The sequence below is a fragment of the Castor canadensis genome, chromosome X (assembly GCF_047511655.1).
Source record: "Castor canadensis chromosome X, mCasCan1.hap1v2, whole genome shotgun sequence".
In the NCBI taxonomy this organism is placed as follows: domain Eukaryota; kingdom Metazoa; phylum Chordata; class Mammalia; order Rodentia; family Castoridae; genus Castor; species Castor canadensis.
Window position 1 is genome coordinate 38,006,827 of NC_133405.1, and position 72,089 is coordinate 38,078,915.

Below are 72,089 nucleotides of genomic sequence, written 5' to 3' on the forward strand. Positions count from 1 at the left end.
TTTGTCTGTTCTCAAACATTTATTTATGTTTTTATTCAATCACTTATTCATATTAATATTATATCATGATTATTTTATATTTTGGCAATAATTTCATACCACTTTATTTTGTTACTCAATTTTTCCTGCTATGGTCTTTGGGAACTCTTTCAACTGGGTTCTGAAATCTGTTTAATGTTTTTAGTATTTCCTTAATTTTTAGCACTGCAAGATGCTACATGTTCACTTGTATACTACCTATTCTATTACAAACTTCCCTCACGTGGAAATTTCTCTTTTTGTATTTGAATTTCTTGTTTCACACAATCTCCACAGTGCTGTAATTTCTAATTACCTTGAATATGCTATAGTAACAGCCAGAAAGTTGCCTTTCAGTAAATGAAAATAGTACATTGCCATAAAAATTAGGAAGTAATTTCTTGTTATTGTGATATTATATGTTAAGGGTAATAAAGAAGAAATATGTCTCCTCCCCTAAATATTAGTTGCTTTGTGGATGAAATCTTATTATATGACTTGAAAATTTTTCAGAAAATAAAGTAATATTTTACAACTGAAACTACATTGCTACTGATTTTCAAAATCCAAAATTAATGCTCTTGCTTCTGATCAAATATTTTCTCTAAAATATAAAGCAAAATCCATGGTTGCTTTGTGAGAAACACCCCTCATTAGAGTTAAATTCAATATCCATGAGATGAAGTAGTTATATTATAGTCAAGTTAGTCTCATGATATAATTTGATTTGGGAAATTTAACTATAAAATTAAAGATGAACAAAACAATGCTCCAAATTACTCAAAACAGAATAACAAATAAATTGTGTTGAAACAGCAGAAAGCACTCTGCATGACTTTGCTTCTACAGCCTAAGGGCTTAAATGGGACCTAAGTCTCCTATTCATGTTATATGGTCATATAAACACAATTTTCTAACCTTCAAACTTTAACTGCCTGCTGTTTCCCACTGTAAGTAAGTACTAAGTCAACACTAATAGTTACAAGTGCAAGAAACTGTTCTCACAGCATGAACAATCTTGGGCCACAGTTAGATAACTTTCCGGGTTCAGTTACTACATTAAGAATCTTTCTGGTGCAATTCACCTCATCACTTTTTCTTGATTTTACTTCTTAATTGTGCCTTGCTCTTTCATTCTCTAGACCAGGTAGATCCCACCTACTCAGATATTTTAGATGCTTAAGAATTAAAAGGTAATTTCTATCTGATGATCTACTCACAATGGAAATTTTTAGTAGATTGTATGTATTAAGTAACATTCATTATCATATTTCCAGGGTTTCTATTAACCTACATTTCACTTTTGTGTAAAATATGAAAAAACAGCCTCTTCTGTGTTAAATATATGCCCTTTGGCTCAAGGCTCCATATGTGGATTATTCATTTCAACACCCCCCCACCCCCATTACCCTTTTTGTGGATACCTTGGCAGGGAATAACTTATACAACCCTATCTAGCACCATCCAGGAACTTGTCCAAAAGCTTGCATGAGGCAGATACTGTGCAATATCAAGGTAATAGTTAACATTTATTCATTGCTTACTGTATTCCAGTTACTATTCCATGCCCTCCCATGTATTATCTCATTTAATGCTTATAACAACCTTATGAGGTAGGAAGTAATATGGTCCCATTTTACATTTGATGAAATGAATCTAAGAGACCTTAAGTAACTTCCTCCCAACTAAATAAATAGATATTGGTTGAGTTGGGATTTGAGATTATGCATTTCTACTTCAGCATGTACATTCTTTACTACTCAAGTTATTTTTTCCTTTATTGTACTGGGTAGGGGTACATTGTGGCAGTTACAAAAGTTCTTACAATGTATCAAATGTATCATACATGAATTCATCCCCTCCATCAGTCTCCTTTATCATCCCTCCCTGCATTTCTGGAATAGTTTCAGCAGATATCATTTTTACATTTACATACATATGTACACAGTATTTGCACTATATTCATCCTTTTTTCCCCTTTCCCTCCCACCTCTTCTCCCACTGGTACTAACAACTCCTCCATGTCTGCAGGACTTATTCCACCCTCCTGTTCTCCAATCTTGTAAAAGAAAAAGAAAAAATGACATTTTTGTTTATTTGTGAGAAAGGTAGCTGCGCAGGGAGTTTCCCTGTGACAGTTCCATCTATATATGAATTATAACCCCAATTGGGCTTTCTCCTTTGATTTTCTTCATTCTACCATAGTTCCTTTCTTATGGTGGTTTCAGCCAGTTTAAGATTTCTGTATTCATTCTGTATAGAGAGTATGTCAAACATATTCAACTTCTTAGTTTCCTTCTTTTACCATACTCTTCCTATTAGTGACCTCACCTTAGTGTTTCATAACACTGCTACATTTGTATTATGTTTATCTTTCACATATGAGAAGCAACATGCAGCTTTTGGCCTTCTGAATCTAGCTAACTTCACTTAAGATGTTCTCCAGTTCCATCCATTTACTTATGAATGACAAAATTTCATTCTTCTTTGTGGCTGAGTAAAATTCCATTGTGTATAAATACCACATTTTTAATCCATTCATCAGTAGTGGAGCATCTTGGTTATTTCCATAGCTTAGCTATTTTGAATAGTGCTGTAATAAACATGGGTGTGCAGGTAACTTTGCTGTAACCTGACTCACATTCCTTTGGGTATATCCCTAAGAGTGGTATTGTTACCACTCAAATTATACTGTCTCCAGTGTATACCTACTTTACCATAACATGATACCTTTAACATATGTGTATCATCTAATGTTATGTGTTTTCTGATCCAATAGAACATAATACTACATATAAAATATGCAACCCTCAAATTGAACATAGGTTAACAGGAGAGGTGGCACATTATTGTGGTCATGATAAGTGAGCTCTGGATTCTGAGTCCTGAATTTGAATCTTCTTGTTGTGTCACTTTTGGCAAGTTGCTAAGCCTCTGTGCCACCCCATGCCTTAGTTTGTTCATGTGTAAAATAGGAGTAGAGAAATTTCTACTTAATTATCTTTTGTGAGGACTGAGTATGGTAATATATTTGAAGAGAAGCACTTTGAATAGTGCTTGCCATACAATAAAAATTCACTGAAGTTTATTTAGTAGTTTGCATATTTCCACTTATGACCCAATTACTACATTTAAAGGTACACTGCACATTCAAAAATATGCCATACTTTAGGCATTCTTGTTAAAAGATGATTTGAGCAAAACCAATAATTAGGAGTGATTTCATTTTATTAAATTACCCTTTATTTTTAGAAAAAACCACCTCTGTGTATTTTTAATTTTTGTAGCTTTATCGAACCTTAATTAACAAATTAAGTTGTATATTAAGATATACTACATGATGTGTTGATATATACATATATTGTGAAATGATCACTACAATCTAAACATATGCATGGTGAGAATGAGATCTACTCTTTTGGTAAATTTCAAGAATATGAGACAATATTATTAACTGTCAACATTATGTTTATTAGAGGGAGCTCCCTCCTCTCCTACATATAAAATTGGGTGATTTGTAAAACTTTAAAATAAGCATAATTTTTCAGGAAGTAAATCAATGTAGAATTTATTTGTTGTGGCATAGCATGTTACCCTAAAGTTACACCATTTATTTCATAGTTTCTGTGAATCAGAAACCAGGTCCTGGCTTATATGAGTGGCTCTGACTGAGGTTCTCTAAAATAGCTCAAATGGGAGAAAATTTGCTTTTAAGGTCACTCAGGTGAAGTTTGACAAGCTTTAAAAGATCACTTCCAACCTCATTTATGTAGCTGTTGGCAAGAGATACCAGTTGCTTGTCATTTGGACCACTCCACAGATATACTTACAACATGATAGCAGTCTTCCTTCAGTACAGTAACTACAAGAAAGCCAATGAAAGACAATAAGGGCAAGAGGAAGCAAGCAAAATAGAAACCAGACTATTTTGTAACATAATCTTGGGAATTACTTTTTAATCACACTTTTAGAGTCAACAAAGTTGAAAAATCCTCTCTATTTTTGCCCAAATTAGGCACATCAAGTTGTGAATGATTGCAGAAAATCTCATTTGGTCATTAAATTGTTCAGTGTCACAAATTGCATTTTTTTCTCTTTCAGTCATCTATAAACCCATTTTTTCTGGTACTGGGGATTAAACCCAATGTCTCAGGCATGGTAACCAAGTGCTCTATTACTTTTTTACAACTGCCATTTTATCACTTTTTTACTATTCTACTTGTTAGAAGCAAGTCAATAGGCCACTACACCTGAAAAGAAAATTAATTCCACAAGGGTATTAATTCCAAAAGATGAGGATATTTGGGACCATTTTAGAGATTATTTATAATAAGTGAATGGAGAAAAGGAAGAGAGAACCAGTTCATCCATTTTGGTAACACTGCATTATTAGTTAAATATCAGTTTTTAAAATGTTATTAGTTAGAAGTCTCTTTCTAGTAGTTTCTTCCATGCTTTAAAAGAGACATCATCATGATGTCTCTTTTAAAGTCATTCTCCATTTAGTCTTTCCCTGTCCATCTTTATATTAGTTTTCCACATATGTTGCCCACTAAAAATGTTGAGGAGAAAGAAGGCCAATCAGCTAGACAGACCATATTAAATCAAGAGCATAATTATATTTATTTCTCCACATGTGATATATATGGCTAGGGAATTGAGTCATTTCCTTGAACAGGACATAATCAAAAGAGCATGAAATCAGTATTAAGATGGGGTCAATTTTTAACATTACTATGAGACTATAAATCAGAACAAGAGAAATCACATCCAGAAACAACTTTATGGATGTCAGCTGGGTAGCTTACATGATACTTGAAGGTATTCTAGGATGGTATTTTTCTGCCTACATATATGCATTGGAAAAATTGTGAAAATATGTCAGAAAATTTATGCTTACTCTTATTTTTGTGCACTAACAATAGCAAAGTTGGAAGATGGCAGTGTGAGAGCATTAATATCCACTTATGTGATTTTAAGTAATTATTTATGATTTTCCTTCACCTTTCCACATGTCTCTGTGACAAATAATTGCTATTCCAAGATTTAATGAAGATATAATGCCATTATAACATGCTGTATCTTCTACAATTTTATTTCTGTGTTCAAATAGAGCTCTTGTCAGTGGCATCTGGAAATGTCAAGAACATACTGTTAGATATGTATTTAACCTGACATTGTGTCTTAATCTTCTTTATAGACAAAATAATAAATCTAGGGCTTGCTTCATCTTTTCTTTGTGTGTCAATCCCACCAAAATCATTAATCATTGATTCCTCAGCCATTTATGATGGCAGTGGCAAAAATGCAATGCTGAGGCTAGAATTTTTTAGTGGGAATAGAGGTTGAACTCAGGGCTTCATGTTTGCAAAGCATGCACTCTACTGCTGGAGCCATACCTCCAGTGCTAGTATTTTTAAAATAATCCCCTGAAGATTTTTCTTTCTAGAAAATTACCAGAGAACCAACAAAGCAATAAGTAAATATAGTCCCAAATCCCTCTTCACTGTTTTTCCAGAAGTCCCCACTTTGTCCTGTGTATACTTTCAGGAAGGTTCTACATATCTACAAGCACTGATATCCTTATATCCATCTACCTAACCTATGTAATCTCTATGTTTTTTTTTAAATTTATTTCCCCAACTTGGAATAAAACATGCATTTTTGTTATAAATTGTTTTATTTTCTTCACAGCAATGTCTTGTGGCAATATATGTAAGTCAGTTTAATAGCTTTCTAGTATTCCATTGTATAATTAAATCTTGGTTAATTTAACTGTTCTGAAAATGATAGGCATTCATATTGCTCCCAATTTTATTAAATAATATTGCCTACTTGTGAGCTTTTGAATAATAAGTTCCTATTGAGGAAATGAATACATACTTTATAAATTTTGATAGACATTGACAAATTGTCCTCTAAAATGTTGACATTGATTTGTAAATGTGAGTTAGGTGTGGAAATGTCATAACTACATAAATCACTTTAGGAGTTTATTTAAAGGAGGAATGAGTATTTCTGAGAGTTAAACAATAAGATGTTTGAATAATCATAAGAACATATGTCTATTCATGTTTCTTTGTTTAACTTTATTCAACATTTGGATTTTGATCCCAGTTTCAGTAATTTTACATCATCTTTGATCCTGCTGTGATATTCAGCAGGTGAATTCTGTTCTTTAAATAATTTAGGTTTTCAATGAGTTAAGTTCTAATTATATACTTAAATTGTGAGGTTAGTTTTGAGGATCCCTTTCTTCCTAAGGTTTAATGTTCTATTGAATTGAAGAAGCTAAACAAAGCCTCAGGAAAAGTTAACAATATAAGATTAGATTGGAGTGGAGCAGTGGTCTATGGTGGTTAGGCACTTCAATAATTTTAAAGCTAAGGTCAGAAGAACTTACTCAAAGTTGAAATGTTTGCTCCTCTACTATCTTGCTAATAAACTTCTCTGAGGGTCACTTTCTTCTTGCATAAAAGAAATAAGGAAGGAAGCATAGAAGAAATAAGAGAGGAAATCAAAAAGTTCCAGGAATTTAATGACAATGAAAACACAACCTATCAGAAGCTGTGGTAAACAGCAAGGCAGTCCTAAGATGGAAATTTATAGACATGAGTGCATATATTAAAAATGCAGAAATCTCAAATAAACGACGTAATGCTGCGCCTCAAATTCCTAGAGAAGCAAGAACAGTCTAAACCCAAAACAAACAGAAGGAGAGAAATACTAAATATAAGGTCCAAAATCAATGAAATAGTATCCTCACAAAAGCCATACAGGAATCAATGAAACAAAATATGGTTATTTGAAAAAATAAACAAGATTGGTAAATCTGTTTAAAATAAAGAGGAAAAAGACTCAAATTAATGAAATTAGAAACTAAAAGAAGGAGATAACAACAAACACCAAGGAAATGCAGGGAATTATCAAAGACTAATTTGAGATCCTATATTCCAATAAATTGGGAAATCTTGAAGAAATGGACAAATTTATAGATACTTATGGTCATTCAAAACTGAAACAAGAGGATATTAACCGCCTAAACAGATCTATAACACATAATGAAGTTGAAGCAGCAATAGCCTCCCAAAAAAGAAAAGCCCAGGACCTGACCAATTCTTCACTGAATTCTATCAGACCTTTAAAGAAGAACTAATACCGACACTCCTTAAACTTTTCTACAAAACAGAAAGGGAAAGAACACTGCCAAACTATTCTATGAAGCCAGTATTATACTCATCACAAAATCAGACAAAGACATAACAACAACAACAAAAAAAAGAGAATTGCAGGCCATTCTCTTTGATGAACATAGATGCAAAAATTCTCAATAAAATAATGGCAAACTGAATTCAACAGGAAATCAAAAAGATCCTACACCACGAAGTCAGCTTCATCCCAGGGGATGGTTCAACATACATAAATCATTAAATGTAATACAGCATATTAACAGAAGCCAAGACAAAAACCACTTTATCATCTCAATAGATTCAGAAAATTTCTTCAATAAAATTCAACACCATTTCCTGATAAAAGCTCTGATGAAACTAAGAATAGAAGGAATGTACCTCAACATAAAAAAGGCTATATATGACAAACTCATAGCCAACATTATACTTAATGGGGAAAAACTGAAACCATTTCCCCTAAGGTCAGGAATGACACAAGGGTGCCCACTCTCCCCACTCTAATTCAACACCATCTTGCAATTCCTAACCAGAGCAAATAAGACAGGAAGAAGAAATAAAAGAAATATAAACAGGTAAGAAAGAAGTAAAACTATCCCTTTTCACAATTGACATGATCTTAAACTTAAAAAACTCAAAAATCTCTACCAAAAAACTGCTAGATATGATAAACAGCTACAGCAAAGTAACCAGACACAAAATCAACTTACAAATATCAGTAGCCTTTCTATACACCAACAATGAACAAATTGAGTAAGAATATAGCAAAACAATTCCATTTACAATAGCCTCAAAAATCAAATACCTAGAAATAAACTCTAAAAAGAATGTGAAAAACCTCTACATGAAAACTAAAAACCATTGAAGAAAGAAATCAAAGAAGACAACAGAAGGTGGAAAGATCTCCCATGCTCATGGATTGGTACAATCAGCATAGTGAAAATGGCTACATTACTAAAAGCAATCTACATGTTCAATGAAATTCCCATCAAAATTCCAATGACATTCATCACAGAGATTGAAAAATCTACCCTAAATTTCATGTGAAAACACAAAAGACCATGAATAGCCAGGGCAATACTCAGCAAATAGAGCAACACTGGAGGTATCACAATACCCAACTTCAAACTATACCACAGCCATAGCAATAAAAACAGCATGGTACTGGCACAAAAACAGACATGAAAGCCAGTGGAACAGAATAGAGGACCCAGATAGGAACTCACACAGCTACGCCCATTTAATTTTTGATGAAGATGCCAAAAACATATGATAGAGAAAAGACAGGCTCTTCAGCAAATTTTGCCAGGAAAACTCGATATCTCCCTGCAAAAAACTGAAACTAAATCCATGTTTGTCACTCTGTACAAGTATCAACTAAAGTGGAGTAAGAACTTAAATATAATACCTAAAATTTCGAAGCTAGTACAGGCAAGAACAGAGCACACGCTGGAAGCAATAGGCATAGGCATTGACTTCCTCAATAGAACTCAAATAGCTCAGCAACTAAGAGATAAGATTGACAAAATGGTACTACAGAAATTAAAATGTTTTGCACAACAAAAGAAATGCTTTGTAAATTGAAGAGACTACCCACAGAATCAGAGAAAAATTTGCCAGCTATACATCTGACAAGTAATTGATAATCAGAATATACAGGGAACTCAAAAAACTAAACTCCCCCAAAATCAATGACCCAATGAAGAAATGGGCCAATAAACTGAACAGAGCTTTTTCAAAGGAAGAAGTCCAAATGGCTAAAAAAACATGAAAAAATGTTCATCATTTCTGGCATAACAGAAATGCAAATCAAAACCACTTGAAAATTCCACCTCACTCCTGTTAGAATGGCTACCATCAAGAACACAAACAACAACAAGTATTGGTGAAGATGTGAGGGGAATGAAACCCCCATACACTGCTGGTGAGAATGTAAATTAGTACAACCACTATGGAAAACAGTATGGAGGTTCCTCAAAAAACTAAGCATAGATTCCACTCCTAGAGATATACCCAAAGGAATGTGAGTCAGGTTACAACAAAGGCACCTGCACACTCATGTTTATTGCATCATTGGTCACAATGGCTAAGCTATGGAAACAGTCAAGATGCCCCATTACTGTCGAATGGTTTAAGAAAAAGTGGTATTTATATACAATGAAATTCTATTCAGCCACAAAGAAGAATGAAATTTTGTCATTTGCAGGTAAACGGATGGAACTGGAGAACACCATCTTAAGTGATGTTAGCCACATTCGAAAGGCCAAAAGCCGCATGTTTTCTCTCATATATGAATTATAGACCTAATACAAATGCAGCAATATTAGGAAACACTGGTCACACTAAGGAGAGGTCACACATGAGAGGAGTAGGGTAAAAGAAGGAAACTAAAAAGGTGAATATGGTTGATATTCTCTCTATACAAGAATGAATATGAATATAGAATTTTTAAACTGGTTGAAACCACCAAAATAAAGGGACTAAGGTAGAATGAAGAGAAATAGAGGAGATGAATCAATCAATTGGGGTTATAATACATATATACATGGAAATGTCATAAGGAAACTCCCTGTGTAGCTGTCTTTAAACAAGCAAACATGTCATTTCTTTCTTTTTTGTTTTTCTTCTAGAAAATCAGAGAACAGGAGGGTGGAACAGGTCCTGCAAGGGGTGGAGGTGTTGGTATTAGTAGGAGGGGGAAGGTGATGGGGAAAAGGGGTAGGAGGGTGAATACATTGCAAATACTGTGTACACATGTATGTAAGTGCAAAAATGATGGCTGTTGACCACAATCATACTGTTCTCTGTTATGTTGGATACCACAAACACATCCACCATACACATGTCATTTTAAAATTATTAGTATATATTAATTGTGCAAAATAATGGGAATCACTGTGACTTTTTCATACATGTGTATAATTTACTTTGATCATATGCACCCCTGTGTTGCCCTTTCTTATCCCCCACCCCATTATCCCCTTCCACATTCCTAACAGTCCCCTTTTATTTTCATATTCTTTCCTCTGTCTCAATTCTATATATGATAGAAAATGTGATACTTGTATGAGTCTGGCTTATTTTACTTAACATGATGATCTCAAGTTCCATCCATTTTCCTTCAAATTAATTATTTCATTCTTCTTTATGGCTGAATAATATTCCATTGTGTATATACGCTACATTTTCTTTATTCATCTATTGATTGGTATCTAGGCTGATTCAATAACTTGGCTATTGTGAATAGTGCAGCAATAAACATGCATATTCAGGTATCTCTATAGAAAACTGACTTTGATTCTTTTGGGTGGATATCTAGAAGTGGTATAGCTGGATAAAACAATAGTTCTATTTTTAATTTGAGTAACCTCCATACTGATTCCATAGTGGCTGGACTAAGTAACAATTATACCAACAAATATGTCTTAAATCCATAGTCTGCCTCTTTCCTCAGTGCCACATTCTCTTGATGTTTTAAGGTCTATTTTACATTTTCAGAGAAGAGTCATTTAAAAATATTGATGGATTGTTTTTCTTTAGCTGAATTGTTTTATTGTGACCTTATGGAGGTTAACTTTGGTAGTACGTGTTTAATAATTTACTGTTTGAAAATATTCAAGTGTGTATATATGTATAGAATTTATTATAAATTTTACTGATGTAAATGTTTGTAGCTTACAATTTATAAATAACAAAACTTCTAGGCTGCTTATCACAAATTTCATACTGGTTTCTTACTGAATGCTCTCATTGTTTTTGAGAACCTTGTATATTTCTGGCTAGTTTGTAGTTGTTATAATTGACGAATGAAGTTCTTACATGAAATTTGATTGATAGTTTAGTTTTCATCAATGAGTATGTGAAAGTGAAAAAAATGAGAAACTTTGTCATAATGCATTTGTCAATTTTCTGTGTGACCTTTATGCTGAAATGCAGGATAGCTTCTAAATACTAGAAGATTATTTCTTCATTTTTTGTGCTATTTACAGTTTAATGGCCCAGATACATCAGTTTTTACATTTAATCAGCATTACTAAGATTTTTCTGTGAGTTTATCTCTAGACAATCCCCAAAAACAAAACCTAAAAAACCAAAACCAATGTAATATTTCCCCACTTCTGTAGTGTAAATATCCCCACCATTGTCAATTTCAAGCTATAGTATGAACAGTTTAGAAGAGATGTGCAGTAGTAAACCATTGTATAATACCCACACCATATCACGCATATATTATTGACATAAATAAGCGTATAAGCAGTAGCATAATATAGTTAGATAACAAGAGATACATTTTGAGTTTTTATCATTTTGGTTTAGTAAATTTTATTTAATCCTAAATTTATATAACTTACTAATAATTGCTTTAACGATGACTTGCAAAATTCTTGAAAATGTACCAATTGACTCTCATAAGCCAGCTCCAGCATAATACTCTTATGAAATGTTCTAATATTTTTCTAAATTAAAAGAGCCTTATGTAACTCTTATCTTCCTTCAGGTAACTTCCTTCTATTGGTTAAGCCTCCCTAATCAAAAGAATCCAAAATCTGACATGCTGCAGAATCCCACATTTTGGATTTTCAGACTAAGAATGTTCAAACAGTAAAGTCCATGCAAATATTCTAAAATCTAAAAAGCTGTGAAATGTGAAATATATCTAGTCCTAAGCATTTCAGACAAGGGATACTCAATTTTTATATCTTTATTTTCTCTATTTATAGGACAAAATCTTAAAAAATTGCTTTCATTCAGTACCTTCATTTCTCATTCATCCATGCATTTTAGTTTCCTATCCCATTCCTCCCTGTTACTAAACAAAACAAACATTGCAGTTTCCATTTTATTTGCTTTCTTAACTGCAATGTTTATTATTGACAAACTACTCAACACTTTGTGAAGCACTGTTCTCCCTCAGGTTGTACAATCTGATGATTATCCATGATTTGATTTTTCTGTTTGACCATTTCCTCTCTTCCCCTTTGAAAGCTCATATTCTTCTAAATAGCTGTTACATGCTCTACTAAATTAAAGTTTGTCTTGAAATCCACAGACTTCAATTACCACATGTACTCAGATGCCTAAAAATATATACTCTCAAATATTTAAACTATAAAATTTGGTGAGTTTCACATATTTAAACTATCACCAAAATCAAGATAATGAACAAATCCTTTACCATCCAATGTTTCCTGGTGCCCATTAGTCTATTCCTCCTTAGACAATTCAAACATTATTCCCCAAGCAACCACTGATCTAATTCTTATAAATTATAATTATTATAATTATAATTAATTCTTAATTCTCATAAAGTTTTTTTTATAAATGTAGTCCTATAGTATGTATTATATTAAGATTTGTTTGTATTGTTGCATATATCAACAATTTATTTTTAGTACCTAGTTATATTCCATTGTATGGTAGCACAGAAATTTGTTCATCCTTCACTGAGAGATGGGAATTAGGGTTGTTTCCAATTTGAGATTATTACAAATAAACCTGTTCTGATCATTCATGTAAAAACCTTTATGTATACATATGGTTTCATTCCTGTCGGATAAATACCTAGGAATTGAATGACTGATTTATGTGACAGATATACACTTAATATTATAAGAAATTGTTGTTTTCAAATGGCTGTACAATTTTGTATCCCATTAGTAGCAAACTTCTTTCTACACACTCGCCAAAACTTTTTACTTTCAGTCTCTTATTTCTGGCTTTTCTAGTGTGTATGTATTGTGATATTCTTTTGGTTTTAGTTGACAATTATTAATAGCTAATGATATTCAGCATCATATCATTTATGTGGGTGCTTACAATCTCAGTTTCTTCTTTGGTTAACATTAAAGTAGTTCGCTCATTTTTAATTTCATTATTTGTGTTCTAACAAATAAATTGTTAAAACTATGCATACTATATAGTTATTTGTAGGATATTTACTTTGCATATATATATTCTCTCACTATAAAACTCACCTCACATTGGTATCAGTAACTTTTAAAGAAAGAATGCTTTGCATTTTGACCAACTGTGATCTATTGATTGATTTCTTTATTAATTTATTTTTCCTATTGTAAAGAAAGCTTAGTCAAACCCAGGATTGCTTAGATTATCTCTTCTTTTCATCTAAAAATTTATAATTTTATTCTCATATTTGGGTCAATAGCACATTTTCTGTTAATTTATATATATGTATATGTATATATATACATATATATATAAAATGTGAGGCAGAATCAAGGTTTAATTTTTCATTTTCTTTTCTTTTGTATCTGTCTAATCATCCAGCACAACTGTTCACAAGTTATTGTTCCCACATGAATTACCTTGATAATATTATCAAAAATCAGGTGAGTATATATATATTTACATATATATACATATATATATATGTAAATATATACATATATATGTATATATATATACATACATATACATATATATGTATATATATGGGTCTATACCTGAAATCTACTCTAATGCATTGATCTTTATGTCTATACTTTCACAAATACTAAGCTTCCCTAATTACTGTATCTTTAGAGTAAGTCATAAAATCAGGCAACAACTCCTACAACTTTGTTCTTTTTTCCAAAGTTGTATATATATATTAATACGTGAGTAAAGAGATACACTAAGGCAATTATCAAGATAATTCTGGTGATCCTCAGTATTCTACTGTTGGCAATAGTCATTGTTTAGTATCTTCAATAGATTTACTTTTACACTTAATTTTCATAATGTAGACAGGGATTTGAATGCTATGTAGGCCCCCCAAAATGATGCATAGATATCTCCTAATTAGGGCACTCATTTCTAACTGCACCAACTCCTGGTTGAGAAGGTAAGCCAGGGCTGCTATATGTCAAGATATTTTGATATAAATTCATGGTCTGGAGTACTATCTAACAGAAATTCCTGAGATTCTATGTCACTATATGATTATATTTTCTTTATTTCAGTAGTAATTCCATTTAATTTTTTGAAGTTTCTGATTCATGATAAATGTGACTACTAATGAATATCTGCACTGCACTATTCTCTAACTCTTTTCAGTATGGAAGCAACATTATATCCGTATAAGCATAAAAGCAACCAGCTGCCATTTGAATAATTCATTCAATCAAGTAAGTGAATTTTTTATTACATCAAATGACCAGTTTGACTTTCACTAAATTGACTGTTTGGTTGGTACTTTGAGGAGCATTAACTTGTCATCATTATCATTACCATGAAATAGTATTTATTAAGCATCTACAGTCACAAGCAGTAGAAAGTTAGCCAAATAATTGTAGACTCTGCCCTTTAGGAATTTATGATCCGGAAACTCAACACATCCATATGAGCTGGATGCCATTTAGCAGAGAACTGCTGTAGGATTTTTGAGATAGGCTACTAAGTGGCTGTAAAAGATCAATTTTCTTTCCTAAGTACTAAACGATTGGCTAGCAAGTAAAGGAGTGCACATATTGGGCATGTTACATGATCTTCACATTTGATTTGGTGTTATTTGGAGTGAATCTGAGCTAGAGGTACCCTTTCCCCTCAAAAGATTGAAGCAGCACATTAAAGAGAGAAAATGACATATCTGAGCTTATAGAATGCAAATTAGCCCTTCAGGAATCTGGGAGAAGATAATGATATTGGGAGAAGACAGCAGGGAAAATTGAAATTTTGGCATCAGTAAAACTATGCCATACTCCAACTTTGTGCCTTGTGAGTGGTCATTGGGTAATTTATTGAACTTTTTCTGCATCCTAATGTAGTTACTCACCTGTAAAATGAGAGAACAGGAATCATATTTATGCTTACACTATATTTGTAACTTGTACAGAGATCCAGCAATGAAAAGTGAACTAAAGTTAATTTATATACGAATATTATGATGAATGTTTCTTACTAACTAAGTTGAGAGGTCTATGCTTTTGAAGAAAATTAAGTATGTGAATCAAATGGAGTTCTAATTTCTGGAGAGTATTTGTGGCTTGTAATAGTTTTGCCTCTTAAAAGTTACTCCAATTTCCTTACATGGTTGACCTTAAAGCTTGGTTTTCACTTTTATAAATGAATTATATCTACTTATCTATTAGAATTTACAATGTACATTATTAGAGGAATTACAGAGTATAAGATTTGGGAAGATTCTTTGAAATAATGTGACTCTGCTTCTTTGTATGAGAACAGAGATCCTTAAAAGTAAACTAATTGCACAAAGACCAGCAAGGAGATGATAAGACAGCCATTGTTTACCAATTCCTTATTTCAATACTGTAGTGAGGTAAACTTTATGAATTTCAAAGAGGTATGTGGTATATGTTGGATGGGGGCACTACAAGTGCTATGCAAAGTGCTAAAGGTATATATGTCATTTAATAAGTCTTTGCACAATAAACTATTCAATTATTGTTGACTATTGAATAGAGGAGAAAACCATGATGAGAAAACTTACATAACTTACTAAGTCATACTGCTAGATGTGGTAGAGTGAAGGTTCACACTCCAGTTTTCTGATACCAAACTCCCATTATCTTTCCACCAACTTACTTTATCTCAGAGGAAAGTGACATTATTATCTTTCTGGACAAATCAAGTGATTGAGCTGCACTGACCAGATACAACATGAAATTTTGTCTTGTGCACTTCTGTACTTTCTCTTCTCATGATCTTCTTCAAAATTTTATTTACCTTGTCTAATCACAGACATTTGGCTCTATTCAATGATGTAATAAGGATATTTTGGGGGACTGGCATCCTAGATAATACCCATTCTATAATATTACCTTTTCAATGCTTTTCTCACATTTGTCTATGGTATTACTTTCTCTCATAATTTTTCTCCACTTAAATTCTTTATTGCCTGAGTAATTAAGCTTAGTGTTCATTCAGAGTAAAAATAGCATGCTTTACACTATGTAAGATTGACAAAGGCTTGCTGTATTTTTTCCAGACATTGCTTCATTTGCCCAATGATATTTAACAACTGATGTGACATCCTTTTTGTAACTGTTAAGCAAAACCTGGGCACACCTAGTCCAGTTTTGGATTTTCAAACTCAAACTATGACTTGAAATAAACCAGTGCTAAATGAAATCTGGAACAAATAAACTGAAAGAAATCTATTCAGTTGGTGGGAGAGTTATGGGATGATAGTAAACAATAGGCATTATAAGTTCTTGATAATGTTTACATTAAATAAGATAATGAATATAAAGTACCTAGTATATATATATAAATGCTTAAAATTGTTAGTTATAATATTTTGCATTGGATCTTATAAAGAGATGCGAAAAGAATAGGATTTAGTTTAAAGTGATAGAGGTACATTTAGATTTTAGAGTTCTTTTCTTTTTTTTTTGGATTTACTCTGTATGCTTTTTTTTTTTTTCATTGATTCATATGTGCATACAATGTTTGGGTCATTTCCACCCCCTACTCCCCACCCTCTCCCTGCTTCCAGGCAGAAACTGTTCTGATCTTATCTCTAATTTTGTTGAAGAGAGAGTATAAACAATAATAAAAAGGACAAAGCATTTTTGCTAGTTGAGATAAGGATAGCTATACAGGAAGATTGCATCATTAACTATTTAGTTTGACTCTGAGGGGAGTGGAGCTAGATAATTATGAAGATGCAGTATATATTCAAGATTATCTTGTAATATAAACTGGTATGATCTCAACTTTCCTTGATATTTGGGATAAGTTAATAAAATTATCCTTATCTAATGATTTAATGGCTAAATCACATAGCCCTTAATTGTCAGAGATCAAACGTTTTCCCCCAGGCAGAAATGTGTGAGATAAAAATCATTCCTCATCTTCCAGTGAAACATATTAAAATGTAAGGATGAAGTCTGCACATTTGCATGCCCTGATTACTCATAATAGAAGAGAATGCGGTAGATTTTAATGTATAATTAAATTCAGGAAATAACATAGCAAATAAAGAGTGCTCATTCTCATTCTGGTAAAAAATAGTTTCTAAAAATATTGAAGATTGAATCTACCTTGAGACATGTAATGAAGACCTTTATTTAGCTTTAAAATCTTGGATTTGCTTTGCTAAGTATTTAATATAGGCTATATAAATGGTTAGAGTAATATATATATATGGTCTGAACAGATTCCTTTGCTGTCATTGCCTATTTATGGAAGAATATAGTTCAGGCTAGGCATGTCTACAGGTAAAATTATTATTTTATCTCCATTGTAGGGGTGCATATTAATCTGGGAGTAGGAAGTTATCATTTACCTTCATTTACTTTTTAGAACAAATACACAGAATGATTTTTTTAACTTTTATAAATCCATTACTTATTTCTTTTTTGAAAGCTACTACTGTGTTACCTCATATAACCTGAATGAATATGTAAATTCACCTAACTCTTTAGGGTGTTTCACTACCTATAAAGCTAGGAATTCATTGAAATTAGACATCAGGTAAAGAGTAATATAAAAATGCTAGATTAGATTTCTTTTTGTAAATATTTGATAAATGAATTAAGAGAAGTCTAGAAAAATAGGAGGTCTCTGAGAAAATTTAACATTTTACATAGTCACAGTGGCTCTGATAAATAGCCATGTTTCATTCCTCCTAAAGAAATGCTAACTGATATCACTAAACATAGTGATCAGATAAAATAGTGATTTGGGAAAACATTTGATTTAATTTTCAGAGTTACGTTACTCAGTGATTCAAGTTAGTAGTGTACTTTGAAAATGTTTTGGGGAGAATAAAATTGCCCATAACTTAGCTATCTTCAGCTAATCAAATCTTTTAGCATGATTTTATGGAATATTTGATAATTTGTTAATCTATATGAAAGTAATGAACTGAAAATCTGAAGTAAGCTTTGACCTGAGGAATGGAATAACCCACATAATATAAAATATGTGCTTTATCAAAACCTGACCTCACTTAGTCTACAAATAAGCATTTACTAAAGTGTTCTGGTTTTGGAAAGAGCATCATGTGCTACAAGGCACTGTAGTGCCTATATGGATGTGTCTGTAAATATAAGTATGTTGGGAATTGATAGAGGAATTAACATTATTTTTAGTGTAAAAATCTCAAGACTAGCATTTCTCTAAGCAATATCTTCTATTCAGCTTCTCCCTTTTCCTTTACTTCCAGTGTCATGCTGCTTTTGACACAACAGGGAAGTAAGAGACAGACTGGCTAGTCATGGTCAAAATGGCATCAATAGCCATTGAAGCTAATAAGTTAATAAGCACACAAAAGACCTTCCTGGTCCTTCCTTCTCATGCAAGGCACACAAAAAAGACATTATAAAAGAGACAATGAAAAATAGCCCATGATTTCAATCACTTTATTTTCTTCTGACTGATCTTTTTGTCTCAAAGAACTGTGTCAAATCTGGCCTGGTTTTTCCCACAATGTACATACTGTGTGGAGTTACCATTGTATAGTCAAAAAACATGCACTTTAGAAATAGACAAATCTGAGCTGTACCAATCTATCATTTTGGGAAAGTTTCTTAGCTTATTTTTCTCTATATCTCAGAGTGGTTTTTCCATCTGAGAAATGAGAGTGAAGGTATAATTTTCTCCAAATAGTCGGTTGACCTTGTGTCAAATTCTAGTGTATATGGCCTTCTATTTACTTTTTCCTTAGTAGAGTACATTGTAATAGATATATCATAGCTACAAGATTAATGGCAGTCATAAGCCATACTCAGACATTTCTCAGAGCCTCACTATGTGTCATACTTAGCAGCATGATGCAATCTTGCCTGGGGAATTTCACAATCCTGGCCTGAGGATTACTGATTTTCTATGAAAATGGAACGTAAAAATCTTGGTTGTACTAGAGATAAGGTTACCTTAGCCCAGATTCAACTACCATGAACCCTAAAACGAAGCTTACCCTTACAAAATAGTTTAAATTCCATTTATGAAAGAAACATCTGGTAACTGACACTAACTGAATACAGTTATGAGAAAGGGGGAAGAATGTCTCAAACAGTAAGAATAGTTTCTGGATAGATACTGTCCCTATCTTAGGTAGTCATCTGACCCTTGACTGTATCTGGCCAATAACTCTGCCCTGCTTCCGCTATCCATCTTGCAAGAGTGCTACCTTAATAAACTTCTTGACCATAAGATGGTATCTAAGACTCTGACATAAATCAGATTAAAGTGCAGAGGTGGCTTCCGAGGAACTGGACAACTAACACTACCTGATAATACTGAATGTGACACTCAGCCATAAGAATTTCAGTTCAACTATTTATATAAATTTCTAGTCATATCTGATTAGACTAATTAGAAATAGAGATGAATGAGATTAGACGTGAAAATAGGAAGACAAGCAAACAAAAGAGTAAGGAAAGAAGGACTTTGCACTGAAATTTTAAACATAACAGAAGTAAGGAAAATAAAATCAGCCTTAGTGTTTTCTTCCTCTGTGGCGGACTTGTGAAAGCTAAGTAGTGACAGTGCTAAGGAGAAGGTTTAGTCTGTCCATAATCTCCAGTATCCCTGCACATATATTAAGTTATCTCCAAATTAGAATACTTTTAAAGTCAAAACAATGTACTGTTTAGGCAAATGACACCTCAAGGTAACACTTTAGCAACCAAATTGTTCTGTAAGTTTTTTCTATATAGAAATTCTGGAAGTACCTCTGGAAATGAGACCTGTACAAGAAGGGCTTAGAGTACATGATTTGGCCTGACATTATCCTAGGAAAAACTACCATGACTATACAGAAGATTGGGAAACAAAAATGCCATTTTGATTAATATAATAATTTCATTTGATATCTCAATTACTATATTCAAGTGTCTTTTAGAACATAATATAAGTCCTAAAGTTAAGGTTTAATATGATATCTGCCTTGGTATCTGGGAAAAATTGAGAGGACCTCAAATAGCCTAACTCAAGTTCTCCTTCACTGTGCTCCTGCTGATTAGCCAAACAACCCTTCTTATCATAAAGACCAGGCACTAGACATCCTTATCCCTGAGTTGCAGGTTTCAGTTTTGTTCTAGCCAGTGGAATTATTCAGAATGAATGGTGTCTTATAGTAGATTGCTGCAAACTTAATGCTGTAGTCTTATACATTTGTCCCTACACCCAATACCCAATATTATTGAAATTACTGACTCTATCCAATTAGCAACCAGTAAGCATTTTGTTACTATTAATTCCACTAATGTGTTCTATGTAGTGCTTATTTCAGTAGCCTCTCCACTATAATTTTCTTTCACCACCAAAAACATACAGCATACCTTTACCAAGCTACCCATGATGTACATTGCACTGTTGCACACTGCATTTAGAGATAAGTGCTTAACTGCATATACCTTTCTCTAGGAGCACAGGTATGATCTTAACACTCCTATGAGGAAATTCATTTCACATACTCACTAAGGACACATAAGTACTTATGAAGGAACTTATGAAAAGAGGATTTACCATTGCTCTGCACATAGTGCAAGGTACTGCCACTTCTTTAAATTCCTCAATATTATTTGGTGAACCAATATTCAATTCATCTCTGACAGTTTTATGAAACATCTATTGACTCTTTCAGCAACAACAATGTTAATAGAAGGCCAACATATTGTAGTCCTTTTTTTATTCCAGAGGCAACATATTTCTCATTGCTAATTTATCTTACTCCCACCAGTTCTATTACTTGCAATGGACCTATCATGAATGAGGGCCCCTCCAACAGAAATCTCTAAAATCTTTCCAAATTGAAATCAATAGGCACTCCTGTTAATGTTTTCATAGACTCCACTGTCAAGGCTTTAGCAACCTTGTTTCATGCCTCCTGGAGACTCTGAACCATCTATAATGGCTATAAACTGCCCATGGGCATGTGATATAAGAAATAGTCTTTCTCAATCTTCTACTATTTATTACTAAAGTGGTGACTGTTGCATACATACTGGAATTTCCTGCAAATAGAGGCATTTTCAAATTTTCAGGCTATGATTTCATGTGTCCCATTCTCTGTTATGCTATGGATTGTGGGAACAGTACCCCTAGAAGCTTGGTAAAATTACTGAGGCCTTCTTGCTATAAGATCAAGGCAATCTGTCTCCTTTGGTACATACTGCCTGAACAACAGGGTAGCTATTTCTGTCTTCAGTCCCTTGCCAGGTATAATAGTACTGGAAAAAGTCATCCCTCTCCCAAATAACTTGACTACTTACATAGCCCCATGGAAAAAACTGTGTACACAATAATGGGAGTTTATACACTTTACAACTTCTATCACCATCATCACTCATGACAGACCTTAGCAAAGTTGCTGCTTTTCATCTTTTAATCAGTATGTCCCTAGTGAAGAATGAGACCCAAAGACCTACACAATTAGCCACATAGAATGCCATGGCCAGAAAAATCACATTTTCTGTTTATTATAGCAAATTTGGGCCATTGCCTAAGAGTTTCCTCCTTTGGTATAAAGAACTGAGTGAAGATTTTGCCCAACAAATATCTAAGTTGTAAATGAAAGTAACAGATGTGTCTGTATGTACTAAAGCCTCACTAGGACACTCTTTGCCCCATTTGGAGTTTGAGTCACTACTGATAGGGACAAAAGTACTCATTTCACTTCTCAGAATATGTAGTGTTGGTGCCTGAAGAAGATATTCAATGAAATTTCTCCTCCCATTAGGCCCCAAGCAGCTGATTTAATTGAGACATAATGGGATGCTCAAATAACTCCTATTTAAGTTATGAAATGTCACATGAACATTGTACTGGGTATCAATATTGCTACAAGGATTGATTAGTCTAAATTCATGCCCCCTGGGACAATCACTCTCCTCACCAATGCCACATAGTTCATTCAATTGCTTCATTGGCCATTAAGGGGGACACCACTAGTAATCATCTCACTCTGGAGCCCTCTCCGTCCTGGTCAAGCACTCGTTTCACTTCTCAGAGAAGAATTACTTCTCTTGTACCTAAAAGTTTCAGTCAATTGCTGTCAAGGCATCAGGATCAATTATAGTATAAGGCCTAAAAGTAAAACCTATTATTATCTGAAACATTAAATCTAGGGAAAACCGGAAGGGCCTCGAACAGCCTAAGTACAAGTTCTGCTTTCAATGTACTGCATCAGATAAGGTCCTTAGTTAACCTTCCTATAAAAGGGCCATGGTACATCCCTGTTTATGTGCATTACAGTAGACTTATTCAAACAAGCTAATCATATAACTCCCATAAGAATCAGGATGCATTTATGTTCTCTTTACCACAAAACCTGCTTTCCACAAATTCTGCTGGTTCACTGTATTCCCAAGCACAACTCTTATATGACTCTAATGGCATGTTGCCCTCCTCTCCCAGGCCTTGAACATATGTGACTAATAAACTGCTATAGATCTCATCCATAAATTGTTGGGTGTCATGTGTTTGACTGTCCCATAACCTTAGGTAGTACTCTCTTCCTCATCAACAAGGTAAAGTAGAGGCAAATAAAACATTGACCACTCTAGGATCAAGGAACTAGGCATTAATATATTAAGATATAAGCTTGGTAAAAAAAAATTGAGGAAAAAATGTAAAAAGGGGGCTTCATCTGACAAAATATTACTATGTAGTGTACGGGCAAAGTAGATTAAACATTTTGATACTGCTACATGATACACAGTCAGATCAATGAGACAGAAGAGTTCAAAAGTAGACCCAAGCAAATATGATAAAGACATTTTTGAAAAATGGGAACAAAATAAGTATTTCAATAAGTTATGTTGGGTCAATTGACCATCAGTTTGTTTTTACCTTTTTATTTGTATTTAATAGTTGTATAGGAGGTTTCTTTGTAGCATTTCCATATTGACCATCAATTTTAAGGGAAAAAGATAACTTACTCCTTACTTAAAAACAAATTTGGAAATGCTCAGTGATTTTAAGCCTAAAGAATAGTTTTAGAATATCTTAGAAGAAAATTTTATATCCATGAAATGAAGAAGGAATTCCTAAAGCAATACAAAGAATCAAGAAGCTTTAAAGAAAAATAATGATAAATTCAGTGGCATGAAATTTTCAGCAAACAGTTCCCTGGACAGATCAAAAGGTAAATGGAAAGTGGATGTTTATAACACATACGACAAAGAAAAATTTTAGCTTCTTAAAATGTTAAGAGCCCTGCAAGAGCCATTAGGCAAATCAATCTAAGGATGAACAAAGTGCACAAATAAACAAATCACAGAAATATGTAGGAATGACTTGTAAAAATAAGATGTTTAATTTTAAAAGAAAGTATGCTACATTATCTTATTAGATTGCTAAAGATTCAAATATCTGATCATGCACAGAATAGATACCAACACAGAGCAGGGGAATCTGTCTCTAATAGATTTGCAATCCATGTATTTTCGATTAACATATATATTAATAAAACTAGTTATAGTTTTTTAAAATAAAAATGCACTTAATATTTGTTACATTAGCTATATTATTAATATTTAATCCTTTAAATATTTAATGCTAAAAATACATACCTATACACAAACAGGAATATTGATTGCAACAGTGCTTATAATGGCAAAAGAGAAGAAATAGTCTGTATGCCATTCATTGGTGTAAAAAAGTTCTGCATGATGGTAACCTTTTCAGAGAATGTACTTACAAAAAGTTTCTAAGTTATTTGGTTAGCTGTACAAAAGCAGGGTGCAGAACAGTGTGAATCTTGTGCTCTCAGTTGTGTAAAAGAAAAATAGACAAATAAATGCAACTTTTATGTTACACAAGACACTACTTGTAGTGGATTCTTTAGGGAAAGGATTTGGGTTTCCAGTGTTGGAGAGCAATTTCTGTTTCCTTGTATGTCTTTTTGCCATGCTGAAAATTTTTACTATGTATACTCATTACTTTTTCAATGGAAGAATGTTGTTAATTTCAAAACATAAAATAAAACCAGAGACATTTGGATTGAATTTAGATAGAAAATTATTTTTGTTAGCCCATATATTACCTGAAGTAAGAAGAAGCAAATTTATAACTGAAGTCTTAAAACACCAGAGGAGAGATGTGGTTTAAAATTTTGCAGCAGGCAAGAAATGATAAATGGAAATTAATTGTGTAAATGCCATTATTATTAATTTAAGATTTGTAAGAAATCATTGTTACACTTTTTGTTTAGTGGGCTGCATTTTTATTCAATATTTTAGCCCCTCAACATAATTCTCTCAAGTGTCTTGCCCAACACTGAAGTGACTTTTTGGTGGTTTTTTTTATGGTTACAAAAGCAATATATATTCACTATAAAGCATTCATATTATGTGGGAAGGTATAAATAAAATGTAAAAAAGTATCTATAAATGTGTTATCTAGACAAAACCACTGTTATATTTTGATGTCTATTTTTCCAGAATTGTGCACATGTACTAGTATAAATTTCAATGAATATTTTAAGTTTCACATTTTTAATAGCATTATCATATTTTTCCAACAAACTATAAATAATAGACGATTTTCTATGGTAATTAATAAGGATGCATATAATTTCATCATACAGGTAATGAATTCAAGGTGTGGTGTATTACTGAAGTTTTATAATTTATTTTCCCAATTGATTATTTTTTATTGAATTATTTCTCAATTTCCAGTTATAGTTGGTGAATCATAATTCATTGACACTGTGTGTTAATTCCAAACACCAAATTATGTTGTCAAAAATTTTGAAGTTAACACCTTGGTCAACAAGCTATACCTTGCCTGCAGCACAGACACAGCCATACTATCAAGCTGATCTGTTTCTAGTTGCATGGATGGTGGGATTTCTCCTGGCTACTGCTTTTCAAAGTATTCATTCATTCTGAAATGGTATGCTACACACAAACCCATTAATTTTATACCAGAATACAACATCTTATTGAGAATTAAAGGCTTTCATGTGCACATACTTCCAAACATCCAATGTCTTTTTTTTTTTTTGCAGTACTGGGGATTCAACTCAGGGCCTTGCATGCCAATACATTTTAAAAGGCTGAAAAAGTAGATAATAAGTAGAATAAGCAAATTCATCAGACAAGATATTATAATTTGCTTTGGTCAAAAACAATATTAAAAAAATCTTGCTCAACATTCTGCTTGCAGTTTTTTGCATATAGTATATATGTGGTGACTATATATGTGAACTATTTTTAAGGTAATGGAGTATGGTATAGACTACTTTCATATAGCTACATAGGAACTACAATATTTTTTTCTGGAAAAACAAAAAGCACAAGGTCTTCATTTCCACTAACTTGATGCAAGGCCCTGATAACTTCCTTCAAAGTAAAGTTAGCATAGAGAATCCAGACAATATATGTGGCAAGAAAAACTAATGGTGGAAGAATGGAAAAACTCAATAGTGGCTGGCTGGCAAGTGATTCCAATTCAAGAAATGGTCTCAAAGCTTCAGGAAAGACATTTTATGTTTTTAGACCTGTTTCTGGATTGTGTAAACCCTGACTCAAGTATTTAACCAGTCTGAAACTAGATAGTAAAAACATTTGCTCAGAAGTCTGATTGAGTGCATCCACCTAAACCCCTGAAAGTTTGGGTGAAATTTATGTATCCAAGGTGCAGTGTAATTGATTAAAGGTTAGCGTAAAGAATTAGTTAAAGTTACAGTGACAGAGCTGCTCTTGCTGACTCCTTAGATCTGGATGGCTTGTCAACTGACAAGCCATCACCTAGACCACAAAAGTAGTATTTTCTATATATTCTATGTCAGTGAAAGGTGTGTTGGCTATGTTTTCTGTCTTCACTGATACTGATCTGGTCTGGTAATATCAGACTTGTGGAAACTGCTCATTGTGGGTCTGATGCTCTGATGCTCCTTTGGGTTCAACTTTCTGAATGGTCCATAATATCTTTTGGCCCTCGTCTACTATTTCTGATTGACAGATGACATCTTCAGGTGTATTTTCTGAAGTCTGCTTACTATTAATGAGGTTCTTTCAAGGCTGTTGTTATGAATGAACAAAGTTCTTCTGTTGACTTCATGTAGGGCTGACAACTGCCACACAGACTTAAAGAGGGGAAGTAATTGCCTCTCTTTACTTGCTCCATGAATTTCAACATTACTTTCTGGGGGCTATAAATCCTGAGTGGAGATGGAATTATTCAAAGTTTCAGATAAGGCATTACATTTTGATGTGTCTACTTCTATGGGGAGATTATCTGAAGTGAGATCCAGTGCACCAGTATTAAGGACAGTTAAGTAGGGACTTTTCCATTATATCTAGTTCCATAAGCATTTCTAAATTTGAACAGCTAAAGCATCCTGAGAGTAGAAAACTTTTCTCTGCACTTGGAAGATACACATTCTTCTGTTTCCCATCTCCTTTCATAGTAGCTTCCAAATTAACAATGTTTTGTTGGTCCTGTTATCTTTCTTCATAAAGTTTAAGGTTCCCCGTGTCACAAAGGTATTCTTGGTAACATCAAGCACTCTGTTGTACAACCTCATTCTGTTCATTTCCTGGTTCATTGTGCAGCTGAAAGCCATTCACTTGGCTCAGGTACTGATTTTCTGGATTCCAACCCTTTTTACCTACAAACATTTGTGGTTCATGTATCTTAATAGCTATGATAGATAAACTAGCTTCCTGTTTTGTGTGAAGATAAAATTTGAGGTCCTTGGTGCTTCTTTCAGCAGATTCCTCCAGATTATCTGCAACAAGTGCTTCTTTGGATGAATTTGCAAACACAAAGCTGAGGAAGTAAAATCAGAAAGATTCTGTGGAGAAAGATATCCCTTCTTTATAGGGTTTATCTGTAATTCATCTGAAGCCTTCAAAGATTTCACTACTGTAGTTTCCATGCTATCTAGGTCACTGGACTTGATAGGGCAGACTGAAGCAGAGACAGAGTAAGATTCATAGGATTACCAATCTCAAGACTCTGTCCTAAAGAATGATCTGGGGACCACTCCTGTTGCAGCACACACAATACAGGAATCATGGCTTGTTAGACTCTGCATGATCTGCTGAATTTTTTAGTGGGAGGTTCTGGTGTTCATACTTAGGGCCATCCACTTGCTAGCCAGGTGATCTTCCACTTGAGCTATGACCCTGGCCTGTTTTACTCTTTGTATTTTTCAAAAAGAGTCATTCATTGGGTCAGCCTGGACCATGATCCTTCTATTTACACTTTCTGCAAAGCCACAGCACCAAACTTTTATTAATTGAGATGATATCTCACGAACTTTTTGCCTGGGCTGTCCTTGAACTGCAATCCTCCTTATCTCTGCTTCCAGAGTAGCTACCATTACAGTCACGATTCCTGAACCTTGAGTTCCCAGTCTCATCTGCTGATTTATTAATGGCTTCTGTTAATTTCTGGTGTGCCACCTCTGGTTACACATTCTTCCTGCCTGGTACTATATACCAATTGGGTACACTCTTGTAGCTCTCTATGAAGCAGAAAAGTGGTCTATGAGTTTATTATGCCAATCAATGCAACACTGATACTGTTTAAGCATGTCCTGTCCCAGAAACATGTCTACAGGTTGTCAGGTTGTTCAAGTATAGAGAAGGAATTTGTCAGGAAATCTTCAATTTAAACCTGAGGTACATGTTCCCCTCCAGTATTCTGTAGGGTCAACTCCTTTGTCAATCCTGCTCACTTATGGTGTACTAGTTCCATTATATTATATCTTTCAGCACAGGTGTGGCTCATAATAGTTATTTGGGCACATAAGTCAACAGGGGCTTTCACAGGATGTTCGTTCATTTTGCAGTTAATATAAAGCTTTCCAGAGCCTCTTCCATGGCTACTATCATGTTTTCCTCAATGTTACATTGCCTTATACATTGTTCTACCTTTGCCTGAACTTCGTGATCAAACAGGTCAGCAGAAAAGAGATGAATCCTTTTTCACTGTCTCTGGACGTGGGCATGCTGGTGCTTCACAGGACCTTAAAAAATTTCTTAAGATCTTCACGGAGTAGAGCTTTGGCCAGGGGTGGACTGCTCTTTTTCAGTAAGCACAACTCACATGGATTGACCAGCAGCATGTTTTAGAGTAGGGCTGGGTTGTCCACATCTTGAGAGATGATGCCATTTTTCCAGGAGATGAAGGGTGGGAGGGGCTTGACTGCCAGGCTCAGCAATGCTACTGAGGTCTACCCAGGTAAATCTGCGAACTGTAGTGGTGGTGGACTGTCAGTATTCTCTTTCTGTCGTAAAATCACAGCATTCCCTGCTTTTACATCATAAGAAACTACTGATCTGTGGTTGTCTGTGAGAGGTCTTTCCGCGTGGACAACATGGCTCTCGACTGCAAGGATTGCTAGTCTCCAGCTGCCACAAATAGAAGTAATGCCATTAGAAGTTGGTGTAACCAGGAGGAAAAAGGTCACCTCAGAGAAGACCCTTTGCACACAGAACACGGTAAGCAGCCTGATCGACCTGACTCAGCTTGTATTGGCCAGTCCTGGGTACTTGGCAGAGGGAGATGGCAAAGTCTGTTGCATAAGGGCAGACCGTGCTGGCTACTAGCTAGTTCCTTCCCTCCCTTATACATGCTCAGTGACTCCCTCCTTCCTGTCCTCACTACTCACGAGCTACAGAGCACTGTCTTTGCCACCTACATAGGAGTCCACTTGCCAACTACCCCCACCCCCATACCCTAATACACGATGCAAGTGCGCTGGCAGCCAGTTGTCCTGCCCCACCCAAAGCTATTGTCTTGGTTGTTGGTTCACATAAATTAGATTTTTAATTCCTTAAGCAGCACCCCATGTATAGTTCAGATTTGCAGAGGAATTATTTATGTACTATGCAACATTCCTTACAAACAGATATGCACATACATCTGTATATAACATGTCTGTATATACATATATATGACATATTAACTCCTCATTGGAATTATATGGTTATTTTATTCCGTGAGCCATGAAGATGTAGATGTATCTATTATAAGAATCTAGAAAAACCATTTTGAGCATACAAAGCAAAGAGCCACTTATTTGAAATGGAACTATGAGGAAAGCTTTATGGAAAAGTTAACAATTGTATACTGGCCTCTAGAGGAGGGAAGAGAAAGAACACTCCATGCAGAAAGTTTAGAATTTTAAAAAGGTCAGCAAGTTGACTCTCCAGAAAGTTCTCACAAGTGCACGATTCACTTGGTGAATTCTCCATTCCATCAAGGACTGGCTATCACCATAGTATATCCGTATCTTTTTTCATATATATATATATATAGGGTATAAATTTGTTGTGTATGCATATATAATGAAGGACATGAGTAATAATAACTTGGCAATGTTTTTTCAAAATAAGAAACAAAATAAATGTGGGCAGCATGATCTGGGAATTTAATAATGTCTTCATAGCAGGCACCAGTGTATCATTCCTATAATCTTAGCTGCTTGGAAGGCTAGGATTGGCAGGACTATGATTCAAAGCTAGGCCAGGCAAATAGTTTCCAGGACTTCTCCAAAATAACCAGAGCAGAATGGGCTGGAGCTGCATCGCAAGCAATACAGTGCCTGCTTTGCAAGCACAAAGCCCTGAGTTCAAATCCCAGTCCCACCAAACAAATATCTGCATCAACTAGCACAAGTGCATTTTTTTGTAGTTTAAATAAAAGAAAGTAAAAAAAGTCAGTTTGTATTTGTGAAATAATTTGATTAATTTGATGTTATGTTCAAATGTTCATTTAAGGGTAAAATATCTTCTTTCAATGAACCAAAAATTGTTTTAAAAATGTCCTGAGGCTTCTGTTTTAAGCTTAGAGAATAGAGAACTTGAATGAGCATTGCTCTCATACTAAAAACAAGAATGGAAAGCTACACAAAGAAAGCTAGATTGGAGACAGGGCATGGTGGTATATATTTAGAATCCCAGATACTCTGGATACAGAAGGAGGATGACAATTGAGGCCAACAAGGGCAAAAGCAGGAGAGCCTAACTAAAAAACAAACTGAAGAGCTGGAGGCTGGCTCAGATGTTAAGAGTACTTGCCTAGCATGTGCAAAGCCTTGGGTTCAATCCCCAGTACTGCAAAAATATAAATAAATAAAGAAAAGAAGAACAAGAAACAAAGGAAGGGAGGAAGGAAGCTTGATCAGAAATTAATGAAATTTCTTGAACTTTTTATGAAACTAAGTTTGCAAACCAAATAAATAACTAAAAATCTAGAAAACAATATGCTTATAAGGAAAATCAGGATTTATTTCAAAAGGTATATTATAGTCCTTACTTTACTACTGAAGAATTAGAAAATAAGGTAAGAGTAATGCATAAATAGTAGAGCTAAAATGGAATCCCAAAAATGTTCAATTAAACCCACAGCAGACAGGAAGATAAAAAAAAATAAGTAGTACACACACACACATACACACACACACACTTACACAATTAGCATTAATATCATGGCATATATGATAGAAGTCAAATAGGTGTCTGCCTAACTCCTCCCTTTGCTAAGAATGGCTAATTTCTTCAACTGGAAAATGAATACTAAAATAGCAACACTCTTACAGTGTTGTTTCAAAGATTAAATATGAATAAATGTTTCTAAATGGCTAGTGCAGCTGCTAACACATAATGTGATGCTAGTTGGCTCACTATATATTAAATGGAATATGATTTATAAGGTAGTGAAATTGATACAGGCTGTCTTGTTTATAGACAAGATTATGTCCAATTTTAGCTTTGTTGGATGATCAGAACAGAAAATTTTAAAATGGCAGGTGAGAAGAGGTGTGTGTGTGTGTGTGTGTGTGTGTGTGTGTGTGTAGCATGGGAGTAAAACTAGAAAGGGGTTAGATAGGATTGTGAATCAAGTCTGATGCCATTCTGGTAACAAACAACAGCAAAAAGGCAAGTCTAAGGACTTTTAGCTTATAAAAGCAAAAACACACTTCTCTGCTAATTCTCATGAATATAGCAGTAGGTTCTGTGCCCCACAAAAAACTGTCGGTGCCCTTTAGATCAAGTAGTGAGGTGGTGGTTGGGTGCATGCAAGTGTGGAGCCATGTTGCCAACACCTGTTAGGTAACAAAGCCCTTCTGAACCTTGAAAACTCAAGGTGAGAGCCATAGTACTGAAGATTGCTGTGATTAAATTAAGACAGAGTTTATTTTGGTCCCCAAAGTGATGTTAAGTTCCATCAGATCTTCAGGAAACTCCAGCTGGGCCTGTTCCTGTTGGCAAGGTGCTAGCAAACACCCTATTGTTAGTCTGCCAGTGTGGGATGAAATCTGACAGAAATGAGGAGTCTTTAAATGTAAAGCTTTAAAAATGAAGACAGTGTAAAGGATCCAGTGGAGTCACTGAAGTAAAATATTACTTTTATATTCAAGTCACATTAAAATCCTGGCTAACTAAATGGGACCTTGGTTTGCTTGGTTTCCACTTGCCAAGCTTGGGGGATGGATGAAAGTTGAGCTAATATAATACCATAAATGCTGAAGAGTACAACACAACAAACTAGATGCCTGTGATTGAGGAATAGAAAATTGAATTTTATATCAATGTGCACTTATGAAAACTTGAGACAAAAATGGAAAAAGGGAAACTGAGACTAGGAATAAATTATTACTTAAATTCATATGAAATGAGAATAGTTGATATTTCAATGTGAAAGATTTTGAACAGTATGTGTCCTCATTCATTAATTCAGCTTTCTCCTGCTCCTTCTGACTTCTCTTAATCTGGTCCTTTCTTTGCTGTACCCTGACCTTACTTAAAGTTAAATCTAAACACATCAGTCTTCTACTCAAAACCCATTACTGACTCTCTATTCCCTCTAGAACTGAATGAAATAATCTTAGCAGATACTTCATAAAACAACCCCACAGATATCCTTAGTTTTTAAAATCTCTCTGAAACTGTCTCTGCTGATGTACTTTATTCTTCATAAATATAAAAATGCTTATAATTTACTACATACACTGTATTGATGGCATTGTCCCAAATCTTTACCCATGCTGTTTCTTTTGTTTGCCTTTCCATTCTACCTGCATAATTCCTACTTTACCTACCTACCAAGCTCTGATACTTTTCTTAGTTTCTGAGATTTTCTTAAACTTCAAAAGTTAAAGGGTAAAACATTTCTGAGTTCCTAAACCTATGGATCAAGCAGTAAATATGGAGTGCTTAAGTAGACCTATATGATATGGTGGTGGCCTTTGAGGAATTTGCATTCTGGTTTAGAAGATAAAGAAATTACTTTCTCATCTTCCTGCTTATCACTTTTTTGAAAGTGTCTCATTTCTGGGTTTGCATATCAATGGTGACTGCCAACCATCCCAGTTTGTCATGGAGTATCCCAATGTTAGCATTGAAAACCCTGTGTCCTGAGAAACTCATCAGTCATAGACAGTCCCGATGGTGGATTATCCCAGGAGATACTCAGTGGTGCATTTTATTTTCTTATCCCTGTGTAAACCAGAATAAGGGCAAAGATTTGCATGTGTATACCAGTGATATGAGTTGTGTCCTATCAGTACCTTCTAGGGACACATGTAGAAGACGAAAGGAGAAAATGAAACGGGTCCCTTTCTTGTTTCCCACAGAAAACTAGCTAGTAGGGATCCTAATTGATATTTTGTATTCAGGGCCAAGACACAATATTTATCTTACTGAGGGAGGGTAGTCAGTTTTTGGGGAAAATGATTGCTCATTGTCTTTGGTAGTTGGAATAACAGAAAAGAACTTTTTTACAAGATAGTCCCAGTGCAGTCTAGTTCAAAATAATGTCAGGTGTTAGAAATAAGGGAAAAAGTGAACCATAGGGAAAAGGAAAATTCTTAGAATGAAAGGAAGAGAATCAATTGTATTAAGTATGGATTCTGATACTTAATAATGAGGCTTTATATAAGTGATCCTTGTTTCATTATCTTTTGTATCTATCTTGATACAACTTCTGTTATCTTGCAAAAGTTCTGCCAAGGTGACTCATGCCTATAATTCCAGCTTTTGGGGGAGATATTGATTGGAAGGATGGTGGCCTGAGGCCAGCCCAGGCAAAAGGTTAGTGAAACCCCATATCAACCAATAAGCTGGACGTGGTGGGACATGTCTATAAAATCCCAGATGCAAAAATAGGAAGATCACAGTCCAGGCTAACCCAGACAAAAACTAGAAACTGAATCTTAAAAATAACTAAAGCAGAAAAGTATGGTAGAGCTCCTGCCTAGCAAGTGCTGAGTTCAAACTGTATTATTGCTCCCACCCCAAGTAAAATATAATAGCAAAAGTACCTTAGAGGACTTTGAAAAAAATCAAATTAAATAATGGAAATGAAACAGAATTTTAAATTATAAAACAATACAAGCTTCCATTTAAATTTGTCAGGCCAGTAGGAGAACTATAGACAGAATGGAAGAATTTCACGGGTATTGATACTTAGAGCTATTGATAAATGGTGGACATCAGCATCTTGGGGGACATAATCATTTATTTGCACAATTATTTCCTGTTGGATAAACATTTCTCTAACATATACTGTGTTAAGCAGTGTTTAAAAGGTTGGGGTAAAGATTGATAGCTTATGAGGAAATTTAAATAGCAATTTTAATGACTTCATATTCTGGGAAAATGGATATAAACTATTTTGCTACCTTTTTACATTAGAAAAGAAAGTGGTCTAATCTTAGATACATCATCAAAAAGACAATGGAATGAAAACTTCTAGATTCCAGATGATAAAGGAAACTTGGAGTGTCTTAGAAGCTACCTCAAATTACTGAGGGTGTCTGCCCCAAGTAGTCACGACACGTTTGGAGCTTCAATTTTATTTTTAGAAGTAGCCAAAATTTACAACCAAAGCTCTGAATAAAGTGGGTGATCAAGTCTAGGAACATGATTTTGATTAAAAGAAATAGGTTGTGACTATTGAAATAGCGATCTTATTTTTTTCTTATGTGGTTGATAAATTTACACTATAGGCCTTTTTTTAGGAGGTAGGGGGTAGTGCTTGAACTCAGGGCTTCCACCTTGAGCCATTCCACCAGCCCTATTTTTGTGATTTTTTTTCAAGATAGGGTCTCATGAACTGTTTGCCCAGGCTTGCTTCGAATGTCAGTGCTCCTGATCTCTACTTCCTGAGTAGCTAGGATTACAGGCATGAGCCACCAGTGTTGGGCAAGGCATTTTTCAAAAGGAGCTCCAGAGCTGGGTATGGTGGGTCATGCTATAGTCCCAGCTACTCAAAAAGCTAAGGTGGGATCATTTGAGGTCAAGGCCAGCCTGGGCAACATTGTGTCACCTTGTCTCAAAAAAACCAAAAAGTTCCAAATGAATCTTGCAGCCATATATATATATATATATTTATATATGTATATACACACACACACACAGAGAGAAACATAGAGAGAGAGAGAATTTTTGGCAAAGTGTGTTTTTATGGTAACAGCTTAAAGGGAAGAACTTTTATTTAGCATAGACTTTTTCATGTTTGCTTTTTTAAATCACATTTATTTCATAATATATAACCCTCTTTATTAAACTAGTTAGAGAAAATAATGCCTGCATCTCTACCACCAAAACAAAATTAATGTTTTTGAGGCTATGCTTTTTACCTAATACTTCTCATAACATACTCTTATGCATTTATAAGATGAAATTTCATGTTTTGGTATATAACCCAGTCATCTGAAGCCCCAGCGAAAAAACAGACAAACCAAACCAGAACAAAACAAAATAAAAACAAGCCACAGCACCACTTGTTTAAGGCTGAAAAGAATATTCATGATTTTTCTGCCCTTTTAGATACAATTAGCAAATAGTAATTTGCTAAATGTGTTTTGCCTAGTTTCTTCTGGTTGAAAGTTTCAGATGCATAGCTTTGAAGTGGTAATGTTTAAAGTTCTATTTTCTACTGTGAGTTCCAGCTTCCTAGGAGTGATGCTGCTTGAGGAGAGTGTATCCGATTAAATGAGAATTACTGTATAAGTGATGATAAGCATGATCAGGCTCTCCTTTGGGAAGCAACAAATGTATGGGATCTGGAGGCGGGGGTAACAGCACACATAGGAAATTCCTAATGTTGTGTAAGCACAGTTGTTAGTAGACTCCATTCAATGGAAAAGTTTGGTATGATCTTGGATGCTAAGACTCAGTATTAGTGTTACACAAATCCTTTGAGGATTATCATTAAGGAATTTGAAAACAATTACAGTGAACACAATTACTAGGGCTAAAACTTAGGAAACTGCATAACAATCTATAGGGAGAAACAATTTTGACTGTAGTTTTCTTTTCTGTTTTTTGCATAAACATGGCATTTAATAAACATTATGAAAAAGTTAGTGGAAATATTTTAAAACATTTTTATTAACCTATATTAGTTATATGGGGGGACTCATTGTCACATTTCTGTATAAGTTTACATTGTACCTTGGTCAGATTCATCTTCTCCATCATTCTCCTGTACCCTTGTACCCCTACTTAAAATAATTTCAACACATTTCATTGTTCTATTTCCATACAAATATATAATATACATCGACTATATTCACTCTCCTTCACCATCTCCATTTACTCTCCTCCCTTCCATTAGTACCCATCCCCCAGCAAGACCTGTTTTATTATTTCTTTCTGTCTGCTACTTTTGTGTTTAACTTGTTTTTGTTTTTCTAAAAGCTTAAGGTGTGTCATTAGATTATCCGTGATCTCTTTAAATATAGACTCTCAAATCTATAAAATTTCTTCACAGCACTGTTGTTGCTATATTCCATAGGTTCTGGTAGGTTGTGTTTTCTTTTTCATTAGATTGTAGGAACTTTTTAATTTCCCTTCCTATATGTTTGACAACCCACTGGTCATTCAACACAGTGGATCATAATTTAGGACACAAAGGAAGTCTTAGAAAATGTAAGAAAGTTGAAATAGGCTGGGGGTGTGGGTCGAGTGGTAGAGTGCTTGCCTGTCAAGTGCAAGGCCCTGAGTTCAACCTCCAATACCACACAAAAATAAAGAAAGATGAAATAACTCTCTGTATTCTGTCAGACCACAATGGAATAAAACTAGAATTTAACAGCAAAAATATTTTTCTTTTTATAAAGTTCAAAGGAACAGTTTCTCACTTTTTAGTACCAGGCTCATCTTGTGTTTTTTCTGCCGTAGCCAAAGAATCAACATTTCTCCAAATCAGAATAGTAAATAAGCTAACCTGAAATAGACCCTGTGTTAGTTATTGAGGCTACTATATATACAAATGTACCTTAGACTGGGTAATTTATAAACAACAGAAATTTACTGTTCCTAGGAGTGGACTGCTTAGATCAAGGCATCAGCAGATTCAGTATCTGGTGAGAACTTGTTCTCTGCTTCAAAGATGGGACCTTATTGCTGCATCTTCACGTGACAGATGACACTTGAAAGCCTCTTCTGTAGTGACACTAATCCTATTCAAGACAGCATAGTCCCTATGTCTTAATTACTTCTTAAAGGCTCCACTTCTTGTCACTGTTGCATAAATTTTGGAGGACTCAAGCCTTGAGTCAGTAGCAACTCTCAATTGCTTAAGGTGCTGGGTTTTTTTTATTACTTCCTCTTCACCCTATTAATGCGGGAGGGATTAGGGCCCTAGAGTTATGGAGATGGCTGCATGCATAACATCCGGCATTGGACAGATGAGTTTAACAAGTTTATTCATCACATATACTCACAGCCCTAGGTAGTTGGGCACTGCATCCAATGCAAGGACACAGGGGTGTTATACTTGGAAACATAGGGAATATCAGGAACAGTGGTAAGCGGGCTCTGTAATATCAAGAGAGTAGGATGGTTGCTAGTTCCTGCAGGAGGATGTAATTGGTTTATTTGAATAACTCCATGACTTGGAAAGGAAGTGAAACCTGCTACCATAGATAAGCAGCAATGGTACCTGGTCCCCATTAGTCCTTAATTTTAAAACTTATACTACAAATGGGATAATTTGAAGAATAAAATCAGTGTGCTATTATAATTCATAGAATAAAATAAACACTTGTGAGTTTATATTGAGATAAATAATTGAATAAAAATAATTTTCCTTTCAGAAAAATATAGTTAATAAATTTAGATGTAAAGAAGGTAATAGAAAATCACAATTAGAAAACCACAGTAACCAGGCGTGGTGGCTCATGCCTGAAATTCTAGCTACTTGGGAGGCTGAGATCAGGAGGATTGTGGTTCAAGGCCAGCCCAGGCAAAAAGTTCATGAGATCCCCATCTCCAAAATAACCAGAGGAAAATGGACTGGAGGTGTGGTTCAAGCAGTACAGCTCCTGCTTTGTAAACATGAAGCTCTGAGTTCGAACCCCAGTCCAACCAAAAAAGGAAAAGAAAAGAAAAGAAATACCACAGTAATAAAAAGGAAAACCATAGTAATAATTATTACTGACAAGAACCGCTGTGGGATGCTATTCAGTGGGCAAAATTTTGTGGAGAAGTAGCATATTTGTATAACCTCAAAGTATTTTCTCCAAGATATTTATTACTAACAAAGAAAATCATGATAAATTTACTGTGGAGAAAGCTGTCAGACACTATCTTAATTGAGTGGTGTATCTTAATTTCATGATAATAAAACATATAGACATCATGCAATCTCTGATGTGATGCACCCAGAAGGGCACAACACCATATCTATAGTATTTTCTTAAAAATGCATAACCTCAATATAATCATCAGAAAACATCAGAGAAACTGTATTTGAGGAGCATCTAGAAGTGAGCTGAATAGTATATTTAAAAAATATTAGAATGTGAAAGACGGGAAGACTGGAGAATTTTCACAGTTCAGAAGAGACTAAGAATTATGGCAATTCAATACATTGTTGGTTTTCAGGACTAGATCCTGGAATAGTAAAAGAACATTTGTAGAAAAACCAGTGAGGTGAAATCTTGAAGAATTTATTCTTTAATGATATTGCATTTATTTAATGATATTGCATAAATGTGAATCTCAGTTTCTATAAATGTACCACACTTATATATTAACTTTAGGAGAAATTGGGTGAAGAGTGTATGCAGATTTTTATAATGGTTTTGTAAAATTTCTGTAAGTCTAAAGTTATTTCAAAATATTTTTAAAAATCAAACACTTAGCACAAATGAACCACCATTAGATACATATGGTAACATGATTTGAACATTGTACTTTCTGCCTTTGTTGTTTAAATTGTATAACACATGGAATACCTATTATTTTACCCATCCTCAATGAAAAAAATAAGGTGGAGTTTAGTGAATTCTATATTGTGCTGGCATGGGGGTAGGTGGTATTTACCATGGCTCCATTTTTTTCTTATATCCTCTGCTATCATTATAATGTATTTTAGCTACTTGTTGTTGTTTTGGCATTCACTTTGGCTGCCATTTGATGTGAAGTTTCTTTCCTATTGTGGGCTCTGGTTGGTAGTTCATATACTCTGTATCCTTATTCTAAACATTGGCTCACATCCAGTTGGCCTGCCTTATCTCAGCTTCCTCTATATGGAGGCATAGGAATTTTTAAAAAGCTCTATAGTGAGTTACCTAGAACTCTGAAGCTACTCTCAGGTATATGTGTTTTGACTTGGCACTCAGCCATTGCTATTTGAGTGCTCCAGCACCATGCTGAATGCATGTCTTGCAATAGCCCATGTCACCAAACTGATTTCCTGTGATTTAGAGGGATTTCCCTCACACTATCCTTTTAACTGTGATGAATGTATGGAATACCTTGTCAGAGATACTTATCGTTTTCTAATTCTCTTGCTGTCTTCTGTTCTTCTCCCATTTTGGTTCAAACTCATCTACTTTTGGGGAGGTAAAATAGCTTATAAATCACCATTAATTCTTCCCTTACCTATTTTTATGACATAAATGTTAGGCATAAAGTCTTTTGAAAAGTGTTTGGATATCTACAGTTATACTAAGGGTTTATAAAACACAGGGAAATGCAAGCGAAAGCCATGCCTGTTAAATTGGCTTTCATCAAAAAGACAATAGATAACAAGGATAAGGTAAAAGATAAAAGATAACTGATGATAAGGATGTGGGAAAAAGAATCCTTGTACCCTGTTGGTGGGAGTGTAAATTAGTATAGCCATTATGGAAAATAGTTTGGAGGCACAAAAAATGAAACTGGAATTACCATGTGAATCAACAATTTTACCTCTAGTTATATATTCAAAGAAAATGAAATTAGTATGTTGAAGAAGTACTTTATTCCCATGTTCATTATTCACACTAGCTAAGATATGGAGTCACTTACATGTCCTTAATATATAACAAGTAAAGAAAACTTGGTGTATAGTACAAGTAAATATTGTTCAACCTTAAAAAGCTATGAAATCAGAAATCCTGTCATTTGCAGCAGGGTGGATGAACTTGGAGGACATTGTGGTGAGATAAGCTAGACATAGAAAGTCAAATATTACCTGATCTCACTCACATATTATGTAGAATCTAAAAAATTCTAACTCATAGAAATAAAGAATAGAAAGGTAGTTACCAGAGGCTGGGAAGACAGAGCAATGAGGACATGTTAGATAAATGGTATAAAGTTTCACTTACATAGAAGGAATAATTTCTGGAGATCAACTGTACAATATGGTGACTCTGGTTAATAATAACATATATTTGAAAATTGCCAAGAGAGTATATTTTAGATGTTATTACCACATGATATAAGTACGAATCATCATGGATATATTAACTAGTTTGATTTAATCATTCTGCATTATACACATATATTAAAATATCACATTTTACACCAGAAAATATGCATTTTTTCAATTAAAAATAAAAATTTAAGAGATTACCAAAGTGGGAGAGACAAAAAAGTAAGTTTAAAGAGAAGTCAATTGACTTAGTTCTTGTGCTTTTCTCTGAGACAAAAGAATATTCCCTAAAGCAGTAAAATACTCTCTCTACAACAAAATTAGAAATAAGGGCAAAATAGTTTCTGCTGGGTATTGGGGGGGAGAGGGAGGGGGTGGAGTGGCTGGTAAGGGAGGGGGTGGGGGCAGGGGGGAGAAATGAACCAAGCCTTGTATGCACATATGAATAATAAAAGAAAAAGGAAAAAAAAATTCTTTGCCCCATAGGTACATTGAAACAAATATGGAGAAGTAAACAGTGCTTACTACTTTATTTTTTCCATCTACATTCCAAATACATAATATATACATCACGGGTGCATATTAAGACTAAAAAATATGACTGGGTATGTTGGCACATGCCTATAAATCCCAGATATTTGGGAGGCAGAGATGAGGAAGATCTTGTTTAGAGTCCAGTCTGGATATCATTAAAAGGTTAGTAATACCCCACCTCAACCAGCAAACTAGGGGTGGTGGTGCACATCTATAATCCCAAATTAAGCAAGAGATTCTATCTAAAAAATAACTAAAAGCAAAAAAGCTCAATGGATCAAGTGATGGAGCATATGCCTAGCAAGTGTGACTGCCTTAGTTCAAACCCTAGTACCACAAAAAAGACTAAAAATATGATTTTGTCTGTTTTCACCTTTTGGACTCATTTTGTGGAGTAGTAGTTAAATCATCATTCAGAGAGGCCTGGGTTTAAGTGTAAGGTTCATTTTGGAGAAGTAACTTAATCTTATTTTTCTTTATAAAATTATTACAAAATACCAGCTGATCATATGATTAGGAAGATTATTAAATAAGACAACAAATTAAACTATTTAGTTTTAAGTGTGGTTAAATTGGAGTTGGCCCTTTCTTGTCTCTTCTACTATGTGATGACTCAGTGAAAAGATGGCCATCTTTGAAACAAGAGATAGACTTTCTTTTTTCTTTTTCTGTTTTTATTATTGTGCTGAGTGGGGTACATTGTGGCATTACAGAAGTTCTTACAGTGTATCCAGTGTATTATATTTGAATTTACCCCCTCCATCATTCTCCTTTATTTCTCCCTACCCCCATGTTCCTAGAATAGTTTCAACAGGTCTCATTTTTCCATTTACATACATGTGTATACAATATTTGCACCATATTCACTTGCACCATATTCACCATCCCATACCCTTTCCCACCTCCAACACTTTCCCATTGGTACCAGCCGCCCAGACAGGACCTGTTCATCCTTTCTGTTCTTCAATTTTGTAAAAAGAAAAAAATGACATTTTTGTTTAAGATAGCTATATAGGGAGTTTCCTTGTGGTACTTCCACGTATGAATGTATTATAGCCTGAGTTGGTTCCTCTCCTCTGTTTCTTCTACTTTAGTCCCCTCCAAAAGGTAGATTTTCTACAGACACTGGATCTACTGTAGCCTTGATCTTGGCCTCCCCTACCCCTAAATCTGTGAGAAATAAATTTCTGTTGTTTCTAAGTTAACCAGACCATGATATTTTGTTATAGTATTTGTGACAAAATAGATAAATAACAAACATTAACAGCATCACACAAGTGTTTTTTTTCTTCCCTTGTCTCATTCCTTCTTTGAAAAGTCTGCATTCAATTTAATGTGTCTTTTTAATTCATGCTTTCATATTATTTAAAAATATATGTGCATAATCAATTGTTTTATACATTTGAAATTTTCACATAAAATAGTTATGATATATATGTAATTGTGGAATATTTTGGTTTTACTGAATATTAAGTTTGTGTCACATATCCATATTAATACATCCAAACCAGATTCATCACTTTTAACAGCTGAGATAATGAGTCATAAGAATAGCTTGTAATGTTATTTATTTTTATTACACATAATGCAGCAATGAACTTTCTTGCACAGTATCTTCTTAGGCATACATTCAAGAATATTTCCAAAGATTGTAGCAGGAACTGGTCATAGAGTGTATATATTTTCTTATTTATTGGGTATTTCTACAAATAAACATTTGTTTATTTGTATTAATTTATGTTTCCAGCAACAATATAAAGAAAATCTTGGTTTTACCACAAGTATTTTTGAACTTGCTTTGTATTATGAGTATAAACCTATATCTCATTTTTCTTTTCATTCATATTTCTAGGATATTAGTGAAGTTGAAAAAATTTTATAGTTTTTTTAGCTATCCTAATGTCCTTACTAATGTAGAGTTGTACTTGTGTGTCTCTTTTGTCCTGTATATTTTTATCTTTTAAGTGTACTTATAGATTTATTTATATGTTCTAAATATTAACTTTTAGTCAATTATTCATATTTCTCTTAACGAGTTTTACTTTGTTTAAGGAATAATTTATTCTATGGTCATAAAAATATTATAATTTGTCCTATAATTATTTAAATATTTGTTTCTGACTTAAGTTATTAATCTGTATTACATTAATGTTTGCACATGACATGGAGTATAAATCTCATTTTAAAGTATTCTATCCAAAGAACCACTTTTCCAACATAAATTTATTGAATAATTTGTTTTTTCCAACTTGATTTGTATGACTGCACTTTACATATCAAGTTCCTGCATATGACACCATATGTTTTTGGGTATTTTCTTCTGTCTTATTCATCTACTTCATTTATTTCTGCAAAAATACTGTAGTAATTAAATTATTACAGCTTATTGTAACTTTTAAATGTAACTGAGTAAGTCTCCCATTTTGTTCTGATTTTGCATTGTTTTCTTGGCTATTCTTTGACATTAACTGTTCCCTGTGAATTTTAGAATTAGTCTAACTCCAAAAATTTTTCATTGTGATTTTGCTCAGAATTATCTTTTTTTGAGGTATTGGAGATTGAACCCAGGGCCTCGCACATGCTAGGTAAGCCCTCTACTACTTGAGCCGTGAACCCGTCCTTTTCTTTATATTGTGTTTTTAACTAGAATTTTGAGATGTTGCCCTGGTACTTATGATTCTCCTCTTCCTGAGTAGCTGGGATTACAAGCGTGGACTACCACGCCTGGCCAGAATAATGCTTTATTCTTAAATTATTTTGGAGGACATTGCCATCCTTTTGATTGTCATCTTGAATTTTCCTTTCTCCATAAATTACTATGTATTTCTATTTATTACCAGCTTCTTTTATGTCATTCAGTAATATCTATAATTTTGTTTGTAAAGAGTATAGACAGCATTTTGTAGATTTATGTACAGGAACCTAATTTTTTTGTCACTACTTTGAATTAAACCTGTCTTTCATATTATCTGATTAGTGAACTTTAGTGAATGGAAATGCTAATAGCTTTTTGTTTGTTGAGCTAGTACAATCTAGCAGCCTGCTAAAGTTTTTTATTGGGTTTAATAGCATTTAGATTTTCTCAAATTTTTATATACAGAATTTATAAATTCCAAATAACATCATATTTTCTCCTCTTTTGTATTATTTTCTTACCCTTCTCCTCCTCCCCTTCTGTCATTTTCTCTCTTCCTCCCATCTTCTTCTTTTTTGCTTTATTATATTACCTAGAGGCTTCCAGATAATATTAAGCTGTAGAACTGAAAATAGATAATAATTGTGTCACTTCTGATTTGATAAGAATGCTTCTAAAATTTTGCCAGTATGATGTTAGGAAACTATTTTTACGTGTCCTTTTGACTTTCACGTAGAAGTGTGAGTTGGATAATTGAATATATGAGAGGAGACTAAGGGAAAAATTATACATAAAATTCTAAGAGTATATGTACGTAAGTATATTTGAAAGCATGAGACTTGTTGAGATTTTCTGGGGAGTAAGTATAAATAAAGAAAAGAAATCTTGGAGCATTACAGTGTTGGATGTTAAAACTGTTAGTTACTTTATCCTAATTTGTTGTTAAAATTTCACACCTATTTTATACTTTTAATACATACTTAGATTATCATTTTACCCACCAGTTTTTATTAGTTATTGCTTTTTCTTTTCCTTTTTTACTGTAAAGTAAAACATAAATTTTGGAACTACAGAAAAAGTTTTATGAATAATTATATACTCAATGCCAAAGAGTCTATGACACAGGTTAAAAAAATAGAACATTTCCAGCATCCAGAAGTCCCCTGCATGTCATAAAGTTATCACTGTTACATCTCTTCCCCAGGCAAAAACATTCTTCTAATTTTTGTAGTAATAATATCCTTGCTTTCCTTTGCAGTTTGATTACCAATGTATGTATCCTAAAGTAATATTCATATAGTCAAAACATATAGCACATGTATGCCCATGAAATAATTACTGCACTCAAGATTATTAACATATTTATCCCCCTAAAAGACTCCTTGAAACTTTTGCAATCACACCCTCTGATACCTCTCTACTTTTTACTCCCTACACAACCACAATTTTTCCTTATGTCATTAAACATTAGTTTCTTTATTTTATATAAATTAAATAATGTATTATTATCTCCTTTTTTGCCTGCCTTCTTTCATTCACCTTCGTTATTTAGAGATTCATTAATGTTATTGTTTATATCCTGGTGTAGTATGTATTCATTGCTTTATTTTCCTCTGTAGTATCCCATGGTATGGTACAGATATATTACAGTTTATCTGTTCCTTTGTTGATGGATATTTAGATTGGCTTCAGATTTTAGCTTTCATAAATTAAAACTTATGAATATTCATGTCCCATTGTTTGTACGAGGATATCCTTTACCAAGTATTGCATAAATATCTAGAAATAGAATGTTTAGATCATTTGGTATGTGAATGCTTAACTTTTAAGAAATTACCAAACTGTTTTCCTTCAAGCATATGAAAATTCCTATTTCTCCAAATGTCTCCAATAATTGGTACTGTGAACTGAATTGTAATCCCTCCTCCAAATTCATATGTTGAATCCCTAATCCACAATGTGACTGTATCTGAAGATGGGGTTTTTAGGGGTAATTGAGGATGAATGAGTTGATAAGGATTGGGCCCTAATATGATAGGACTTTAGCCTTATAAGAAAAGGATATAAGAGATCTCTGTATCATGTAAAGAAACTGTGAGAAGGCAGCCATCTGCATACTAGGAAGAGAAGCTGTATGAAAACCAATCCCTGCCAGAATTTGGTCTTGGACTTTCCAGCTTCTAGAACTGTGAGGAAATAAATTTATTATATTTCATTATGGCATCCCAAGCTAACTAATACAGTTAACATGGTTAGCCTTTTCGATTTTAACCACTCTAGTAGATATGAAGTTGTGTGTCATATTGTGTTTTTTAAATAAAATTTTTATAAGGATATATTCATTATACAGGGGGGATTCACAGTGGCGATTCAACTTATATTGTACATTATTTACATTGCCCCCACCTTCTCTCCCCCCTCAACTCCCTCCCCACCCCACTTAAAGCAATTGCAAGAGGTTTCTTAGTTCTGTTTCATACAGGTATATGAAGTTCATCTACCATATACTGTCACCTTAATCTCCTTCCTTCACCCTCCCCCCTCCCACTAATATCCCCCCACACACACTGTACCTGTTTTGCAGTTCTGGATGTTCAAAGGAGTGTCTCAATGTATGCCCACTGTGAGTGTGCTTTTCTTTGGTTCATTCGACCCCTTCCATTACTCTCCTTTACCCCTTTACCTCTTACTCTCCGTTTTTCAATATCTTTCTATACACATCCTTATATCCTCTACCTTCACATCTTATGTTCTGCATATTGCTGATGCTCAATCATTGTCTTTTCTTTTCTCTCTTTCCCCAAGTTCCATAGAGTAGTTCCAGTGTTACAAACATGTTCTACATCTGAGTTTGTATATGATCATGCTTGTTTTTGTGTATATGTTTATCTTTGGATCTATCTTCCATATATGAGAGAACATGTGTCTTTTGTGTTTCTGATCCTGGTTAATTTCACTTAACATAATGTCCTCCAATTGCATTCATTTACCTTCAAACTCCATGTCATTATTCCTTATGGCTGAGTAATACTCCATTATGTACATATATCACAATTTCATGATCCATTCATCAGTTGTAGGGCATCTGGGTTGTTTCCAGAGCTTGGTTATTGTGAATAGTGCTGTGATGAATATTGGTGTACAGGTGTCTCTATTGTATCCTGTCTTACTTTTTTTTGGGTAGATGTCCAGGAGTGGTATCACTGGATGATATGATAGTTCTATCTCTGGTTTTTAGAGGAATCTCTGTACTGCTTTTCATAGCCATTGTACTAATTTGCATTCCCAACAGCAGTGTATAATGGTTTCTGTTTCACCACATCCTCACCAGCATTTGTTGTTATTACCCTTGATTATGGCCATTCTAATTGGGGTGAAATGAAATCTAAGTGTTTTGATTTGCATCACTTTTATAACTGGGGATGTTGAACACTTCTTCATGTATTTACTGGCCATTCGTACCTCTTCCTTTGAGAATTCCCTGTTCAATTCATGTGCCCATTTCTTCATTGGGGTGTTGATTTTTTAGCAGTTGAGTTTTTTGAGTTCCCTTATAGATTGTGGATATTAGTACCTTTTTGGATGAGTATCTGGCAAATATTTTCTCCCATTCTATGGATTGTCTCTTGAGTCTGGTGACTATTTCCTTTGCTGTGCAGAAGCTCTTTAGTTTGATATAATCCCATTTGTTCATTGTTTCTCTTAGTTGCTGAGCCTTTTGAGTTCTGTTTAGAAAGTCATTCCCTATACCTATCTGTTCTAGTGTATTTCCTACTGCTTCTTGGAGTTGTTTCAAAGTTTCAGGCCTTCTATTAAGGTGTTTGATCCACTTTGAGTTGATTTAGGTACAGGGTAAAAGGGATCTAGTTTCAGACTTTTACATGTGGATATCCAGTTTTCCCAGCAGCATTTGTTGAAGAGGCTGCCTTTTCTGCATTGTGTGTTTTGGGCTCTTTTATTGAAGATCAGTTTGCTGTAGATTCTGGGTTTATGTCTGGATCTTCTATTCTGATCCACTGGTCTTCCTGTCTGTTTTTGTGCCAGCACCATGCTGTTTTTATTGTTATGGCTCTGTAGTATAGTTTGAAGTCAGGTATTGTGATGCCTCCAGCATTGGACTTTTTGCTCAGGATTGCTTTGGCTATTCAAGGTCTTTTGTGTTTCCATATGTATTTCAAGATTATTTTTTCTATTTCTGTGTAGAATGTCATTGGAATTTTGATACAGACTGTGGGCTTTTCTTTAGACTCTTCTTCTATATGTACATGGAAGCAAAACTAGGAATCTCCCTATATAGCTATCCTTACCTCAACTAGAAAAAACCCCTGGTCCTCCTTATTAATGTTTATAGTCGCTCCTCCACAAAATTAGAGATCAGGGCAAAACAGTATCTGCTTGGGAGTGAGGTGGTGGGGGCGAGAGGGAAGAGGTGGGAGAAAGGGAGGGGGCGGGGGGAAGGGGAGAGTAATGACCCAATCATTGTATGCACATATGAATAAAAGAAATAAAAAAAAGAAGCAAAGTTTTAAAAACTGCAATCAGTAAGGCCTTAAAGAATAAAGATAGAGAAAAGAAGTAATAAAAAAAATAAATAAATAGACTCTTCCTCTGTCAGTCTGGTCAACAGAGACATGGCTGGCTTAGGGAGATCTGAAAACTGCAGAAAAGCACAGACCTCTTGTTATCAGCTCTTCAGCTGCCTGGGAAGACAAATACGTGCTAAAATGTACTAAATTCACTTGTGGTTTGTACTTCAACTGGCAAGCTCATGCCTTGATGATCCTATAAGAGGTGTCAGGAAAAAATCTCTAGTTCCCTTCTTGAAGGACTCCTAATCTCCTCTCTTTACATGCTGGCTTTCCCAAGGAAATGCAGGATGAATCTAATGGATTCAGGAAGGATTTAGCTAAGTTCTAGGGACAGCATCTCTGGATGACACCTCGGACTCTGGATCCAGTGGTGTCTGAGGTGCTGCTGCTTAACTTTGTTCTCCCCAACAGTGTGTGTACATTGCCTTTAAATTTTTTTCTTCTTTTTTTGATTTTGCTATTTTTTATTAGTATATATATATATATATATATATATATACACACACACACACACACACACACACACACACACACAAAGGGGTTTTACCATGATATTCCACACATTCATATATTGTACTTTGATCAGATTAACCCCATATGTTTCTCTTTTCTTCATCCCCCCTGTTTTTCAACAGCTTTCAGTGGATTTCCATACAACATTTTTACATAGACAAAGTGTATTTTCACTTCCCATCATTCTCTCTCCTTCTCATTCCTCCTGCTCATCCCCCCAGACAGACCAGAAATACAGTCATGTTTTTTGTTTGCTTGTTATAATTTCCTTTCTTAATTTTATTAAATTTCATAAAACTGGATTATGTATTAATTAAAATCCTTGGTCCAAACATGGCCAATCTTTATAAATACTTGGGGCTATATTTACTCATTTTTACATTTATTAAGTTTGAGGAGAGTTGATATTAGCTCTTCTTTAAAGGTTTGATAGAATTTAGCAGTAAATGCATTGGGTTTTGTGCTTTTCTATTTTGGGAGACTCTTTATTGCTGCTTCAATTTCACTACTTGTTATAGATCTATTTAGGTGCTTTATATTATCTTGGTTCCATTTTAGTTGATCATATGCATCTAGAAATTTATCCATTTCTTCTAGATTTTCCAGTTTACTTGAGTTTATGTTTTCAAAATATTACCTCACGATCTTCTGGATTTCATTGGTATCTGTTGTGGTAACCCCATTTTCTCCTCTGATTTTATTAATTTGGATCTTTTCCCTTTTCTTTTTGGTCAGACTGGCTAAAGGTTTATCAATCCTATTTATCTTTTATAGTTTTTTTGGGGGGGGGTCTCTATTTCATTGATTTCAGCCCTTAGTTTTATTATCTCTTTTCTTCTGCTGGTTTTGGGTTTAGCTTGTTCTTGTTTTCCTAGCAGTTTGAGATGCAGCATAGTTTACTTATTTGAGATCTCTCTCTGTGTTTTTAGTCATAGCTGTAAACTTTCCCCTTAGCACTGCCTTTGCTGTGTCCCATAGACTCTGGTTGGCTGTGTTTTCATTTTCATTAGATTCCAGAAATTTTTTTTGTGGTACTAGAATTTGAACTCAGGGTTTTCTTCTTGAGCCTTTTTTGTAATTTTTTTTTGAGATAGGGCTTACTTAGAACTGCAATGCTCCTGATCTCTGCCTTCTGAGTAACTAGGATTACAGGTGTGAGCGGCCAGTACCTGGCTAAATTCCAGGAACTTTTTGATTTCTTCTCATTTCCTTCATGACCCACTGGTCATGCAGCAAACATGTTGTTCAGTCTCCATGTGTTTGAGTATTTCTGCAGTTTCTTTGTTGTTGAGTTCTATTTTATTCCATTGTGGTCAGAAAGGATAGAGGGAGTTATTTTGATTTTTTAATATTGGTAAAGGCTTTTTATGTCTTAAAATGTAATCTATTTTGGAGAAAATTACCTGGACTATGGAGAAGAATGTGCATTGTGCTGCTGCAGGATGGAATACTCTGTAGATGTATGTTAAGTCCATTTGATCTATGGTGTCATTTAATTGTGAATTTTTTTGATTGATTTTTTGTCTGGATGGCCTGACTAATGGAGTATTGAAGTCTCCCACTATCATTGCATTGGAGTCTATCTGTGCTTTTTAAGTCTAGTGTTTATTTAATGAAGTTGGGTGCACCAACATTGGGCACATATAAGTTTAATAATTGTTATTTGATCTTGATGTATTGTTTCTTTTATTAGTATGAAGTGACCTTCTTTGTGTCTTCTGACTAATTTAAGTTTGAAGTCTACTTTATCTGAGAAAAGAATTGCTTCTCCTGCCTGTTTTCTGTGGCCCATTTGCTTGGAAAATCTTTTTCCATCCTTTCACCCTAAGCTAATATTTGATTTTGTTGGTGAGATGCATTTCTTATAAACATCAATTTGTCAGGTTTTGCTTTTTAATCCAGCTCACCAATCTATGTCTTTTGATAGGGGAATTGAGGCCATTAACATTCACTGTTAATATTGAGAGGTATATGATAATTCCTGACATTTTGTTGTATTTGTTGTGTGTGTGTGTGTGTGTGTGTGTGTATGTGTGTGTGTGTGTGTGTTTGTGTGATTGGTTCTTTGCTATTCTCCAATTGTTTATATGCTCATCTTATGAGATTTATTTATTCCTATCCTTTCATAGCTATGTTTATCTTCATTGTCTTTGTATAAGATTCCTTTGGTTACCTTCTGGAGTGCTGGTATAGTGGTCATATGTTGTTTTAATTTCTGTTTATCATGGAAGGTTTTTATGTCTCCTTTAATTATGAATGATGACTTTGCTAGGTAGAGTAATCTAAGTTTGAAATTATTTTCTTTCAATAATTGAAATATCTCATTCCATGGTCTTCTCACTTTTAAGGTTTCTGTTGAGAAATCTGTTATTATTGTAATTGTTTTACCTTTAGGTGATTTGATGTTTTTCCCTTGCAGCCTTCAATATTCTTTCCTTGCTCTCCTTGTTTAATATTTTAACTATAATATGTCATGGAGAGGTTCTGTTTTGGTCTTGTGTACCTGGATGTATGACTCTTGAAATTTGGGAAGTTTTGCACTATTATTTTGTTAAATAGCTTTCCTGTGCCTTTGGCTTGCACCTCTTCTCCTTCTTCAATGCCCATGATTCATAGGTTTGGTCTTGTAATTGAGTCACAATGTTCTTGTATATTTCTTTCATATTCTTCATTCTTTTCTCCATGTAGTCATCTGTTTTTTTTTTCTATTACATCTACTTTGTATTCAAGTCCTGAAATTCTGTCTTCCACTTGTTCCAGAATGCTGGAGTAGCTTTTAACTGTATTTTTATTTGACTTAATGAGCTTTTTATTTCCAGGGTTTTTTTTTTTTTGAGACTTCTATATATTAAGTTTCCCTTTCACATCTTGTCTTCGTTATTTCATTTCTTTTTTTTTGTATCTTCTTTGATTTTATTCAGATGTTTATTTGTATCCTCTTTGAGTTCATTTAGTTGTTTCTGTGCCTTCTTGAGATGTTCATCCATATTTACTTGGATTTCATTGACTTGTTTTGTACATCCTCTTTAATCTCCTTAATTGTTCTTATCATCCTTCTTTTGAGGCTGGAAACTGAGGTTTCATCCCCTTTTCTACCCATCAGATCCTTTCTTGTGTGCTTGTTGACATTTTGAGAAGTCATATTCCCTTCCCTTTTCCTATTTCCCATGCTGCTAGTTTGTGATTTACTAAACTGTTTTCAATTAGTTGGGGATTTTAGTCACCTGAAGTCTTTACCTTGACTTAATTTCTGTGCTCTGGTAGGATTATTATGTCATTTTTGTCCACTGACCTGGGAGTATAACTTAGCAATAACAAATTCACAGATTCAATATCAAACCAGATATTTCCATGGAGTATAAAACCTTTGTGATATTATCTTTGAACAGAAGGATGTTGGGGAAAATAGAAGTTGTTTGCATAGAGATTAAAATATAGGTAGTAAAAACAGTGGGAGTGGGAGAGGAGATATGGAAGATGGATGGTGGGGAGAGTGGAAAAGAAGTGTTGTTTGTGGGTGCTGCAAGTAAATATGACACTAATGTGTGCAGAAGTATAGTTCAGTTATTGTAGAGTAAGATGCTATTGTCAGGGGTAGCAGGAGTAGAAGGTAAAATAAACCACTATCTGAGTGGTTTGTAAGGAATAGATAGGGAAAATGAGGAAAAAAGAAGATGAATAAAGAAAAAGAAAAAGAAAGGGGGAATTGAAAAATTAAGGAGACAAAAATTGGAATAAAAGAAGAGGGATAGACAAAAATTTAACAAAAAGGAAAACAAAATTGAAGTTATTTCTTCTTTGATGAGAAGAGTGGATTTCTTCTGTGATCAGTCAATACACTGGATGCTCCCCTCCAATTTCTGGTCTTCAAGTTTTTGCTATTCTTCAGCTGTATTTGCTCATGTGTCTCCTCAGGGCCCTAGGTTGCCCAAGTATAACCTAGTGAGGGGGCTGAGCTCTGGATTAGGGCAGATGGTGGGGTGAAGTAGGGCAGCTCAAGGTGTGTGAAATAGCTGTTGTGAGTTCTCTGAGCACAGTTAGTTGGTTAGAAAGCACTCTACCACTTTCAGAACCTGTCCTTTCCTCTGTTAAGGGAGTTCAATAGCTGCTTGTTTTGATTTAGATACTCAAAAATGCTGTGCTGCAGGTGGTAGCCTGCTGTCTTATCCTATGAATAAGAGAGGATCAAGGCTTGACAGCAGAGCTGTGACCCTACATTCTTGGTGGGCTGGTGTGGGTGTGTTCTCTCTATTCCTTTGACCAAAGACTGTTTCATGTATGTGTGCACTTGTAGAGGGCATCAGATTCAGGTCTTTTGGCTAGAAGACTTCTTCTAGCCAAAATAATGACTCCATTATTTCCCACAAGCTAAGCAGCTCACTGCCCAGTAAGCTGTCTTAAGCCACTTGCAGGAAATCCCTCTTCCTAACCTCAGCCTAATCACTGATGTATTTTCTGATATTAACAATTGATATAAATAACTTCATGGAGTATATTATCTTCTTTGTGGTACTGAGATTTAAACTCAGGGCCTACACCTTGAGCCAATCCACCTTGAGATAGGGTCTCAGGAAGTATTTGCCCAGGCTGGCTTCAAACCGTCATCCTCCTGATGTCTGCTTCCTGTGTAGCTAGGATTATAGTTGTGAGCCACTGTGCCTGGCTAATATATTATCTTTGTAGCTAGTTTCTTTGATTGAGCATAATGTTTTGAAGTTTATCCATGTTATAGCATGTATTGGTATTTTTTTATAATTGTTGAAAGTTTCAACCTCTGTTTTCATTTATTCATGAATTTTGCCATTTTTTATTATTACAATTAATGGATTTCTGCTTTAATAACTAAATTTTTCATCAATATTATTATTTCTTTAGTTTGAAGATTAACTAATTTACTTTTCTTTACAAGTGGTGTTTAATTCTATCAAATTTTTTGATTCCATATTTTTAATTATCAGTTTAACATTTTTCTAAGTTATTTGGCTTTATATTTTAGCACTTTTTAATTTCCACTGTTATTTTACTATAGTTATAAAATACAGCTTGTACAATTTTTGCTACACTGGGGAATTAATTTTAGTTATCTACTCTAAAAGTAAAGTTAAAAATACCATATTTGCATTTTAAATGAATACTGATTCTCAATAGTATTATGAAAAGTTTAATAAACTTCTTTTACTTTCATTTTATTAATTTTATTATTCAAATTCTAATAGGTTAATAGTTCTTTCAATCAATCTTTTCTTTTATTCACTTTTAAGAAATTAAAAAAATACAAAAATTCAACCAAGAATATTGAAATATCCATGTGCTAATCAGGAAAAAATGACAGTTTTCATATTTAATGGTAGAACATAGGGTTGAGGTCTCATCTCCAGATCCAAGTCCTTCCTTTCCATGTAAAAAAATTCATTAATTTATTGTGTGTCCTGACCTGTTAAAAGTCTTTGCTTTCACTAAGAATTGTAAGAATTGCATTATTTGAAACCTATTTTTCTGAATTTATATAGAAAAAGTTTCTTGTTATTGTTTGTTAGGACTTCATAGTATGAATATATCACATTATTATGCATAACTTTAGTAGGGTGTTTGTAGTTTTCCTGTAACAGAAATGTTGGAAGAAAAAACTTGTTAGTCTAATATTTCCTTATGCATAAGCGAGCAATACTTACATGTAGTTATTCCATCTACAGATGATGTGCATATTTATAGTTTTAGAAGTTATAACTCAATTAATTTTCTTAACAATTTTTATCAGTTTATATTCCCTCTAACAATGTAGGAGTGTTTTTCTTGACCAATATTTAATATATCCAGAAGTTTTATTGTTGTCAGTCTACATGCCGTATTGTTTTTCTTTACGTGTCCCTGAACATGACTGAAGCTAAGAAATTTTTCAGGTGAATGCTGGTCATTCATAAAGGATCCCTTTTTTGCCATTGCTGTGTTATTATTTGTGTGTATATTTTTCTTAATAGTACATTCATTAAATGTACTATATATTTGGGATACTATCCTATTGCAGGTTATACTGGTTGCAAATATTATCTCTGAACATGTAACATGTTTTTAGTTTTTCATAAAGTTTTAAAAAGAGATTACCTAGTCAAATATATTTAAATTTTTTCTTTTATGTCTCATGATTTTTATATTTTCTTTAAGTAATTCCTGCTCAGTGTCACAATTATATTATTCTCTATTTTCTTGAAAAACTTTCAGAGTTTTGGTTTTACAATTTTTCTGTGTCATGTTTAAGTATAAGATAGGAACCTAATTTTAGAAGTATTACTGTATGTAAATGAATATTACCTAGCGTCCACACATTGATACTTTAGCCAGTTCCTCTTTGTTTACATTCTCAAAATTTGAAGGAGAAAGCTGGACTATTTTAAAACAAATTCTAGATATTGGTATATTTACCATGTTTTAAAAATCATTATTATATCTAATACTATACTCAAATTCAAATTTTCAGATTCTTTCAAAAAAATTTTTTTTGGTGGCTCTGAGGTTTGAACCTAGGGCCTCACACTTGGTTGGAATGCACTCCTACCACTCGAGCCATTCCGCCAACTCAAAATTTCTTATTTTTATTTATTGAATAGTACCCACATGAGGTCAAGGTCAAGGTATGGTATTTTTCTGTAATTTTTCAATCAACCATTTCCATTATATTTTTATATCTTTGAATCACTGTAAAAACCAGCTCGTTTACTTATGGAATAAATTATTCAATATTTGGCTGATTACTTGCTCATCTTAGTTTTTCACTTGATCCTTATTGGCTTCCCATAAACTGCTTGTTAGAGCTAAAAGGTAAATTAGATTCAATTCCAATTTTTTAGCATAATACTTCAGAGATATTGTTGTGTACTTCATACTACATCATAATATAAAGAACAAAATGTCCGCATATCTCACTTTTAGTGATTCTTTCAGATGCTGTCATTCTACTGCAACATAAAAACTTTCCTCTTCCAACTTTTCAACTTTCACCTAATAGTTATAACATCTTCAAACTTTTCAACTTTCATCTAATAGTTATAACATCTATTGATTAGTGTTGTCTGAATCCATTATTTCATTAGGGATTTCAAATTGGTGATTCTTAATTCCTTTCAACTCTTCTGCCTTTATTATCTAGAATTCTTTTTTTCTTTTATAGTGCTAGGGATCAAATCCAGGGCCTTGTGCATGTTAGGTAAGCATTCTGCCAGTGAGCTACATACCCATTCCTATTATCTGAAATTTTTATATAAAGAATCATTCTTTGATGATTATAAAATACAGTTTATTTGGGAAAGACAGAATAAACAATAACTCTTTAAAACTTATGTGCCAATACTTACAGTAATGAGTTTATCCTGTTATAACACCCAGTATTGGTCAATGATATTTTTGCCTTTAAATACCATTTTCAGCATACTTTAAAAAGCTGATGTCTTTAAATCAATTTTAGGCAAATTGGGGGTCAAAAGTTTACATCTTTTTTTCTAATAGAAGCCAATTTAATTAGTCCCATGTAGTTTATTTAGTCTGGCACAATTACATGTTCCCAGTTTGTTTTATTTCATCCCTCTCAAGACTAGAGAGAGCCTTGATGAAGGCAGTAAACTATTGCAAGCTCCAATCAATAAGTAGTTCCAATCACAGCTGCATTGTGACATGCGGTACTTTTGTAAAGAAGATTAATACTCCTTCATTGACATGGCATGCTTTGTGGGAATGAATTCTTTTCTATCTCAATTATAATAGTTCATTTTATCCATAGATAGATAGATAGATAGATGTGTATGTATCTATGTATAATTATACTATATCTACATGTATATTCATATACAGTTTTTGAAGGGTTTTAAATAACTTGGATTTCATAAGAATGTCATATGATCTGTTACATTAATACTATTGTGTTGTTCATCCTGAATAAACAGAAGTGGCTATGATAAACCAGATCTGTTCTGATTTATCAGGGCTATAGGTGTTGCATTTGGTTATTCACTTTGTTTGTAAAAAGGAGTAGCCAGAGGTAAAAAATATATTCAGATGATCATGAGCTTAGATGTAAAAATGTGGAAGACTAAGGCCTGTCATAACCAGATGTGGATATGCATATTGGTGTGCAAGAAGTATGCAGGCCTTTTATCACATATTAACAGCCACCAGAGAGCATTTGCCTTGAAAGACACACCAAACACCCAGGTAGACAAAAAACTTGACAAGTTGCCTCTGTCTTCATTTAGTCCAAAGCTATTGCAGTGATCATAAGAGTGATGTATCAATGGTGAGAGATGGAGATTTCACATGAGCCTAACAGCTTAGACTCACATGTGCTAAGACTGCCACTGGCAAACATTCAAATTTTATGCAATGGAGATCAAAATTGAGCCCCTAATATGGCATAATTCCTTGAGAACAATAACTGGCTTCTTTTTAGCTGCATAGACTTTTTCCATCCTGGAAGGGTCTTCAGTTTGTATTCTAGGCATAATTTCTCTTTCTCATCTACAAGACTTCAGTTGGCACCACCACACAGGGGCCTATAGAATCTTTGATCTAGTACAAGACCCCACACAATATTGTGTTAGGCCCAGGGACCCATTTTATAACAACAGTAGTTTAGGAGTATCTCATGGCCAATGGATCCAACAGTCATATCACATGGTGCACTACACAAAAGCTGCTAGCATTGGTGTTGTAGTGGCCTATTGAAGATGTACATAAACACCAGCTATGTGGCCATATTCTACAATGAAGTAGGTGTTATACCACAGGACTCAGTGTTTGTATGGCATCAAAGACATGGTACTATTTCCTTATTAGGAAAAATGCATGAGACTGGGAAGCAAAGCTTGTTATCAGAAATAATTCTACTTGCCATCACCCTCCAAATCCTGGTTAGAAGAATTAGTAGTCCTGGTTTTTAAAGGGAGTTTGTCCTTACCTGAATGCACAGCAAAAATCACATTTATAAGCTGTGGCTGCCAGTTAGGTACCTTGATCTCCTTTGTTCTATAGTTCAGCAGGCAAGAAGACCATCTTAAGGTAGTTGATCCTGGGAGTTGGTATTGGGTAGGTCTGTTCTTACATAATAAGACAGAAGGATTTGTATGGAATTCATTCAAATGGCTTGAGCCCTGCACTCAAGTCAGCCATCAATTCCAGCAGGTTATGATATCTGAAGGTGAGAAGAATCTAGAGAGGAGAGCAACAGTGAGAATTGATTATGACAGGAGCTATAATCCATTCTAGTATACTTTACTGCATAAGTATAGTTATTCCTTGAGCATAAATGGAGAAGTGGAGCTAAGAAGTGCAGTTTCTAATAAGCACAGAAATACATTGACTAACTCCCCCTTTAAGGCTTTCTTGATGTTCCTTGTGAGAGATGGAGTCAAAACTCATCTTTTAGCTGTCAGCTCTTCAGCTTCAGAGTCTCCTTGTCCAACACACCAGTTTTTGTTTTCATTTTTAATTTTTTAGTATCTATTAGTTGTACAGAGGGGTTTCATTGTGACATTTACATATATGCTTACAATATATCTTCATTAGATTCATCCCATCCATCTTTCTACCTCACTCCCCCTACTCCCCTTCTCAGAACAATTTTAAGAGGTTTCAGTGTTCCATTTTTATACACATATACAAAGTACATTGACCATATTCACCCTCCTTCACCATCTCCATTTATCCTCCCCACTACTACTGCTACCCCACTCTGGACAGAACCTCCTTTACCTTCCTGTCCTTCATTTTTGAAGTGTATATTGATTGGTTAAGGGAGTTTTGTCTTGGTATTTCACACATGTATGCATTGTACTTAACTCAAATTAACAACCTCTATTACTTATTCTTTCTCGATTGCCCTGCTCCCTTATTATTTAACAGCTTTCATAACATTTCATTGTACTATCTTCATACACATATGCAACCTATTTCAATATTGCTCACTATCATTCTCTTTTCCTCCCCCACTTCAGGTAGTTCCCTCAAGAGAGACCTACTATTACAATCATTACAATCATGTTCTCTCTCTCTCTTTCCGTATATATGTGTGTGTGTGTGTGTGTATACATTTATCTTATAGGTGTAGTTTCCATATAAGAGGGGAGGCTGCTCACTCACATTGTGTCTGTATAAGGTGGAGACCTGTCCATTTCAGCCTGTTTGGTGATGATTCTTACAGGTAATACTCACTCCATAGTACTGTGTTGGGATTGCCAAATGTTTGATGGCCAGCATTGGATCTGACTTCTCCTTCTGCTCAATTGTTGCCCCTTTCCTTTTGAAGATGTTGACCTATAAGAGACATCTTGTAACTTAAACTTTCTTTCATCATCTGCTTCTACATAACAGTGCCCATAACAAAGTACTTTCCAGTTAATTCTTTAGGCTTTCATCTAAGGCAGCTCTGGACTATGGTAAACAACAAGAGGGAAATTAGTCATGCACATGAGCCCCTCCATTCAGTCTTGAACCAAATCTTGTATCTTTTTTTTCTTCCCTAATGATACTCTCTGTGTGTGTGAAGCCCCAATTTCCAGCCTTCTGTCTGTTTCCAAAAATGGTAAATGCCATCACATAAAATGATTTCAAAAGAAGTAGCTTATTACTCTGACCTTCTCTCTCCTCCCATAACTTTGCTTTTCTAATTGTTTTTTGACCCTTTAAAAATAAATGATGAAAATTAGAGATAAGGGCAAAATAGTTTCTGCCAGGTAGCAAGGGCGTAGGGGGGAGAGGGAGGGGGCGGGGGGGTAAGGGAGGGGGTAGGGGAAAGGTGGAGAAATGACCCAAACATTGTATGTACATATGCATAAAATAAAAATTTTAAAAAATGATGAATGAGCAAAGATAATTGCAATCAAGGTTAAAAATACCTTCTAAAGAAATAAGAGGTACTTTCGCATGATCTCATACATATGTAGAATCAAGAAAAGTTGATACATGTACAGGTATAATACCAAGGCAAAAAATTCCACTGATAAATGAACAGATGCCTAAACAACAAGGAAAAAGAATGAAAAACAGTTCATGCAAAGAGGAAAACACTACAGGGAGGGGGAGAGTAAAGGAAGGAAGTAAAGAATGAATATACATGTTTTAAACCTATTAAAATCACCATAAAAAGGGAACTAAGGTAGAAAAGAGAAAATGGAGGGGATGAACCAATTTGGAATATATATATGTATTTTAAATACCATATTGAAACTTTCTGTATTGTTATCTTAAACAAACAAGAATGTCTTTTCTTCAAAAACGAGGAAAGGAAGGGAAAACAGGTCCTATCTGGGGGTTAGTACCAGTGGGAGGGGGAGCATATGTGGAAAAGGTGTAGAAGAGTGCAAATACTGTGTACACATGTATGTAAATGGAAAAATGAGGCTTGTTGAAACTATTCCAGGAATGGAGGAGGGGGAATAAAACAGTATGTTGGAGGGGTAAATTCAAGTATGATATATTTGATATATTGTAAGAACTTTTGCAAAGGCCACAATGTACCCTCAGCACAACAATGAAAATTTTAAAAATTAAATTGAAAAAAGGAAGAAAAAAAGAAAACGGAAAAATGGGTCCTCTTGAAACTATTTTATGAGTGGGAGGAGAGAGGATAAAGGAGAATAGTGGTGGGGATGAATTTAACTAAAATATATTACAATTATTTTGTGAAGGTCACAGTGTACCTCCAGTACAAAAATAATATGATAATAAAAATAAATAAATTTTTAAAAAGAAAAATTGATCTCTTGGAAGGTGAGAGTAGAATGGTGATTACCAGAGGCTGGCAGGAGTTGGGTAGAGGGAGGTATGGGGAGAGGTTAATCAATGGGTACTAAGTTACAGTTAAATAGAAGCAAAAAGTTCTGGTGTGCTATTGTATAGTATGGTGACTGTGGATAATGATAGCTTACTGCATTTGTCAAAAAGCTAGAAGAAAGGATTTTGAAAGTTTCACCATAATACTAAATCTTTGAGGAGATAGGTATGTTTAGCATGATATAGACATTGCAAAATGTATATATATAAACATTGCATGGTACCCATTAATATATATTTGTTTGTATGATTTTATGTTTCTATGTAACAGTTAAGTAATTTAAAATAAATAAAATTAAAATAAAGGCAAGGTACTTAGAAATTAAATGGATTTAAATAAATGTTATTTTTGTAACCAAAGGCAAATTTAAACATCCTTTTTTGGTAATGTTCCCTGGTAGGGGAACATATTTAAAAAACTTACATCTTTATTGAATTGTATGTTATTTAGCATCTTTCACACATTAGTGTTGGTAAAAGAAGATTGCATTATAATTTTTATAGTTATAAACTAGATTCATATATAGACAAGTTATTGTTTTACTCAGGCGAAACTATGCTGATAGGACACATCTTTGTTTTAGAGTCTCCTTCAGTTCTCCACTTGCTTTAATGTGTCTCATTGATGTAGGCAATTACTCACTATATTTATGTGACCCCAGGACAAACAATATTTATATCTCATACGTAAAACAGCACTTGCAAGTATCAAGTAAAATACAGGCATGGTGGTTCATACTTGTAATCCCAGCATTGGGGAGCCTGAGGCAAAAAGATCAAGAAAGTTCAAAGCCATTCTGGGCTGCATAGTAAGACCATGTCCCAGAGAAACTAAAACAACAAATAAAATCAAATAAAGATTCATTCTTAATAAGGCGATGAACTATTTTCTGAAATTGAACTTTATTAGCAACAGGCTTATGTGAATTCTACTATTCAAAATGACACCAGAAAATAGGTATCTATAGTTTGGGGGTTATGTCTTTCTGACACGTGTATCTCATTACCATGTAACATATTGCTGAGTTCTAAATAGACACTAAATGTTTATTGGAGTATTGCATATTATAAAGTGTAAATTTTATTCTGAGTAAGTTTACATAAATTACAAAGTGCATTTATCAATCAAAAATATTGTATATAAAGTTAGCATAAATAATACAATATAATCAAGTTCATATTTCCAAATTCAATTTAGTAATTAATTATTAAGTATGAGTTTATAGCCTATATTTACTACTATGCTGAGCAGTGTGAGATTTTTCATTTTTTTTGTTTTGTCTTTTAGTTTTTTATTTACCATCTTAATGGCTAAATCCACTGACATTCTCAATCTACATTGTAATATGGCTTTTATTTATTTTTTTCTTTTGGTACTGTGGTTTGAACTCAAGGCCTTGTCCTTGCAAGGCAGGCGCTCTGCTTGAGCCACTCCCCCAGCCTTTTTTGCTTTAGTTTTCTTTCTTTCTTTCTTTAAGTAAGATCTCGCGATAGTTCACCTTAGCCGACTCATAATGGAGTGCCATTCTCTTACCAACTGCCTCCTGACTCCAGTGTAGCTGGGGGTCTCAGGCTTGACCACCACCACGTGTAGCTTATTTGTTAAGGTGTGATTTTCCCGAGTTTTTGCCAAGGCTGACCTGAATCCTAATGTGATATAACTTTTAAAGTAGCTGGATTTTTAAACTAGGGGCTAAACCCTCACTACAGTAGGTGGCGTTTGACTTGCCATGAGGAGCGGGGGCAGTAGAGCAAGTTTAAAATTCTTTCTGGGTATTGTCTGAGATAAAGCAGGGCAGAGAGCTTTTAGAATGCTGTAAATTTTAATGATCCAGCAAGTGGCTTCTTTCAGAAAGAAGTTGTATGGATTAAAATATGGCATGCTTTTTCTAAATGAGCAAATACTTCAAGATGGAGTTAGTAGAGACTTCTACAGAATGAAGTCGTGCGAGTCTTGGGGTGATTTGGAGACTAAGTTGCTGGCCATTTTGACTGACTCAGCAATACCAGCGCGCTTGGCTGCGAAGCAAAAGCAGGAGTTCACAGAAAAGGTAAAGAAGCTGCGGGATCAGTTAGATGAGCAAAATCTGTTGATTAATGTCTTGATAGGGATGGTGAATAGATTGAGGGATACACGGGAAAAGGAAAGGGAGACGGCTCAGTTCCAACTCCAGGAAAATCTCACAACCCTTCATAGAGTAGAAGGGGAGCGAAATGGTCTGAAGAATGTGCTTCTTAGCATGTTTAACAATCAGTTTCCGAAGCAGGAAGGAACAGAAGAGGAGGAGAACAGAAATGAAACACAGACATTAGGTGATCCTGTGTTTGTTGAAGAGACAGAGAATTATTGGGCTAGGAAGGAAATGGTGGAAGTGTCAGGCCAAGATGCTGCTGCTGCTTCTGTAGAGGAAGAGGCAAAGGAGGAGAAAGTTATTTCTGTAAATGAGAAGGCAGAGGAGGTAGATGATGTTTCTTACTCTGAAATCCGGGGGGCCTGGGCCAAGGGTAACCCACTGCCACCCCTTACTTTAACTCAATCACCTTGTCCATTGCTGCCTTTGTTCCACTCCCCAGAAGCAGAAGAAGAAACTATAGTTCCTTCTGTTAGTTATTCTGGATCTAGGTGGAAAGGTAAGCAACTCCACAACAGGAAGTTCGTGCCCCGAAAATATACAGCAGAGTGTGGCTTCTCTCACTCTGCAAGATGTGGCTTCAAGCGCAGACAGGGAGATTGGGATTGTGGTCAGTGTGGAGTGATGAATTTTTCATGGAGAAGTGCCTGTTTTAAATGTAAAAATTTCCGTTGTGCAGATGAAATTGTAGACTCTCTACACAATGATCTCAATGAATACTAATTAATTCACATTCTAAGGTTCTTTTGATTATGAATGGGATGAAAACATTTCTTGGCTAAATATTATATAAAAGCAGACAAACAAAAAGGAATAAAATTTGGATAATTATCATCTTTAACCTTGCCACTCAGAAAAATATTTTGTTTACTTACAGCTGAGTATAGATACATATGCGTTATAATAGTTATATTAAATAGTTTCTTATGAAGGTAGAATTGTTTAGTTTATTACTTTAAAATGTTCTTTTTATTAATTTGAGAAAATTTGGAGAATAGAGAAAAAATATGTACACATATGGAATAAAAATCACACAAGTGCAATCACCCAGAAAACAGTTTTTAGAGCTCTATGTTGCCAGTCTCCTGTTGCACACATAAATGCAAGCACAAACATGGTGTTTTCATTTCTACAATGAAATTGAAGTGTATACATATCTTAGGAATCAGCTTTTAGAAATTATATTCATTTACATTTTGAAATTCAAGAAGACACGTATAAATACATGAAATGCTAATTCGATCACCTAGAGACAATCTCTTTCAATATACTTTTCTATTATCTGTGTGTATATGTATGTTATTAAATATTAACACTTTTTTATTTCCAAAGTAAAAACCTGAAGATGAACAGTGAAGAAGCAAAAAGAAGAAATTACCTTTCCTGCATAATCACACTATTCAGAAGACATATATTTATATACGTATTATTTTTATTTTTGTGTGTATCTATACATATATGAATATACATATGTATATAAAACTTAACATTATTCCCAATCTTTCCTTGATACTACATATGATATTTGGTTATTTATTTCTTTATATTTTTTGCAGTGTAGGGGATGGAACCCAGGCAGGGCCTTGTACACCTTAGAAAATCTCTACCATGGAACTACATCCTCAGCCCTGTGGTTATATATGTCTTTTGATTTCTTCGTTAGAGATTAGATTTTGTTGCTGTTTTGAGATTTTTATCTTTTTAAAAATTTTCTTTGTTCTTTTTTGTTGTTTTTGACTCATTCAAAAGAACCAGCTGCTTTTAGTTACCAATTCTGTTACTTATGTACTGTCAAAATCATCCATTTATCTCTCTCATACATTATACTTTCTGGAGGATTTGTTTCTGTATTTGTTTTGATTCTAAGTTCTTGATTTTATGCACAGCTCAGTTTTCATTAGTTTTGTATAGTGTTTAAAGATGTGAAATTTCTACCAAGAGTGATTTGGTCTTTATTTCACAAAATTCGTGTGTGTGTGTGTGTGTGTGTGTGTGTGTGTGTGTACACTCTGGGATTCTAATCTAATGCTCCTAACTAAAGTGGTAAAAATTTGGAGAAATGGAAGAATTTTACTTGTTAAAATTTTTAAGCTATATCTTGTGTTACATTTTAAAAATGGCTATATTTCGACTCTGTGGTGGCTGTGACCACAGAATACAAAACTGAGAGAAAAAGCATGCCATATTTTAATCCATACAATGATTAGTCTTAAATTTTTCCATGGCAATAGGTTTCTGAGTGCTTTGTATTTATTTTAATATAGAACAAAATGTTTCATAATATATAGAAATTTCTTCAATTGTTTGGTTTTGGGGAGTGTATAATATAAAGTGAATGAGTAATAGTAATTACAATATAAAATAACATTGTGTGTTTTAAGAAATCAAAATTGTGAAAATTTGGGTCTGGGAATATAGATTAGTAGCAAAGCACATACTTCATATGTGCAAAGCCCTGGGTTTGATCCCTAGCATCACAAAAAATGTTGTGAAAGGGTTGGTGGAGTGACTCAAGTGGTAGAGTGCCTGCCTAGCAAGCATGAGGCCCTGAGTTCAAAACCCAGTACCACTAAAAAATGTGAAAATTTATAAGAATTTATAGAAATCAATCCACATGAACTTGTTACATAGGAAGTTAAAAAGTAATGGTAAAAATGTTTTCTATTGATTATTGACATGAATTTTATTGTTTTCTGATATTTTATGTTGCTTTGAGGGATTTTTGAAGTAATGAAACACTCTGGTAATGGATATAGTCTTACATACCTAAGAGCCACTGAAATATTAATGTTCCCTACTCAAAACTCCCTGTGGGTGCAGTAATTGAAATGCCACTGGTAAAACAATTATGGTGGGAAAAGACCTATGCTCAAAAGTTGGGACTCAAAGTCATAGAAGTCTCCATTTGAGGCAATGAAAATGAAAATTGGGAAGATTTTAAAAGAGCCTTGAAAGTTACTATTTTTCATATTTTCCTTTAAGTTCATACCTATTAAACAGTATTATATTTGTGTATACTTGCTGACCTGTTTTCACATTTCTTATTATTCCCCTATAGGTGGAATTTCCAGATAAGATACAAGGATATATCCAGTTTAATTTAAATTTTCGATAAAGAATAGATTTCTCTGTGTGTGTGTGTGTGTGTGTGTGTAGCAATCTGCCAATTGAGCCACACCCATAGTACTTCTGTTTTTAGTTTGTTTTTTTTTCAGATTAGAGTCTCTTGCTAACTTTGCAGATGCTAACGTCCAATCAGATCCCCCTATCTCTACTCCTGAGTAGCTGGGAATACAGTGTACAACACCACATCTGACCTAACATTTTTTTAAAGTAAGGATATGTTCCAAATATTGCATGTATATTGATTTGCTAAATCTGACAACTCTACCTGAAGGGAGATTGGTGTTTATTTTCCTTTTCAAGTATAAATGGTATAGGTAATTCTATAATTGAAGAGTATGTGGACTTTTATATTCTTTAAATGTTTTAATTCTCAACTATTGATAGTATATATTTATGTGGTATAATGTTGTTTCCATATATGTAAACATTGTGGACTGATTAAATCATTCCTTACATAGTTATGGTTTTTATGGTGGTAGTATTTAAAATCTATTGTTTTAGCAATTTTGAAATATATAATACACATTTTTATTTATAAGGGTGTTTCATTGTGATAATTCGATAGATGCATACAGTATACTTTGAAGAAATTCACCCCCTCTATGCCTTTAGCTCTTCCTCCTTGTTTTTTAAATTAACTATAATCATATTGCCCTGTTGTCTAACTGAAGTGTTGTACTCTTTGACCCAACATCTCCTCATTTCCCCCACCCTCAGAGAGCTTGACTATTTCAGATTCCACACAAACGCATGTATTTGACCTTCTGGGCCTGTTATGTTTTGGACCTTTATAATTTGGAGCAAGCTTCAGGATTCAAAGATGAAGAACACCACCCCCCAAAAAGGAATAAAAGAAATGGAAACTTCTAGACATCTGTCAACAGTGAAATCTGAATGCATAAACTGGGTATTAGCAATAAATAGCATGGTAAGATACATGGATGGTGAGATAGCACTTGGAAAAAGTAGAAATAAATTGGAAATATGAGCTCTTGCCTTGGAAGTCTCTTGCTTTGTCACTGCAATAGCCTAAACAGTCTCTATAGTGGCCTTACCCATTACCAGTTGCATTGTGAGAAAATCTAGCTGTAACCTAGTGCCCAGATTTTGGCACCTTAAACTATTTCTCTATGAACAGGAACCAGGGCTCCTTGGAGGGTAGATGGTACCAAATCTTGGGGCTGGAGAAGGTAAGATGAGCCTGGAACATCTTGCTATTTACAGAAAGTGAGAATGATGACTGAGGTACAAAGAACAAACAGGCCAAAGAAGACTCTTAAGTCACATGGGGCTTTAAAAAAGAGACCTGCCTAAAGAAGCATCTCATGAGGCAAAGAGTGAAAACTAAGCATTATAATGTGCAATGTTTGTAGCCAATTGGAATGGTGGAGTCTTATTAAAATGACACATTCATGGTGATATTAAAATATAATATGAAACATGCTAAAAGCTACTTGTAAGGTACATAGTAATTTCCAGTACCATTTATAAAATTGCCATATATTGACTAAAGCAGGTTATGCAAATTCTACACTCAACATTTTGTCAATGGAGAAGTAAACACAAATGGACATATGGACTATAATTAATTAATGCAAAGCAAGGTATTAATTTGATTTGGAGACAAAATGGGGAGATGCAAAAGTCAGCATTTTGTAAGGAGATGAATATGGAAAGATGTGTAAAACAGGTGAGAGAAATACTCTTCATGTAAAAATGTAATGTTTGAAATTTGAGACTATTGGATTAGAGAATTTGTAAAGACTCTAAAATATTTTGTAAAAACATTTTGCAAAGTGAAGATATATTTAAGAAGACATTAGATTATTTTCATTATTATGACCATATGTTGGACTTGTGATGCTCAATAGTGTCTTGATTATTATTGCACTTGTCTGATGTTTATCTAGCTGGTGTGATCAAAGCTAGCATAAATAAACCAGTTGTTGTGAAGCCACATTACTTCATGTGTCCTGTGCATTGCTATTCCTGTGTGGAAAGAAATCTTAGAGGGAACAGGGTAGGGTCAATATATTTTTACATGGTTTCTCTTAAATGCTGAACACCCATGTCCATTCTCTCCAATAACAATTTCTGCTTTGGTTTGTGGTTGATAATTAAAAGGGTCCAGATTCTAATGTATGTCGGATTTTGAAATCAGTTTATTTTGAGAAATTGTGGGAATTGATTCTTTGATTGTAAATGTATTGAAAGTCCCTTTTTTGCCCTGGGATATCAGATGATTTATCTGTAATTTTGAAGTTATGGTTCTGATGTTGGGATATTTTTCTTTCCTAGTATTTGAAACACTTAAACAAGTTGCATAGATGACTGACTTGGGGTTGTAATGTTCAGTCTTTAGATGTGCTTAAAAAGAAGCAAAATCAGTCTCAGTAGAACATGCTGTCTGATACAGCTGATGAAAGAAGAAACTCAAACTTGATTCACTTGGGTGAAATTCTCTGGATGAACCTGAGTGGCATTAGGATAAATGAAATAAGATGCTGTGGCTATATAATTTTGATGACTTACAAATATAGGAGAGGATATTAATTTTGTTGGATCTTTTGCTAAGGGAACAAGGACTTTGACACACTGGTAATAATGAGTACAGTGTATTTTAATAGAGTAATGGCAAATTGGGGATATTGTGAGCATCATATAGACTTTTCTGAGGAATCTTGTTTTCTTTTTCTCAAAAATTTTGTATTTTATTTATTTTTTTTATTTATATGTGCATACAATGTTTGTGTAATTTCTCCCCCTTCCCCCGCCCCCTCCCTTATCCCCCCACCCCCTTTTTCTCTCCCCCTACCTCCTTGCTACCAGGCAGAAACTATTTTGCCCTTATCTCTAATTTTGTTGAAGAGAAAGTATAAGCAATAATAAGAAGGACCAAGGGTTTTTGCTAGTGGAGATAAGGATAGCTATACAGGGAGTTGACTTGCATTGCTTTCCTGTGTATGTGTGTTACCTTCTAAATTAATTCTTCTAGAATTAACCTTTTCTCTAGTTCCTGGTTCCCTTCTCCTATTGGCCTCTGTCTCTTTAAAGAATCTGCATTAGTTTCTCTGCATTGAGGGCAACAAATGCTATGTAGGTTTTGCGTGTCTTACCTATCCTCATACCTCCCAAGTGTGCTCTCGCTTTATCATGTGATCAAAGTCCAATCCCCTTGTTGTGTTTGCCCGTCATCTAATGTCCGAATATGAGGGAGAACATACGATTTTTGGTCTTTTGGGCCAGGTTAACTTCACTCAGAATGATGTTCTCCAATTCCATCCATTTACTAGCAAATGATAACATTTCATTCTTCTTCATGGCTGCAAAAAAATTCCATTGTGTATAAATACCACATTTTCTTAATCCATTCATCAGTAGTGGGGCATCTTGGCTGTTTCCATAACTTGGCTATTGTGAATAGTGCTGCAATAAACATGCGTGTGCAGGTGCCTCTGGAGTAACCTGTGTCACAGTCTTTTGGGTATATCCCCAAAAGTGGTATTGCTGGATCAAATGGTAGATCAATGTTTAGCTTTTTAAGTAGCCTCCAAATTTTTTTCCAGAGTGGTTGTACTAGTTTACATTCCTACCAGCAATGTAAGAGGGTTCCTTTTTCCCCACATCCTCACCAACACCTGTTGGTGGTGGTGTAGCTAATGATGGCTATTCTAACAGGGGTGAGGTGGAATCTTTGTGTGGTTTTAATTTGCATTTCCTTTATTGCTAGAGATGGTGAGCATTTTTTCATGTGTTTTTTGGCCATTTGAATTTCTTCTTTTGAGAAAGTTCTGTTTAGTTCACTTGTCCATTTCTTTATTGGTTCATTAATTTTGGGAGAATTTAGTTTTTTGAGTTCCTTATATATTCTTGCTATCAGTCCTTTGTCTGATGTGTAGCTGGAAAATATTTTCTCCCACTCTGTGGGTGTTCTCTTCAGCTTAGAGACCAGTTCTTTTGTTGAGCAGTAGCTTTTTAGTTTTATGAAGTCCCATTTATCTATGCTATCTCTTAGTTGCTGAGCTGCTGGGGTTCCATTGAGAAAGTCTTTGCCTATACCTATTAGGTCCAAAGTATTTCCTACTCTTTCCTGTACCAACTTTAGAGTTTGGGGTCTGATATTAAGATCCTTGATCCATTTTGAGTTAATATTGGTATAGGTTGATAAACATGGATCTAGTTTCAGTTTTTTGCAGACTGCTAACTAGTTTTTGCAGCAGTTTTTGTTGAAGAGGCTGTCTTTTCTCCATAGTATATTTTTAGCCCCTTTGTCAAATATAAGTTGGTTATAGTTGTGTGGCTTCATATCCAGGTCCTCTATTCTGTTCCACTGGTCTTCATGTCTGTTTTTGTGCCAGTACCATGCTGTTTTTAGTGCTATTGCTTTGTAATATAATTTGAAGTCAGGTATTGTGATACCTCCAGCATTGTTCTTTTGACTGAGTATTGCCTTGGCTATTCGTGGCCTCTTGTGTATCCATATAAATTTAAGGGTAGATTTTTCAATCTCTTTGATGAATGTCATTGGGATTTTGATGGGAATTGCATTAAACATGTTGATTGCTTTTGGAAGTGTAGACATTTTTACTATGTTGATTCTACCAATCCATGAGCATGGGAGATCTCTCCACTTTCTATAGTCTTCCTCAATCTCTTTCTTCAGAAGTTTATAGTTTTCCTTGTAGAGGTTGTTCACATCCTTTGTTAAGTTTATACCTAGGTATTTGATTTTTTTTGAGGCTATTGTCAATGGAATTGTTTTCATATATTCTTTCTCAGTTTGTTCATTATTAGTGTATAGAATGATTTTTCTATGTTGATTTGATATCCTGCTACCTTGCTATAGCTGTTGATGATGTCTAGGAGCTTTTGAGTAGAGTTTTCTGGGTCTTTAAGTTATAGGATCATATCATCTGCAAATAGGGATATTTTTGACAATTTCTTTACCTATTTGTATTCCTTTTATTCCTTCTTCTTGCCTAATTGCTCTGGCTAGGAATTCCAGTACTATGTTGAATAGGAATGGAGATAGTGGGCATCCTTGTCTGGTTCCTGATTTTAGAGGGAATGGTTTCAGTTTTTCTCCATTAAGTATAATGCTGACTGCAGGTTTGTCATATATAGCTTTTATGTTGTTGAGGTACTTTCCTTCTATTCCTAGTTTTCTTAGAGCTTTTATCATGAAATGGTGTTGGATCTTATCAAAGGCTTTTTCTGCATCTATTGAGATGATCAAGTGGTTTTTGTCTTTGCTTCTGTTAATGTGGTTTATTACATTTATTGATTTTTGTATGTTGAACCACCCCTGCATTCCTGGAATGAAGCCTACTTGGTCCTGGTGAATGATCAGTTTGATGTGTTGTTGAATTCGTTTTGCCATTATTTTATTGAGGATTTTTGCATCATGTTCATTAAGGAGATTGGCCTATAGTTCTCGTTTTTGGAGGTGTCTTTGCCTGGTTTTGGGATAAGTGTAATACTGGCTTCATAAAATGTGTTAGGCAGTTTTCCTTCCCTTTCTATTTTGTGGAACAGTTTAAGGAGGGTTGGTATTAGTTCCTCTTTAAAGATCTGATAGAATTCAGAATTCATCAGGTCCTGGACTTTTCTTTTTTGGGAAACTCTTGATTGCTTCTTCAATTACTTTTTGTGTTATAGATCTATTCAGGTGTTTAATGTCCTCTTGGTTCAGTTTTGGGTGATAACAAGTACCTAGAAATCTGTCCATTTCTTCAAGATTTTCCTATTTATTTGAATATAGGTTCTCAAAGTAATCTCTGATGTTTTCCTGGACTTCCATGGTGTTTGTTATTATGTCCCCTTTTGCATTTCTGGTTTTACTAATTTGGGTTTTTTCTCTCCTCATTTTAGTCAGGTTTGCCAGGGGTCTATCGATCTTCTTTATTTTCTCAAAGAACCAACTTTTTGTTTAATTAATTCTTTGTATGGTTTTTTTGGTTTCTATTTCATTGATTTCAGCTCTTATTTTTATTATTTCTCTCCTTCTGTTTTTTTGGGATTTGCTTGTTCATGTTTTTCTAGGAGTTTGAGATGTAGCATTAGGCCATTGATTTGAGATCTTTCAGTCTTTTTAATATATGCACTCATGGCTATAAACTTTCCTCTCAGGACTGCCTTTGCTGTGTCCCATAGGTTCCAGTAGGTTGTGTTTTCATTTTCATTGACTTCCAGGAACCTTTTAATTTCCCCTTTTATTTCATCAATGGCCCATGAGTTATTCAGTTTCCAGCTGTTTGCATGTTTTTTGTCTTTACTTTTGTTGTTGAGTTCTATTTTTACTGCATTGTGATCAGGGAGTATGCACGGTATAATTTCTATTTCCTTATATTTGCTGAGGCTTGCTTTGTGCCCTAGGATATGATCTGTTTTGGAGACGGTTCCGTGGGCTGCTGAGAAGAATGTGTATTGTGTAGAAGTTGAATGAAATGTTCTGTAGACATCAACTAGGTCCATTTGATCTATGGTATATTTTAGATCTAGGATTTCTTTATTGATTTTTTGTTTGGATGACCTATCTATTGATGATAATGGGGTGTTAAAGTCTCCCACCACCACTGTGTTGGAGTTAATATATGCTTTTAGGTCCTTCAGAGTATGTTTGATGAAATTGGGTGGGTTGACATTGGGTGCATATGGGTTGATAATTATTATTTCCTTTTGGTCTATTTCCCCTTTTATTAGTATGGAATGTCCTTCTTTATCTCGTTTGATCAATGTAGGTTTGAAGTCTACTTTGTCAGAGATAAGTATTGCTACTCCTGCCTGTTTTCAGGGGCCTTTGGCTTGGTAAATTTTCTTCCAGCCTTTCATCCTAAGCCTATGCTTATTTCTGTCAATGAGATGGGTCTCCTGTAAGCAACAAATTGTTGGATGTTCCTTTTTAATCTAGTTTGTCAGATGGTGCCTTTTGATGGGGGAATTAAGTCCATTAACATTGTTAGTACTGATAGGTATGTGGTGATTCCTGTCATTTAGCTGTCTTAGTTGTTTG

At 34.4% G+C, this 72,089-nt stretch overlaps 2 pseudogenes; both read right to left on the minus strand.

The window, feature by feature from the left end:
• Window positions 1-25,372: 25,372 nt before the first annotated feature.
• Window positions 25,373-27,143, minus strand: LOC109680957 (regulatory solute carrier protein family 1 member 1-like; annotated as a pseudogene).
• Window positions 27,144-27,279: 136 nt separating this feature from the next.
• LOC109680958 (protein DDI1 homolog 2-like) lies at window positions 27,280-54,567 on the minus strand (annotated as a pseudogene).
• Between the last annotated feature and the right edge of the window lie 17,522 nt (window positions 54,568-72,089).